The sequence below is a fragment of the Anguilla anguilla genome, chromosome 11 (assembly GCF_013347855.1).
Source record: "Anguilla anguilla isolate fAngAng1 chromosome 11, fAngAng1.pri, whole genome shotgun sequence".
Lineage (NCBI taxonomy): Eukaryota > Metazoa > Chordata > Actinopteri > Anguilliformes > Anguillidae > Anguilla > Anguilla anguilla.
The window spans coordinates 27,982,047-28,053,471 of NC_049211.1; the positions used below are offsets into that span (position 1 = coordinate 27,982,047).

Consider the following 71,425-nt stretch of genomic DNA (forward strand, 5'->3'; position numbering starts at 1 on the left):
CCTTCCAGTGTTCATCTTCTTTCACGACATCCTCTACTCCATTCATCCTTTTACTCCTTATCTTCCAGTGCCCTCCCGCCCTCCACATCAGCTGATCTGATTTGGATAGAAAGAGGGAATGGGGGTGCATCGAAGCAGAAGGGGAGTCACTCCAGTTTTTGCAGGCCTTAAATGTGTGTCTGTGGGAAATGCTAAAGACGCACAGCAATACAAGCCCTCAGAGCTGCCTTTTTTCACATTTGCTAAGAGAGTGCCTATTTGTATGTTATTGCAATCCATCCCCGCCCTCCAAACACACACACACATGCACACACACAGAGCACCCTCCTACTGACAGACATATCATCCCTGTGTGACTGTAGAGGGGATACAGATAGCAGTAGCTGTATCCTCTCTTACCCTCCACCCTTCCTCACAGAGCCCCGGACCGCCTACCAAGGCCGCTGCCTATTCAACACTATGTCGTATGCAATATCTGCGTGTGGCTACTTGACATTTCATGCCATTAACTTGAATAGCAGCTGAGTCAAATTAGCTTTGCAATTACATTTCTAAATGCTCCCTACCAGTTGTTATTTGCACTTACTGTTGTTTCCCAAAATGGCCTTGTAATTTGCTTTTGGCAAAACTATCGAGCAAATGAACTAATGTAAATGTGAACGATATTCCACCCGCAGCATTTTAAATTAGTTTGTTTGTGCTTATGTGAGAGTCGCCACTGTACCTACCGGCATAGCGAGCCTGTGAGAATTTGCACAGTTGGAGCCAGTTTTGCTTACCTGATGCACATATCTTCTCGTTTGCACTGTAAATCGTTCTTTATAAGAGGGGCTGCAAAATAAATGCAATGTTTCCCTTTGCACTCCTGTGGTCAAGCCGCAACCTTTCAATGCAAAGGGCACAAGACCAGATCGACAATACAGCAAACTGGTCAACTTCAAAAGTGACAGCTTTATGTCAAAGCTGACCTTTGCAGCCCAATTTTCCTCAGTGGAGTAGAGGCTGATATTTTTCAAGATGGTCACCCCCATAAAATCTTATAAAAACTTCAGACTGGAGAATGCAACCAGGCCTGAAGTCCTTGGTGTCAGTGGGTTGACAACTCACCATGGTGATGGAAAGGGATGTATGACCAGACCTGGTAGTATGGCAGCAACATATTATGGGCTATTCTTGCATCTGAAGTCTAGTGCCTTTGAGAATGTCTTCACATCGTTCACTGACTTTGTGGCTTTTGCGCTCTGTGCTATGTATACACACAGAAGAACTTGTGAGGACATGCTTCTCCTTAACAGACACACACAGTTGTCCATTTTGATCCTATTACTAAATATGTCCAAATGTCTTATGGTCTCTCTCTCTCTCTCTCTCTCTCTCTGTCTATCTGTCTCTCTGTCTCCTTCTCCTTCTCTCTCTCTCGTTCTCTGTCTGTCTCTCTCACTCTGTGAAGACAAGACATAAAGGCTCAAACATAGCGGCACACAGCCTCAGTCAGGCAAAAGGTGTTGTTGGAAACCTTTACATGATTGCCTCATAGGCATCTCCACAACTCTACAAGTTAATAAGAGAGACACAACCAATCAGTGCCTCCATTTTCAGACAGGCAGTTAATGAGTTCCTAACTCCTGAATTTGTAAAGAATCCCCATTCAAACACTGACACCGGCTGAGTGATTCAAGGTCTGGCGCGCTGACTTCATCAGAGACATGTCGTTTGTCAGCTACGGTGAACATTCACATGCAAGGTGTATAAACAGTGACATATATTGTGAGGTCGGTTTCACCTCATTCCTACAGGCAAACAATATATACCCCAAAACACCTGAACATTATTACTCTCTTTAAATTCCATTAAACTTAGGCCCATTCCTCTATTTACTGCATTCTGTATTTGCTTGGTAGATGGCTTAACAAGCTTAAATTTTGACAATTGAGCAGCTGGATATTTCCTGAAGCGGTAAGTGCCTCGCTCAAAGCTATAACAGTAGTGCTCCCCACTGGGGAATTGAACCCGCAACCTTTACTTTACTAATAAAAAAGGTATGGTTAAGACTCCCATTGGCTCACCTGCGCCCTGGGTTGGCCTGCTCTCATATCTGGGGTTGACTCACATACCGTTAGCCAGTCTGGCACTGAACACTCTCTGGCCCGACAGCTAAGGTGTCGCAGCCTCACCGCGCCTGACTCAGAAACATTCACCGCCTCCACGCAGCTGTGCGGCTCTATGTCGTATGGATGACATTAACCAAGTTCCCCATGTCGCCTTCCCCTGCGCCCCATCCCATCCCTCCTCATCCCTCCCTCCCTCCAGCTTCCCAGGTTTGAGGGAGACAAGCAAAGCACACGGAACTGTATTAGCGAAGTGGCTTCAAACTCGTGTCCTTTCCTCAGGAGGAGGAGTGAAAAGGAGGTGAGGAGTGAAAAGTAATGGGACGCACCCTCAGCCGGATGTGACCCATGTTTTAGGGTTTGAGTGGCTGTCACAGGACACTTGTGTGGCTTCCCTCTGGAAATGAAACAGGTCACCACAGGCAGAAGCATGTCCTTTGTCTTCTCCTGAAGTCATCTCAATCACTAAGTTACCGTCGCTTCTTCTCTCTCTCTCTCTTTCCCTTTCTCTCTCTCACACACACTCTCTCTTTATCACTCTTTTCAGCTCTCTACCTGTAGAATATAAGTGATTCCTATATTGGCTTTTGCAAATAAACAGATTGCGTGAATCACCCCTGGGGCCACAGCTGACAGTGTAGGGGGAGGCGGCTCTTTGATTAAGGGAAAGAACAGTCATAAATGATGCAAAAATGCAATTAATTTCACATCCGCCCCCGGTCCTGTTAGATCTTTCAGTCCCCTGCTCCACCCCGCCCCTCCCCACTTGTCCCTCCGCCACCGAAACCCTACTGGATCCAGGCACTGACAGACGTGGATGCGCTTTCATTATTAAATCATTGAAATGATGATTTGTTAACCTTTTCGTCAAATACGCTCTCCCAAAGTCATCAGAGTGTCCTTTGTTGTTGTTCTACGCAAGCTGTCCTTGGTCACATGACCGTCCCGAGGGAGGAAGCCCGTTTACTTCACCGTTCCCTCAGCGGAGAGAGATCGGTTCAAAGTTAACATCGCTGCCCTTTTGAAAAATTAATGTCATGCGCATCCGTGTACCGCCATGCGTTAATAACCTTTGCTCGGAGTTGTTTACGATTATCGGAACGATGGCATAAATGATTACGGATTTGCATCTCTGATTGGAACGAGCTTTTCAGCGACTCGCGCTCTCATGGAGGCGTTAGCCTGTTCATCCTGCCAGGTGTCTCTGTTTGTGCTGTAAACTTTGTGCTTCATCCATTTTGTTTGCATTCTAAGACCAATTTTTGAATAACTCTTCATGTAGGAATGGCCAGTGACAATGTAATCATGTCTGACTGGGGCAACGCCCTCCATCAGTTTGGATGGTGCAGGCCAGTGGGCGTACCCTATGAAACAGGCAAAGACAATCAATCCTTTATTTTCACAATGCAGCCCACCAGCTGATCAGTTATCAATCAATCAATCAATCAATCAATTTTATTTGTATATAGCACTCCAATGTGTCCCAGGCCACTGAACAGTTAAAACCAAATAGAAAAAAGGAAAGGCTCAATTTAGTCAGTCACAATCAAAGAAAAATAATTTCAGCTGGTTTTTAAAAAAATGACAATTGTTTCAGCACTTCTGATGTTAAGGTGGAACAGAGTTCCACAAACAGCAGAATGTAGCAAGTGAAGGACCTCAGACAACCCATAACCTAGCAGCTGCAATTTGGAATACAGGTACTCAGTTTAAATGAGTGTGCATAAAGAAGGATCCTTACCCAAATTACCCACAGAGACTAAAACTAAATATAAACAGTTTTAGTTCTCAAAGTTCAGAAACGTACAATGTATGACTACATGTCTAGCCTTATAGACTTAGGTGATAGGTTCTCTTCTTGGATAACAGCATTAATTCTATTATTTGCTTCTTTCATTACCTCATTACGAATAAACTATTTTGCTTTGAGGAAATTCTGACAAGGACTGTTTCATATGTTTTATATTTTTGTTATGATTTTCGTCGATGTTCGCTATGACATGCTGCTTTTACGTGGGCCAGTTGGTAAGAGGCTATATAGAAACCTCCTGGTGCAATCCCTGTATTTCAGCTTCTCTGTTGACTCTGAGGAATATGTCCCAGGGCTCTGTTCCACAAAGCAGGATTACTGAGTTAGCTGGATAACTGCGCTGAGTAAAACCCAGAACAGCTCTTTTTACTTCTGTCCATGTTGTAGATTTGTGAGAGTTCCGGGTTTTACTCAGTGCAGTTTTCCCGCTAACTCACTAATCCTGCTTTGTGAAATGGAGGCATAGATGCTGAAGCATCAGTCACTCTGTTTTATTAAAAGTGTTGTATTTCTGAGTTTTGACTACTCAAGCATTCCTTATTTCAGGGACGACCCAGTAAAATAACCCAGTTTGCAAGCTTTCTTATGTTTCTTGGTCTGAGGTGGCTGCGAGCCCCTGTTTCGGCCTCTTATTAGATGGTCTGAAGTGTGTTTGGCCTTATTTCTCGCTATTCATTTTACTGTCTGGTAATCTAGTTAACAAAGAATCACAATACACCAGATGGGCCAAAATATAGGAGTGGAGCAACAGCTCTACGTCTTTGCTTTTTAGACATTGGGTAGGTGTCTTGAACTTTCAAAAATTATTAAGACATTTCTTATAACTGGTTTGAAATGGGAGTTAAGCCAGAGGTCAGTGTGAAAAATAACCCATATATTTTTGACCTGTGAAGAAAATGAGATCAGATTACCACCAAAAGGCCCTTCATTTTAGACCCTTCAGTTTTTGATTATTGTCATTTTTAACCATTAGCCAATAGAACCCTGCACAACAGATATAGCAGGTACAGGCAGGCCCCACACAGGGCTCACGCAGACTGCAGACACAGCGCTAATCACAACAGGACAAGGAGTCGCTATTGCACAACAAAGTGGCGGTAAGGTCACCTCCCATCTGGGTGACTTTACAGCCAATCATATGTTACTCCAGGGGGCTATAGGCTTCTATAAGCACTAAACACATCAGGATTTGTCAGGATCTGATCTGATTGATTGACTCACATATATTTTAACACGAGCATAACAGTTACAGTGTGTACAGTAGGTACATACTGATTATGCAGATTTTCTTTTTCCTGTATAAAACAATGTACAGTTTAGAGTACAGTGTGGTTTTAATAACTCTAAACAGTGTACATTGTATGGTATTGATGGTTTCAATAAGTGTATTCTATCTATTTCTGTAGGCTAGCTATTCTATTTCAGAACAACCACTCCAACACCTAAAGCCTCCAACAGCGTCAAGTCTTGGCAAATAAAGTGGAGGAAATATTTGGCAGGATTTCTGAATTTTTGGGTTTCAATTTTAATTAGAGTTTATTTACATAAATGAAGGAAATAGCAATCAGTCGTCCTGTCCTTAAAGAACCTTCGGGCTATGGGGCAATATAATATGCCCTAAACAGCAGGATTTCCATAGGAGGTGTGCATAGCCAGTCAACAGGCAGTCTCATGACCTAGGACGCCTTTGGCTGTGAGAATTTCAGATAAATTCTCACGTTGTGGTAAATACATGAGTTTCATTTTGTTTATACCTTTTCTATGACAATATTACAATTATCAGGGGCACAAAACAACAATTTTTAATTGGGTGGCATTATCAGCTAGATTAATAATTTAAAAAAAAACAAATAAAAATAAAAAAAACATTGTCCTCACTGGACTGTACTGATTTTCTTTGAACTGACTAATCAAAACCAAGTACATGGATCAAGCAACCATTGTGTTGTTGTAAGAATATATGTGAAAGCTAATTTACCTAATGCAGGACAGGGGAGATTAGCTGCAAAATGCTGCTAAAATATGGTTCATAATTAAACAAACAAATCAATCAAACCTGATTCATTAAAAACAGTATCAAAATACCAGGATAGAAACCAGCTCCCCAGGCCCAAGGCTGAGGAACTGAGACAGGCTCAAGCGTGTATTGCCGTTCTAGACATTCTAGTCAATAAAGCTTATTCAGTCCAATAAATTATGATTATGATTATGATTATGATTATGTCTGCTGAATCAGAATAAACAGTTGTTTTTATTGCTACTTACTCATCTCAGGAGACAGCACAGTCTTTGGTTGGATGTAATTAATACAAAAATTAACTGATAATTGGCAGAAGAAGCAGTATTTTGTTGAAGGGAGGCTGGCCAGAGGTAGTGCATTTACATTTACATTCAGCCTAAAATTCTTAATCACGAATTCTCTTAGCCTCGGTTGAGTTTGAAAACTCTAAAAATCTCTTTAAAATCTGTGATGTCTCTGTTATTGCCCTGCGCCAGACGCGGAAGTTCTGTAGTCCTCCGGCACAGCTCAGCCAGTGAATTGCAGAGCGAAATGGCGCCGCGCCAACTGCACGCGTTACTGTATATAGGCGATTTTGTACTGCCGGTGAATAGCGCGAGCTCGCAGAGGTTGAAGCGATTGCATGTGCTAGCCATTACCAGAGGTGGGTAACCCGGCTTCAAAGAGTAAACCATGTATGGCTGACCATGTATTTGCTCCACCACCATGCACTAAACCAGCTGATTACAATAATTCGTTCTCCTATCATGCTGAAGAGTTATGCTAATTAGAATCAGCTGGTTTAGTGCATGGTGGTGGAGCAAATACATGGTCAGTCTTTTTACTCTTTGAAGCCGGGTTACCCACCTCTGGCAATTACAAATGAGTATTCCAAATGGGAAATATAAGGACAATGGGGCAATATATGTTTTATTTTTTTATGATGGATTCAGTACTTAGGCTGTATGACACCTGATGTTCTAGCAGTCAAGTGCTGGTCAGAAGTGTCTGTACAACCCTCAGCACCGAGGCTCTTCGACAGCACAGAGAGGACACTAACGGTCAGAGTAGTCTGTGACAAGCAGGGATACATTTCTTGACAAAAGTGAAGAAATTAAGAAAAGTTTCTTGATAACCAACAGTTTGCCAAATAGATTCCTTGTATTACTGAAACAGAATATTTTACAGTGTTCCATTCTGCTTCATCTTCTAATATGTTATTGATTTGAGGGCTTCCATTTCTCTTGAGGCAAAAACATCTGCCAAATAAATAGAAACGTCTGGGTTGTGGTTTTAGCACTTGCTCTCTATTCCAAGTGGGTATTTGAATTAAATATTCGCACGTTTCTGTGCATTTGCTATTAAATGTCAGAAAAATATAACTTCAATATATCCACCGTCACTGAAGGGAAAAGGTCAATAATTATTCTATGGGTTCAGTTCGATGGCTGTCAGACCCACTTAAGGTATAAATCTAAGGGCAAGAAAAGCAATTTCACAGGGCAACATTGCAGGAACATGAATCCCTGTCGCGGGGAGAGATGTGCGTAAAGCATAAAAACCAAATCGCTTCCATCGCGCGCTCAGAGCACATTTTCGGCTCCGCCCGGACGAAATAATATCCATCACGTGACACACGGTCGCCTAGAGTAATAGCGTGTCGAAAGTGCATAATCACTTCTCGATTTCTCTCATTAGCGATTATGAAGAGCCAAGTGCGATGATATCCCAGCTAATATAATGAATAACAATTTTATTTCTAAACAAGAAAAATGCAAGTAGGAATTGAGTTTTAGAATGCCGCCATGCATCCGCACATCAAATGTTGGTCTTTGTAATGAACTCCTAAAGAGTCAGAATCAACTCAAATTGCGTCTAGACTACATGTGTGACCATTTTTGTGGGAGTTAAAATATTACTTCCAAACAAAGGAAAATATTACTGAGTAAACCAGCAAAATAACCCTAGCAAACCACTGAGCAATACATGGTTAAATGCTATGCGAGAAATTAGAGACGAGAAAGTTTAAGATAACTGTTTGCTAGCAAACGTTACATTGAACACAAAGTGTAAATTTGGAATTATTATGTGCCCGACGTTACAAAGTAGACAGCTATTTGGTCATAGACAAATTTTCACTTTTGCTTGCCTCACAACACGAAGACCACATGACGTTCACTGGGCGCAGCACAGCATGAGGTGTGTAATCAACACCGGTGTGGAGTTTAATCAGGCTCATAAACGCAAAAAACAGCAAAATAGTACACCGCAAAGGATGAACCCTGGACACAAGCTGGAATACACGTCTGAAATTAAACTCCAGAAACCTACCATTTTTTGTCTAACTCCAGATTTTTTAATCCCAGAAATTTGCTGCGCAAACTGCCAATTAATTACACGTTTGACCACTGTTTCGGCTATTAAAAAGGTGAGCGAAGCCAAATGAAAACGCCGCGCTGCAGAGAAAATACCAGAGATTAGATACCAACTAAATTAGGAAAGCGCTGAGCCTAATCTGCATGGTTCAACATATCAATACATGTTATCAACACATATTAGTTAACTGTTAAGTATTATTATATTCAATTAACTTCAATGTCATTAAAGAAGAAGAGAAAGAAGAACTCTTATTTGAATTACACGAAAAAGGAACACGGTGAATTCCCGACAGATGAATCCAACGTGGAGCGAACAGAATACATACACAGGGCACGATTATAACCGGACAATTGCTCCCTGTGTCTCTCCTTTGTTGGCGCGTAATGATGGACATCCTCGCTAATCAACTCTGCACGAGGCTAGAGGAGATAAATGCCTTCAAGATGTCAATAGCCTGCATGCGTTTATTAAAGCTGCTATCTGTGTAATTGCTTCCTTGGAAGCAATGGTTTCTTCAATAAAAGTTCCAATTAGGCAACAAAGAGGAAGAAAACAAAAAGGAAATGTTTTTCCCTCAGATTTGAGATGTCGATTATCACTATGTATTAGTATAAAATGATATTTCTACTATAACGACTAATGCTACTAACTATAAACAGTAGTCTGATTATGCATTCAGTAATTTAGCAGGCGCACTTATTCCGCAAAGTACACAGCCTGGATAAAGCCATAAAAAGAAATAACATGAAAATGATCTCTGCTATCACTCTCTTAAATCACAACCTGGCAAAGAGCAGCATTATAAAGCCAATAGAGATAAAACAACATGGTTACTTTTTCCAGCAAAATTGTCTCAGGCCTAGCCAACTGTTAACTGTAGTTCATAGAAATATAGAGAAGAAATAGGTAAAACCGCACTGTGATGGTAGGCCTACCCTACTACAAAACAATAAATTGTGACGTCAGAGTATACGTAATACACTATAAGTAAAACGGCATACTGTATATTAGTCATAATATCTGAACAACTAACTCTTTCTTACATGGCAGCAAGTCATTTTTAAACCTTAAATACAAAAGTTAACGTTGTGATGCGCGTACTTGGAAGGCATGCAAAAAAACTTTAATCAGTTGTGTCCGGGGAACCAATGCTCTCTTCATCACGACTCTGGGACACCTCTTGTGATGTCAAATGTAGACTGCTCAGAGGGAAAAGTGGACTCCTCGTCTAAATCTGAGTGCTGTCCGTAAATTAACCCTTCGGACGAGTGTGCCAGTGCACCCATTTTTCTCTAGAATGTACGCAAGTCAGAACGCAACTGATGTCAGATCGACGACGTGCCCATCGGTGACACGTGAGAACCAAAGTGCCCAGAAAGCAGAAACCACACCTACACTGACGCGTTTGATTGGAATTACGCAGACACTCGGCTTTAAAATTCAGCATTCGGATGGCAGTGCAGCTCTCACTGTATACCCGAAGACTGCCGAGTTGAACTCTCCGCTTCCACATCAGAGCGCGCGCATTATCTGCACCAGTGCTGAGTTGTCATTGCCACCAATAAGAGCTACACAATCTACAGGTAACAGTTTTATTATTATTATTATTATTATTATTATTATTATTAATATTATTATTATTATTAGTTAGCAATTGCGCTGTTTGTGGGTGATATTGTTCATATTGTTTCTGTGCTTTACCGTTTTATCACTAATGTACCACATTTTGCCAGTTCTAAAAATATTAACGCATTAAGTCTGTATTGCCACTTCACAGGAATATACACTCTTTAAAAATGGTTATTTGGTTTGTCATCATGGTTGAACCCTTTTTAGGACTATGAAGGACAGTCTTCATATGGTTCTATAAATGACCCTTTTTGGAAAGATCTGAAGGATAGGGTTTCATATAGAAATTTGCAAAAGCATATGTTAAAGGTATAAACACACATGTAAATACTTATCAGAATTAATAATATGTAAACGTGCTAATGTTCTAAACAAGCTGAAATATATAGATTATAAACACCTCAACATGTTTGCATGCTGTACCTTTCAGACAACTGAATCTGGGTGCAAATTTTGATGCGTTTACCTTTTAAACACGTTTTATTCATTAATCCTGGAAGAAGGACAGAATAGATTATTAGATACAGTAATTTTACACTATTTGATTTTCCAGCCATTGACAAGTATTTCTAGCTGTGTAAACCTCAATAGCATGGGTAAGACATCCAGTACTTGTTGATGTACTTACCAATAAAGTGCAAACATTTTATCTTTTTACCTGGAGCACAGTCACTAAAGGATGTTCAGACCCTCTGGGTGTCATCACACTACTCATGTTAGATGGCGACCTCAAGAAAACAATAGGCCCACATTAGCTATTAGCTACGTTACCATGTTCTGGAATAGGCAACGCTACATAGTACATCACATAACGTTGAGGCTAAAATGCAGTAGACTACATGCATAATCATAACAATATTTTCTTTGTTCATTTGTGAAATTAATTAGATAATACATTCACTTGGCGCATTTCTTTCCCATCTCTAAATGTGGTGGCATTACATTCTCTAACGGTTGTCTTTACTAGCACGAGCTGTTTAAATTTTAAATGACAAATAGCTGAGATAAACTCTCAAAAGTGAGCTGGTAATGTGAAGCAAAATTTTGAAATAATCTGTTGCATGTTGAACATTATCTTGTGAATATTGGGGGAAACTAGGCTTACAATAAACTGTCGACAGTAGGCCTAATATAAACCGACTCTAATGACAAAAAGTGCATTTGAAATAAAACCTTCTCTGAACAGATAAAAACCATATTAAGTACAAAAGGGTCCTTGGAGACAAGTGGTTCCATATAGAACCGTTGGTCGCAAAATACCTTTTTCGGAACCCGTTTTTCCACTGGTGAGCCATTTGCCAGTGTACTTGCGTATTGTTAAGCTTTCAGTAACCCGGTAATACATTATGCAAAGTTACAAAGTATGAAAGTGAATCTATTTTCAAATGTTAAAAAACGTGAAATAGTGGAATTATTCTGTGACATTGTAACCTAATGTCTGCTTTGCACATGTTTTTTTTTTTTGGACATTCAGGAAATGGGTCATTTGCCTTGAAGAATAAAAGATATAAATATTTATTTTTCCTGTGACCGTCAAGTTGGCCCCCTCCTCGTCCAATATTTCTAATGTGCAATCTGAGATGAGAATACAACGTCTAAACCGATAAAAACCTGTTCCATTGATCCATTGAGTGCGTAATTTGGAAAGCCTCTTTTACGCACTCTAAACTGTTTAACTGCTACACAGAAACGCGAAGAAAGCGCCATAATAGCTGACAAATAGTAGCTACGGTGCCATATCATTATTCTAATTTTATAGCCCAGTGAATCCTGTTAGTATCCCACTATTAAAATATCATATTGTGCACCATAACTAGACTAAAACGGTGGTATGGGACTCGAATACCGGATGCAAGTTTTTCTGGGGAGATATTGCTTCTGGTTTCTAGTTAATAATTGATGTAGTTTAATGCTACCATTTTTTAACGTCTTAGTTATTTATTCACACAAATTGTATTTCTTCAGCTAGCTGTGTAGCCTAGATGGTCATTATTTGGTTGTGATAGTGGTACTGGGAATTGTAATTGTGGCTTTATGCGCTCAACGAACTCAGGAAAACAAAAGAGACGATGAGAAGTGGCTTGCTGTTGGCGATCCTGTCCCTTATGATGACAATCCGATCATGCCAGTCCAGCTGCGAAGAGCAGGAACCGCACAAGCCGGAGTCGCAGGTGGGCAATAAGCTTCTTCCGCAGCTGTTGTGCCTACTTATATCTGCAACCTGTTCATATCTCGCGCATAAATTCACGAAAGCATTGTGTTTTTGTTAGATATATTATCAAGTAGATGTTACATTTGACAAAACCAAAAAAATGAAATTGATGTTAAAATGTCCAAACAAGGGAGCTAATAATTAAGTGGGAAAGTGGTATCCAAAAAGGCCTATATATTCATATAGGACTAAACAAATGATAGATATTGATGTCGTCGTTCATGAATGAAACCACTCAGTTAAAATCATTAATAGCATTTTATATATTGCTTTCGTTTTCAGAAGAGCCCGGTTTTTTCCAACCTCCCGCGTGGTGTTCTGAAGAGATATAACGGTATAGATTATGACAGCTTCGTGGGCCTTATGGGTAGAAGAAGCACCGGTAAGAACCCGGGGATGTGTCGAAACATTGGTTGGATGGATCCTTTGCATTATCTGGGTGAATGAGCAACATAAAGCATGTTACAGAACCAAGACTACATTACATTCATTCCGATAATTAGGAGGCTATATAAGAGCTGTGGGGCCAATCAGCCAAACTGGGCGATCCATCTAATTTGAAATAATTGCTTACTATGATCTACGTACGATCTTTGATTACAAAACTGGAAAATGAAATAAAATAATTTGCCTTGGCGTTGAACATTACTTGCACATAATTTATTTGTTCATGGATATATTTTAATATACATATATTGTTTAATTGTTACCACTTAAGTACAATAATAATATTTTTATAATATCTTCATATCAACATTGTAGTAGTCATGACTGTCGGCTGATCTTTTTTTCAGGTTCAAATGACTTACCCCCTCCACAGAAAAGTAAGAGGAACTTCTTAACATTTTGCATTTGTCTGCTACCTGTTTATATACAAGTACAGTTGTTTGCAAAAGCTTGTCCACTCCTGGTCAAAGCATGTGCTAAATTTGATTTTTTAAGTTAACAGAAGTTGATCAGACATCTACATCATCCAAAGTTGAATATATTAATGCATGATTACGATTTATTTGTATTTTAGAATCGAAACAATAAAACAAAGTTTGGGAACCCTGTTGGTACTCAGTAAAACCGATTTTGGAAGATCTATAACAACTTCCAAAGATTTCTGTAACAAGATGAGTCTTACTAATCATGGTTTTAGGATTTTTCCCATTCTTTTTTTTCTGCAGAAATCATGAAAATAGCTAGCACTATTTGTAGGTGTCTTTGCATGTATGTTTGAGATCTCTGCATGGATATTCCATAATATAATGCCTGGGGATTATGACAACCTTTCCGACATCTTTCTTTCCTGTAAGAACATCATGGCTGATTTTGAGACATGAGAAGTTTTGGGGGATACCTTCTTTGGGTGCATGTGGGAGGACTTTGACCTGGGGTGTCCAAACTTTTGCATACAACTGTATGTACATGCATGCTGTGTTCAAAAGTGCAACACTGTAAAGAAATTTTCTGAAATTAATAGTTTGTAGAGCATTAATGAATCAGCGTTTGAGTACGAGTATGAGATGCACAGACCTGGCTCTTCTGTTTCTGCAGGAGACATGCATGATTTCTTTGTTGGCCTGATGGGTCGGAGAAGTTCAGAGTCTGGTAAGTGTGCAAGGCAGGTCCACCTATTCCACCCCAAGTCTTTATCTTTGGGAAGCCTGATTAGGGATACTGAGGCTATAGCCGCCATTTGTTACTTTGAACCTCAGCAGCATCCATCCATTAGTAAAACCTCTCCAGTGCTGCCATCATTGGCCTCACTACTGTGTGTATAGCCAGTTCTGTGTCAAATTGGAATCATACAAAACGGTCAATTGCTTTTTCATCAAACTGTGGTAGATTCATCCTTGGGTCCTATACAGTCTTCGGAGATCCTTCCCTCCTACACTGTAGTGCCACACTCCTCTATACTAACCAGATGGTTAGCTCCTGCATTTTCCTTCCTACTCTAGGACAAGACTAGACAACCTTGGACCTGGTCTACCAAAAATGTTTATGGTTCTTGCTTTCTCCAGTCGCCTACTGGATATAACTACAGAACCCATAACTACATAACTAGATTCTTTACTAATGAACACAGAAGACTATAGACTGGAGCTCCAAAATGTTCCACAATTCAGACTCTATTCATGCTCAGACTATTAGGGATCAAATTGTGCAATCAAGCTCAAATACAACAAAGACCAGAGACATTTCTGGCACACTAACCTGCTTCTCAAGGTTCCAGGTGTCAAGTGGAGTTACAGGTGCTACATTGCATTAACGTATGAATATTCAGGAAGGGTTGATGGGCCTGAGTGTGCTTGCATGCAGGGAGTACGAGGCCATGGAGGAGTGAGAGCCCAGCACGGACAGGCGGATTCTTCTTTAACAAGTGCAAACTGAGGTAAGGCTCTGTTATTTCCAGGTGCCTTGGGGGCTCTGAGCTGACTTGGCGGATTTGGGGCTGAACGTTGGTTTCCCGCCGTGCCAGGCAGCAGCATTAACACCAGGGCCAACAAAGGGCCAGGCCTAGTTTGGCCCTAATCCTGTTAAAATACTGTTCCAGAAATGTAATAATCTTGGCTGTTCTGACCAGAACCCCATAGAGTAGTGTGTAGCTGTGTGACATTCTTTTAAGTGGTCATGTTTTATTATTGTTCATAATTAATTCTTTGTCAATTCCGGTCTGTAAATTCTGACCCAAATTCTCGTCGAAGCAGACCAAAAGCATGTCCCACACAAATGCTGCTTTTTGGGCTCCCTATCGCTTCGATGATAGCTCTTGCTTGTGAGTGATACTTACAATGAAGCGTATTTTAAAGCAGAGGGGGTGTTCAGGAGGTGAACTGGGACCGGGGGTTGGAGTCCGTCCTTCCAAAGACAAAGACTGCACAACTTGACTGGTGGACTTTGGAGTGAAAGGAAGCAAAGGCTGCCATTTCTATTCAAGGAGAGGATATGCTTGTCTGAGTCAGACCCACGAATACATTAGTGAATTCCAAACTTGGGAAAAAACAAGCAACAGAACAAAACCCAAAGATAGAGAATAGTAAAACTTTCCTTGAGACACTGCAGGGTAGGAGAACTTGCAGGAGACACACTGCAGACATTTCTACTCACAAGATGCTCGTTGGACTCTGTTACAGCGTGATTTCGGCTTCCTGGTCCTGGGAGACATGCATTTACACAACGCTCATCTTTTTAGCCACTAATAATCGATCAGGATTGATCACGTTTTTTCATCAGACGCTTATCTCACCAGACAGTTACTGGAAGGACAACTCTCTTGAGTAATGTGCTGTCAGGAGGTATTGGTCTAAACAGAGTTTATGGGCTGTTATTCCAGGCTGTTGACAGACAGTTAAGATTAACTACAATATTTATTAAGTTACCAATCGAGCAATTTAAGGAGAAAAATATCTTGAATTGAGGCACTTCTATATTTCACATGAACCACACACAAATTCTTGTCACAAAGGGGCAGACAGCACATGCTTGTCTCATGACACAAAACCAAAAATCATTATTCAATTTAGCAGCTCAAGCAGGTCTAATTAAGAACTGAGCTGGGATGAAAACCAGTAATAATGAGCACACAGCAAGAATGACCTGCAGATCCACCCATTCACACACACCCAAGTCATTCAATGGATTTCACATTTGGAACAATTATTCCCTGTCCCAAATCCCAAGATGCAATCTCATTGCTCCTGTACAAGTCAGGCACAAATCCATAGCTGACCCTTCCTAATTCCAGTTCACGTTTTCTTTTTTTTTATATTGGCACCCAACATGAAAATGTCCAATTCCTACCTTCATTTGGAATGCCACTGCAGGTGCGATCATGCATGATCCCTACTGCCGATATGGGAGAGTGTTGACATCAGCAGTTCTCCGTCAAACAGTGTCGCCAGTCTGTTTCACAACACAGCCCACAGCCAAGCTTGTGTTTGAGTGTTTTGCGATGGATAGCAGTGCTTTGATTGGTTTAATCAAAGTTAGACTGTGGTAGCATCCATTAAAGGATTGAAGCCCTACTACTCTCAGTGGTTTTCGCCATCTTTACAAGCCCAACTGCCAAACCATTGCACCACACTGCCACCCCCCAGCAGTTAGATTCAGCACTGAACATGGAAAGTAGGGAAATATGGGGGGGACTTCTTTTAGTGGAGTATTTAAAGCAGAGATTCCCGGCTAGTGCTGGAGAGCCACAAAGTGTGTTGGATTTTCACCCGGTTTAATTTATACTCAATTTATTGATCAATTAAAGCAGTTGATTATAAAGTTATTCGTCTCACTTGGGTTCTATGGATTGCAGTTTCTTGCACCGTGAACGATTCTAAAAGGCACACAGGGCTTGCGACAGACAAGTAATTTAGCTGATCTAACAAGTCATCATTTCACATTTATGTGCAAATGAATTCCCCTTTTCTGGGGAAAACCCAGTTGGTCTAATTATTTTCAAAATCGTTGTCAATTGAACTCACATTACTGAGCGTCCATGAAGCCAATTGGCCTCAACGGGATGGAAAGAGCTTGGTCCATCCACCCGAATGCCCTCCCTAGATTTTATAAAGTAATGACACCCCTAGGTGCTCTTCATGAGGACACGGTGATGGTAGTATTGTGTCATAGGCGAGTCAGACTGACGCTCCTTTCTTTCTGTGTTTCAGGTTTCAGCGCGGTGTGTAGGCCAGTCCCAGCAGCTCCCAGCGGTTCTCACCAGAAACGTCTTAGCATACTGCCTAGTTTGCTCCTTCTTTTGGTTCCAGATTTCAGATGTCATTATGTGCAGTGAAAAAAGAAGAGCTTCCATTTCTTTTGGGGAGGAAAGAAAGAAATGACTGCGGGACTAAAACTCGATGCGGAATTTGCCAGAAGCCCAGTTACACGACTGCAGCCCGGTAGCAAAGATGTCTGAAATTTGTATATATTTTTGTATGTAACAGATATTTATCTGAAAACACAAAGATAATATCTGCAGTAATATCCATCCAATTACCTTTTTCTTCAAAAATGTTCAATAACAGTACATTTTTTGTAAATAAACAAGCTATTTCATTGATATTTTGACTTATTTACCCTACATGACAAGGGAACTAAATTTAACATGTGCTGACATTTATAAACTGCACTGAATGGAACAGAAGTGTGGTTGGTGACTTTGACTTGAAAATTAATTACAGGACCCATGGAACATGTTTGCGCCATTGTATTAATCGCTGGGTTGACCCTATAGGCTCAGTCAAAATAAAGACCTGTCCAACTTCAACGTTGAGACTTCTAGCTCTCCATAACAAAACACAAAACACCCTAAAGAAAACATGGAGGAGGCACTAACAAGTTTACGTCATAAGGTATGGCTGCCTCAGAACAATATCCAATTTATGGTCTGATTTCCTATATAAATGCCAAAAAAAACATTCAGGTAAGATGCAGTCATTAACCAAAGCAATGATCACAAGGACTCATCCAAATGCAAGCTAGTCAGCAATCTTCCAAGTCAATTTGTTGGTCTCGTAAGAAAACACTTGAATTATTACAAAGGAATTATTCAATCAGTTGGGCCACTAATTTGTCTCCCCTTTCTTTTTCACACTGTACTTCAGTCCTCCGCCAGCTAAAGGTCATGATAGCCTCTTTGACAAGCCACTTTTTAATCAAACGATTATCCCATTTGCACCACCCCAGTAATCAAAGTTGCTAAAGCAATTGCCACCAATTTAGCACAGATGATGATTGCCAGTGAGGTTTCCAAGCGACATGCGTTAAATTATTTTTGATGACTTACTACCATGGACATGCAGCAGTATTTTTAAATGTTGTACATGATACATTTTCTTAGATGCAGTGGGAAATGCCCACATTAAAAATGACAGAATTTAAATAACATTTAACTCACACAAATAAAGTTAAAATTTAAAAAATAATTATTGATCAACAAACGAATCATACCCTTGAATCAAGACTGTAAGCAGGGTCAGGTGTCTTAGTGAGGGCTAAAACCAAGCATGCGGCCACACTAGCTCTTTTCGAATAAGACTGGACACCCCTGCTTTATATGGATGATTTTTTCCTTTTTATTGCAGTGATACTCAATCCTGGTCCTGGAGAGCCACAAAGTCTGTTAGCATTTGTTTTTTCAGTGACAGATTCAGACCCAAGAAACCAGATGACCTGAGTTAACCGTATAATGAACAGATGAATTGCTGTGCAACTCAAGTCCTTAGTAACAGCGAAAGACAGCAGACCCTGCGACTCTCCATGACCAGGAGTGAGGACCACTGGAAGATCATGCTTTTTGTAGCATTTAAACTTCCATCCATGTTCACCTTCTCCCCAAATTGTTTTTATAAAATTCTCAATTATTAGTCACTTGACTGTGCCGTTGGAGTGTCTATGGGGACACTTGGCGGATAACCATTGAAATACAAGTTCATATCCCTGCAGGTCACATGGTGGGGACAAACTCGCAATCAGGCAAGGTAACTTCCTGAACAAAAGCCACACCTGCTTCATAAACTTGCGAGAGGAACAGCTGGGGGGGGGGGGGGGGGTGTCATACAAAATAATTTTTCACAATATTTCATATTTCCATTTTCATCTGAATATTCTAGGCCTACTAGAAAATGCAGGGAATAAAAAAAATGCATTTATTACAGTTTACTCTACTCTCCACTTGAATCTAAGAGAGCACATAAAATCCTTCTACGTTAGAAGACCCTCACAAGTATCCATGCACGTGTCAGACATACAAAATGTCTGGAACGTCATGTCAAGATTGCACAACTGACAATGCCAGAGGGGACAAGTCAAATTCTTTAGATTTTCATTTTTAATAAAGAAAACGAGAAACATACATTTACGCATACACACAAGCATTTAGACACAAGCATTTGAAAGAAATGGCAAAAAAAAAAACACTCATTCAGATTTTCAGTAGGCTAACGATGCCTTTTTTCTGACGGCAATAAGCGAACACTATGGCCCCAGTCACACCTGGCATTAAAATCCGTCCGTGACCGGATCTGTGGCTACGACTGAAGAGATCTTATGTTAAAGGGCAGGTGCAAATGCACAGAAGACACATTTAAATCCAAGCATGATCAGATCAATCTTTCGCCTTGGGTTGTCCTCTGGGGCAATGACGAGATTATGGGACCACCACGCTCACTGGAGAGAACCCCATCTGCACTCAGAACCAGCCAATTTCCCAGAGCCGCTCAACCCGTTAAATATTAACTGCGCTTCAACATGTGATGTACAAATACAGGCTAAACACCGATGCTTCTCAGACACGTTCTGTAGCCAGCTCCAGTGGCTAGCCATCACAAGGCCACGGCCACAGGCTTTTGGACCGGGACGGTGGAGCGAAGATGCCTATCACCTTCATGGAAAATATTCAGGATACGTGTTACGTGCTCCTACCATTCCGGACTCCTCCTTTGTACAGTTGTGCCCCTGAACAGCTGCCACTATAACTCTGTACAATCGGCACCAATCTTCGAAGACGGCCTAGGCTGCATGGAAATTGAGAAGTCGCAAAGAGGAGTGAAACATCTTGTGGGCACGACATCGTTTGAATAAACCCTGCGTGGAAGTCCACATCAACGCACAGCGGGTTAGGTACTACAGCCTACTCTAAGTAAGGCAAGGGAGAGTGGAAATCCAATCCCAATGCGGACACTGGGAACACGTGGGATGCATTTTAACACTTCTGTTTGGTTTGGGTCAAACTGACCCACTTGAAACTTTTAGTAAGAGGACACTTTTGAGAGATGCATTCCATAACCACTGACTAAAACTGTGTGAATTTGGTTCTTGTTTTGTGTTTCTATTTGTTGTTTGTCACCTGCATTTGCTTTACGGCTTTATGTCCATGGTTTCCTTGATTATGAAGATAAAAAATAATGTTGAACATCAGTTTAAACCATATCAGAAGACATTGTTTCATTTCTACTTTTTCAGATAGACACCTGTCATTCCCCCATGCCTTATCGTGGATCCATATTTGTTTTTATCTTTATCACAAGAAATGTCACCTTCATTGCTAATCTAACAAATGGGTAACTGGCAACCATTAACCATATATATTGTTTGCAATGGAAATAAAGGTAATATATATTGAGCATTTTGGATAAATTCTATTTCTGTATTGCTTTAAAATTCCAATAATGTCTTGGGTATACATGTGACCCGGGCTAACAGTTTCACAGGTGCAAATAAGGAAAAGGAACACAAGGGTTAATGCCAGGTGTAGACACACTGCTAACAAACAGATGACAATGCATTCACAGCTGTGTGGATAAGGATGTCTGTTTTTAATGCCAGGTGTAACTGTGCCCAATGACTAGTCCTTTCCTCCACATGGACAGACGGGGAGAATTACTGAATCGCCAGCACCATTTCCTCATTTAACTCTTTTCATTTCCTTCTTGTGAATACTGTGCTCAGACAAAAGCTCACTGTAGTGGCGTTCCACGAGATTGCATTACTTCCATTCCGTTTTTTAGCAATTTCACAAAAAAAAAAAAAAGAATTTTAGGCGCCTAACCAGTGGCAGTTACAGGAAACCTGGTTTTTCTTGTAACTGACTTTTAACGACGACATCTGAAAAAACAAAACACGTCATCTCAAAATTCAGACTGCTTTCCTGTACATCATTGGAGCCGTAAACCTGCATGACTGGTTAAACCAGGGATGTCCAATCTTATCTGAAAAGGGCCGATGTGGGTGCAGGTTTTTGTTCTAACCCAGCACAAAGACGCCTGATTCTACTTATCAAGGTCTTGATTGAAGACCATGATTAGTTAAATAGTTAAATCAGGTGTGTTAGTGCTGGGCTAAAACAAATAACCTGCACCCACACTGGCCCTTTTTGGATAAGATCGGACACTCCGGGGTTAAACAATTCGTTTTCACCTCCAGGTAGCTCTACAGAGAACAGAAATAGCCAGTGAATACTGAATTCATAGACAAAAAAAGCCAAACAACTTCAAAGAATATACTCTTCTGTCAAATGAAAAACCTTTTCATGTCTTCCCAACAATACGCCTTTCAGTTACTTAAACACACACCAAAGAATGTGATCTTGTATTAAAAACTTTATAAAATATTCTGCAAGTAAGAATCAAATCACGGTGTACGAGTGGGCTATTAGTCATATGACTGCATTTAACCAAACGATATGTAATGATACTCAAAACACTGCAGTATTTTTAATACACAGAAATGAGGAATCCAAAAGTAAACCTAGCTTATATGTTTCCCTCAAGTTATTTTCCAAACATGATACTAATATAACTTCGGTGCCCATGCAGACAATTACCTTGACTTTAATGACTTTAATATATGACTATAACTTGGAATAAAGGGCATTAATAACTTTCTTTTTATTTTATTTTTTGGTTGCATCAATTCTCCAGTCATCCCACCTATGCAAACATGGACCTATTGACATAGGGAGGGATTAATATGCACACTTGTACAACCTCTCTCTCTCCATATCTCTCTCGCTGTCCCTCTCACTCTCTCGGACTCACTCACTCTCTCACACACACACACAGACACACACACAAACGCACACGGGCATGAACACATGCACGCGTGCTTTAATAAAGGTTATTGGGGTTTCGCCTGCGAAGCTTCAGTCTGGTTGCGGGCCGAGTCTCTTTCCGAGGTCTGCTTAACCAGGCCTTCCTGCTCCGGCTCCATCTTGGTTTTCTCCTCGCCCTGGCCGGCCACCGCCACCTCCGTGCCCTCCTTCCGGGCCCCCAGCCCGTCCTTCTCCGCGTCGGGCGGCTTGTCCATGCCCTCTGGCAGCGGGGGCGAGTAACGGTAGTGGTAGCCGCGGGCGCGCAGGTGGTAGGTGTAGTACTCCAGTACGTACATGAGCTCCGCATCTACGTAGTGGAAGGAGATGGCCAGATCTGAGCAGCACTGCGGACCCTGTGTGTGTGAGAGAGAGAGAGAGAGAGAGAGAGAGAGGAGGGGAAGAAAAAGAGAACGAGCGAGCAAGAGAGAGAAACGGAAGGGAGGGAGAGGGAGAGATCAAGAGAGGGGGAAGAAAAAATGAGAGAGAAAGAGAGAGAGAAAAGAGGATCAGCACAACAAGGCCCTGGAGATCTGATAAGAAGCTGCTGTGCCATAACAAATGTTTTACTAAGAATGAAAAAGAGATCGATTACAACAGCAGTGACACAGCAGCAAAGCCACCATAACGAGATACAGAGACAGATATGGAGAGGCTTGGAAAATGGCAGGTGCAAGAGGAGGGAAATCCGGTTTGTCAGGGTGAGGAATCTAGAACGACCTTGATTTATGAATAAAGCTGCATTCAGAATAAAGTGGTTCACTAATGAAACTATCATTTGTCAATCAAACCATCTGAGATGACCTGTTGTTGACAGAGCTGACAAATGGCACATGAATAAAGAACAAATCTTACCTGCTGAGAGGCCAAGAGCAACCCTTTCAAACCCATAATGCTTCCTCAAACCTCACTCTGCCCCTGAAACCCCACCGCCAGCCCAACACTCACCTCTACAATGGGGTAGTAGCAGTAGTTCCAGTACCAGAAGCTCTTGGAGAACTTTCCGGTGAGGTGGTGCTCGGGGACGAAGGGGTGGAAGGTCTCGCGGTGGAGCGTGTCCCGCGAGTCGCCCGCCAGGACGCCCATCTTCTCCAGGCACTGGCCGAGCGCCAGGTCCTCCACGGGCGTGGTGTGGGTGCACACCTTGGTGCGGAAGCCCTCCACGAACCTCCGGAGGGCCTCCTTGCTCAGCACGTAGCCCGCGCCGCCGCTCATGTAGCCCTGCTTGGCGTAGGGCTTGAAGCGCTTGCCGAAGTACACGGGCTCCTCGGGCGTGTGGTTGGCCAGCACCCAGCGCAGGTTGTCCACCACCACGAAGGTGTCGTCGTCGGCCTTGAGGAACCAGTCGGCCTCGTCGCCGTGGTTCTTCAGCACGTAGTGGAAGGCGTGGATGGTCTTCCAGTAGAGCTGGTCGCGGCCCTCGCCTGTGCCCAGGCCCACGGTGGGGAAGTCGGGGTCCTCCACCGAGCTCATGAACACCACCAGGTTGCAGTGGCGGCTCCAGGTGGCCTTTACGTGCCGCGCCTTCTTCTGAAGGTTCCCAGGGCCCGTCATCACCCAGCACAGGATGCGAACCTTGCGGTACAGCTCGTCCGCCAACCGGCTGTCCTCACCTGGGGTGCAGATCCTCGTAGTTAGAAAACCACCCCCAAATTCATCGAGAAAAGCCCTTAAAAAGGGCTGTCCTCTCTCAGAAAACCTACTGACCTTCACCACTAAATATAATATCAAATCTAACTTATCACTATTTGTCCACTTTTTTGTTTCTTTTGTTCTTCTTCTGTGCACCACACTACCATTTTAAGTCTTCTATCCTTGCAGTCAACAAACAACAAGCTGTGTCCTCCCAACAAAAGTTTTGTTGGAACCTTTTGCCTACAAAAGTGACTTCAACACTCAAATAACTATCCAAACACACCTTAGCAGGCTTGCAGATTTTTTTGTCATGTGCATCTAAAATGGCCAAAGGAGATATATCTGATGAGATGAGATATAATTCAACTGCATAAGGAAGGTGAAAGTCCAAAAAACATAAGTGGAAAAACAGGAGTGGAGTTCAAAATATTGCAAGATAAACAATAAACGTGCTAACAAACTGGTAAACCACCAAAACTAAGGCTGGAAACATAGCCTATGGAAGTATACGAATGCAAATGACAACACCAGGCCAACGCGCTGCAAACACGCGTCCTGGTTGTACATACTCAACATGCATTGTTGTGTCCCTGTAGAGCTAACCAGACACCTCAAAGACACAATCCAGGACAGCTGTGAAAGACTGAGCGGAAGAAAGCACAAATGGAAGACGACGGCTTCATCCTGCTGTTGCCTGCTATAGTGGCCCTTACTATGGCTCTTGACACTGCAGTTGCGTAAAGAATTTCATAAAGTGGTATGATTTGTATTATATGTGTAACGTAGCTCAATGATAAAGAAAACAAATACAAAATTTAAAAAACATGGTTCATCAACAACCATGCAAATACTGAACAAAGTCAGTGTTGTGACTTCAGGAAACGGTCGGCTATCCAGTTTCATCGACAGTCCACATGCCTCCCTCCAGTAGCCTAGGCTAGCCGAGCGGCTCACCTGTCTGGTGCGGGTGGTTCAGGTTGATGAGGGCCGATCGCTCCACCTTCCAGTTCTGGCCACTGGCGACTTCTTCCGGCGTGCCGCCGACGTCGAGCGGTGGGGCGAAGCTCTTCTCGAACCACGCCTGCCGCAGGAAGAAGTAGAGCGAGCAGGTGCCCACCAGGAAGCCCAAGTAAAAGGCGCACCTGGAGCTCAGGGACTTCATCTCCAGCCCCTCCCGTTCCGCGCCCTCACAGCATGACTGCAAGAGAAAGGTCGCCCAGTCACCGACTCGTCACCGCACACATCGAAATAACATAACCGTGCCTCTTACAGTGCCTAGGGTGGCAGTGCAGTATAATGGGTTAGGTGTTGGTCGTGTAACCTAAAGGCCACAGGTTCGATTCCCGGGTAGGACACTGCCATTGAACAAGGTACTTAACCTGCATTGTTTCAGTATATATCCAGCTGTATAAATATGATATACAATTTTATTAGATTTTTTTTACATAAGTCGCTCTGGATAAGAGTGCCTGTTAAATTCCTGTAATGTCTAACCGTTCTGCACCCGATCCTGTGCTCACATAATCAGTCACTTGTGCATGGTAGAGGCTACTCCTGTTTACAGTACTATCCATGAATTTCATAAAAGTGGCCCCAAACCATGGAATGGGAGGTTAACAACACTACAGTTCAAAAGGCAATAATCATGGATTAATTGTCTTCGAGATAAAGAAGCAAACATAGCCACGCTCGCAGACAGTAAAGACGGATGAATAACACTGAATAACACGGATACTGGTGTGTAATCTGGTGAGTCAGACAGGGATGTCCTGTTCTGGGTGCTGTTGTGTATGATAAAAGCCGGTTTGCGCAAAAACCATAGTGGTCTCAGGGACTGTCACAAATCTAAATATCAAAACCAGAACTGGAATGGGCATAATTTGCTATTCGGCTCTCGAGGAACATGTTATTATGGTTTTTAAGAGGAAACCCGGCATTACGCCGCTCGCCGGCTCGCGCCCCCGCGCTGTCCGTGGCGTCGAGCATCCAGCTGCCATGCCAAGCAACAGCTGCCGCGATGCGGCCTTTGAACGCACAGGCTTGATTACACAGCGCTAAAAAAACACACAACCGCCAAAACTGGAACAACTGGAGAGTGCGCTGGAACTTTGCCAGTTCTGAAACGGATAAAGTCTTTGTTTTAATTTATCTAAGTTTTTCTAGTGGCATGGTCAATATTGTAAACGTTTCTGACACGTAAGCTAGTTAGGGGTTTGGTAACACCCTGAGCAGCCTTGGCTGTACTTCGTAAAATACACAAAAGAATAAAAAAGACAAACATTGGAAACAAAGGGATATGCCTATGCTCAACCGTTCTCTTCTCAGCTATGCCTATTACACGTCGAACAGTCACAGAACGAAAGCAAACAAATGCAGAGCATCGCCTCTTCTTGTTTCACATGCAGTAGATTCAATCTCGAAAATGGTGAAATCAACATGAATATTCTCCTTCTTTAAAATGACTACTAACATATAGGCCCATTGAAGAAAAATTGCAGCCTACTTAAAATATGAAAATGAACAAAACATCTCTTTCATCTTCTCTTCTCTAGCTAGCTAATGCATTTAAGTTGCTTCATGCAGGATTCCTTTGTATACCCTCAAAATTCTACCTAGCGGTTACTGTAACATCTTAGTAGGCTACGTGTATCTCAAGGGCAGGCTTGCAGCCAAGCTAGCCACAGCAACAGGTTAGCAGAGATGTTCCTCATTTTAAATTGCTCTCTGTACCAGCTAATATTTAGCTAGCATCGGCTGCAGCATACAACTGTGCTTACAACTTCAATATCACACAAGGTAACATCCAGTGTACACATGTCAAAATCAAGGCCCACGGGCCACACATGACCCCCTACAAACTTTGAACCAGCATATCAATCCAGATAATAATTTAAATCTGGAAGATAATTGCCGGCAATCAATTTAATTTATTTGCACTCATTCAGTATTTTTCCTGGATGTATTATTAGACCTATTTACAGCCTACGTTGGGAATGGATGCGCGTGCAACAACTAGTAGCCTAATAGCTATAGCCCTTGGGCTTACCATACTAGCTATAATTTTAACATGTAGATGAATATTTGCGGTGCTGCTGCTTTTGCCTGAATGTGTGAGAAACCAATGACTGTGAGTGATCCCGCCCCGCTCGTGTTGATTGACAGGATGTCTTACCATCTTGAAAAGTCACATTATGAAATGAAAAAGGTTCAGAAATAGAAACGCCATTCGAAAATAAGTCATTTGGAAAAGTGTAATTATGAAATGAAAAAGCAATTCGGAAATACATGTTATGAAATAAAATATAATCATGTTATTGTGAAAAGGAAAATCAGGTGGCAGTTGTTTAATTATTTTGTAATAAAATGAAGTATTTAATTATTTACCCATTTATTTATATAATTCCATATTTATTTATTTATTTATTTCATTTTGGAACATTTTGTCATCCATAGTACTATACAGTTATGCTTAACTAGCAAATTAAAACAGCCGTATTTGAGCTTTTTAAACACGCTTCTGTTAAATGTGACTTTAATAAGTTTGTCCTCATACCTCTGCATTTGCACATATATGTTTGTAAAACAGGGAAATAATTTATATTCTACTGTTCTAAATTATCGGAACAGGCTAGCCAGCCAGCTTGTTCCCTTTTTCCTCCAGTCAAATGTGTCATTAAAAGGCTTGTGGCTCCTGTGCCATCAAATATGACTGTTTTAATTTTCTAATTAAGTGTAAGGATACACTACAAAAACTGGAAGGAACTTGTGTTGGTACGCTTCTATTTGCAAACCTCTGGATTGGCAGTGCTTACATGAGAAAGGTCTGTTGATGCATACATGACATGGAACACCATTGCAACGGAAGCCATAATCACAATCCCCCCTACGGTCCACAATTACATTATACCATAACAGTACGTGTCTGGCTCTTGATTTGATTGACAATTCTCTACTTGGCCCTCAGTATGGCTGAGTTTGACATCCCTGATCTAGAGAGGTGATTAGCAAGTCTTTGAGTGGACAGTGAAAACCTTTTGGCTCATTTGCAATGCAAAAGACCTATTTGGTGTAACGCTTATGCAAACAACACGACAAACACTAACTGCACAGCCAAACACTTTTAGAGCCCCAAGCTGTGTGTGAGATGACTTTTCAGTTTGAATAGAAGTATGTTAAATCAACACCTCCCCTAAATCAAGCTGTGACATTGCTTCTTTTAAAAACAAATCTCTATACAAACTTTATTTGTGAAATATATAGGCTAATAATATATATATAATAATTTCTGATTGCTTCCTTTCCAGAAGAAAAGAAAAATCAAACACATTTTTGTTACAGTTGTAAAAAATTACAAAGGATAACATAATAATTGTGCTTACCACGCAGGAGTGCAATGTAGAGAGAGGTCTGCTAGCAGTCTGTGAGCATTTGACCAAACATTAACTTTGATAAAGAAAGACTCCACCTTACTGGCAGAATGAGCAACCAAACGGTCTCAGGTTTCAGTCTCCCATAGAAAAAAAAACTGTGCAGGAGAGAGGATAGCAGGGAATCTATAATGGAGACCCAACAGCGCTGCCCGTCTTACAACAGTACCTCACCAATACACCCGTTTAATAGCTGTAAACTCATTCCACACCTGTAAACTCATTCCACTGCGAGATCTGTCCAAAGGCACTAGTACAGCTGCGAATACCACATTTGTATTTTTTTTTAACAGCAGAAAGCTTGGCACACAGAAATAACAAAAGGGCATGCTAAAACAGTCTGGAAATTAAAACACTTTTACGTGTGTTTCTGGTTATTTTGGAAGTGGGGGGCTGTAATCAGTTTTTTTTTTTTTTAAACACCGGCTTTGCTTGGTTTAAACTAGTTTACCCTAGTTTACCGAAAGGCATGCGTGTCAGGTTGGGTATACTGCAGCCATTGCCCTTGACCAAGGCTGGAAGATCTGGAGTTGGTCCATGGGCACTTCACTGTAGCTGCCCACTCTTTCTACGTAACTAGGATGGGTCAAATGCAGAGGACAAGTCAATAAAGTGTATCTTATGTCAAGAACTTTATCATATCAACCACTCCACCAGGACAACAGCTACCTTAGATAAATATTAATCTTATCCGTTTCAAAATTGTATGTACTGCTAGCATATGCTCCAGTTATTCCACTTTTGGAGGTTTGAAACTTGCCTCGAATAAGTCAGGATTATATCATCTTTTTAAAATTTCAAACAATGTCTTTCCTTACAATACATCAGAAAATGACCATTTACTGGCTGATTGCCACACAGACAGTTCAAACCAACCACCCCCTCCAGCAAGAGATCATTCACAAAACAAATTTTGACATGCGCTCATTACAGACGTTGCCGTCATAAAAACCAAGCAAGTGCGGACATGTCTTTAACAAGGTGATTTAGCATACACTTTCATTTACAGTACCTGTAGACTGTTGTACCTCAGTCAGTGAAGACTGCCTGAAGTGAAAACATACAGCTAGCTAAAATGTCTACGTGCTTACTCACACACGCATCCATTTCTAAGAACTAACCTGGGCAGTTTGTTCAGAATTCCTAGGTTATCGAGGTTACAATTTCAAGGTCATCACTCGAATATAAATCAGGGTTATTTGATGCACGTATAACAGTTGAATTTGAGCCGTTTTAATCAAACGGATAATGAAGTGACGACGTTAAAATACAGCTACATGCTGAAATGGTCAGTGTCGTTTTCGTCGTTATCGAACTTCAATTGTACTAGCAAGAAACAGCGACAATAGCGAAACAAATTAGTCAATAAAATAGGAATTCATGTGGTTTCTTTGTAATCGTGATCACAGCCACCGCTGTCTTCTAGCTAACGTTATTGAAAGTCCAAACTCATATGATAATATTATGATGGCTAGTTAACGGTAGCAAGGCGGCGTTGTAAAATAGTGTAGATATCACGTGAATCACTCAGGCCTAAATCAAAAGGTATACATATGCCATAAGCTAGATACCTGCAAGTGCAATATGGTTATATAAACTCAAACAAAGATTTGTAATTCAATAGCAAACTTTACGTACCTCTACAAATACAGCTTGACCTCACTAGCTAGACTAGCGTCGGTTCCTTATAAGAATTATGCTTAGTCTACTTCCGTTCACTGATGTACGATCACCTAGATAAAGATAAACGCGTTATTTCGGTTGACCGAGCAACTGAGTGTAACAGCAGTTCAAAGTCCGAACCACAGACTCTGTAATAATACTCTATAAAAACACCGAACGTACCTTATGAGGTTTTATACAATGTGAAAACGCGCTACAAAAATTTCGGTCGTAGGTTTGCTGGTCGGCTAGCATTTATTTTGAGGGGTGCAGCTTTGCCAGCAAAACACAACGTTGTCTGACATCCATCCGTCAGATCAATACAACTCTAACTAGCTAAACATGGATGCGTTAAAGAGCTTAACCAACGTTATCTTACAAATGTATTGGACACGAGCTAGCTAGCTAGCTAGCTAGCTAAACACCGTCCACTTCCTTGCTATTAAACGTGGTCACATGCATCCATAACACATGTTAACATCAACCTCTAACCTTCTTCGCAGATGGATTTGATTGGATGGTGTTTTACACTCTGTTCTTAAATCCCATATATAGACTAGATTAATATTATATGCTATGAAGTACCGGTTGGTTCTTAGCGGTAGGTGGGCGAGTGGTTTTCTTTGATCAGCTGTGCGCAGGGTGAGAATAATGTTGAGAAAAGATGGGGTCCTTAAAGTGATAGTTCACTTTTTTTGGGGTTTTTGATAATACTTCAGTGATGAATTTTATTGTATGTTGTCGATAGGCAACAGTTTTTAGTTTCTGACTACCTGTCGGTTTTTACAATGGCCAGTATAGGGGCAATTGGGGGTTCGTGGTCTAGTAAAGCAAAATAAATACACTCAAAGCAGCGTATACAGTGACATTGTGTTTCCAGAGGCTATACATACTAACAGATTAATTTAATAGTATTTATTCACAATTGTAAACATAAATACGTTTGTAAGTAGACTACCATTTAAGGTGGTCATGAGAGGGAACATCTTCCCTCCCCAAGACTTTAAAGTTGAGTGACTCGCAATGTGTACTGCATACACTAAGCGTATATAAGTACCAGTGAAGATTCAGAAACAAGCACAAATAAAAACAAAGCACCACTGTGAAAAATAATACAAATATTTGGATTTTCTAGTGGATAAAGCCACAAAGACAGATATTTAGTTAGTTATATAATTGTACGTATATAATTTGTACGTCGCTTTGGATAAAAGCGTCTGCCAAATAAATGTAATATATTTTACAGTTAATTGTATCGTATGTTGTTCATTGTGATGTCACTAACTAGTTCAAACTAGCGTAGATTAGTAGCATTACCCAGCTATTATGTTGTTTTAGCTAGACATCTTAAGGGAAAAAATATAAATATTAAAGGGTGAGCCAAAGGCTATACTATTTCTATTTCTTTTAATTCCTAGATTTATGATAACTAGCTCTGCATTAGCGACTGTTTAGGTTCAGGCTATGGTTTAGGGCCATGGGGTTTTATGGTTAGGGTTTGCGGCTATGATCAGTGTTTAGGTTTAGAATTATGGTTGTGGTTTCAGGTTACATTTGGGAGGTTGGGGATAGGATTCTGGGATTAGTGTAAACTTGTTTGTCTTTCTGTGCATCCTAATTTGCACCCTCATGTGGCATAAATAATTTGCACATTTGAATCAGTTGTAAACTGTAGCAAATTGTATTTATATTGAATGTCTTTGTGATGCATGGATGAGCCTCAAGGCCTTGGATTGAATCCAGGCCATGCCTGTGGCAAGTAGCTCCATAGGGTGATATCAGAGACTGTAAGGGTGATATATGCAATTGAGGGTGTATTTTCAGATTTATTCTTGCTCAGATCGGTCAGCAGAGGGCGCTCGCTGCATTATCCACTGTGCGGGAATGTAACATGAAATAAGCCAGAAAGAAATGCGAGTAGCGATTGTGAGTAAATAATTGTGAAGAAGCAACAATGTGCTCCTGACATAAACCTGTATATTTTATATTTCATCAGAATTTCCCTTACATTAAATGTGTTGCACCAGACTGGACTGTGCGTTTCACTCTGCAAATACTCTATGCAAATATTAAACTGATATTCATATATGTTCTAATTTAACCGTAAATCAACAATGTTCTGAAGGAGGGCATTGTCTTACTCTACATCTGTCAATGTGTCAAGTAATGCATTGAAATGGAATGGGTGCTTTATTGTACCATTGTTCCATGGTACAATAAAGTATTGTACCATTGTTTCATTTTCCTTGTGATGCTCTCCTCTTTCATTGATGCCACGTCCTGAATGTCTTTGCGATATTAGTCAGTTTAGGGAAGCAAAAAAACAGCATTGCAGATTCACGAACACACTCCTACAAGGTCTTCCAGCTTCAAGGGTAAGCTTTCCATCAGTCCCACACTGTTATTTTCTTTATGGTCTCTTAGAATGAGTGTCACAATCAGTGAATGCATGGAACACAGACATCGCACTCTTGAGTTTCCCGTGGCAATCCAAAGCTCAGGGAAACTGGTGACAGACAGATGCAATAGCCTCTACAGCATCTGTGCTCATGCACAAACACACACATATACAGACACACACACACACCACCACCAGATGTAAATTATTATAAATCATCATCTATATATTATTGTAAAATATCACTCATCTATTGGACTCATGTATACTTTCATGTTTTGTAAATGATAATTGCAACAGATTTTTTTTAAATGTTCAAAAGTCTAACCAGGGCTAGGGGTTGCAAATTAGCTCTGACTAGAAACTCTATGTTGTTAATTAACTGTATTGTCCCTGACAAATAAACAAATTAATTGGATACGTCCAATTAGACTACAGTGTACCAAGCCAAGAAAAGGCAAGTGTTCCACAGTCATTGAGTAGGAGAGAGTAAGTCTGTAACAGAGACTTGTGTTCATGACAACAGGCCTCATTTAGAGTCTGATTCAGGTCATTTATTGTAATCATTTATTTATCTGAGTACTTTACAATAGCCAAGGAATTTGTCTGTCTGCCTCACAAGCAATAATTTTATGTTTGGATCTTTAGTGCCTCTAGTGGCCAAACAAATATTATTATTTTTTACTTCCGGAATGCCATGTCTAGCAAACTGTTGCTTACATATTTGTATTATGGTCTGGCACTTTATGTTATTTACTTTGTTTACTTCAATGAAACCTGAGTAGTTGTCAAAAAGGATGAGTTAGTGCTCTGAATTGAAACACATATACCACATACCGTTTTATAAAATGTTAAGCATTCGTGCTGGGGCAGCATATTACGTACCAAAACATTCAAACGGTTTAATTCGGTTGCTGCATATTTTCTTCCGGATTTTCTTTGTTAGTCCGTTATAATTGACTCAAAACGTTTGACATTATGTGAGGTATGCGGTAGTGCTGCGTAATTTACATTGGGGATACAGTAAAAGCAAACTAGAAATCACCTTCCGCACTTTTTGTCAGGGTAAAATAACAGGTTAATTCTAGTAATCGTCCATTTTGGTATTTCAGACTGCCATAATTTCACTCTGCGATTCTTCAATTCCACAAGACCAGGAAGACTAGACATATTTATGGTGCATAGTTCGCATCTAGAGGGCACACTCCGCTGCTCCGCTAGCAGTAACTTTCAAGTAAAGAAAACGGTGGCTGTACCACTGCAATATTAATTTACATTTTCACGCAAGTCCGAGTTTTCATTCTACTTATTCTTGTCATTTTGCGATTAGCCTATATTGGAAATGACGGTAAGAGTCGAATTAATCAATTCAACAGCAAATTGTTCACGACGTGTGAATGTTTTCTGCTGTTGTTACCAGCTAGGCTATTTGTAGAATGTGAATGCATTCTGTCGCCTCGGATGTCAAGACAGGAAAGTGAATGTTCGCATAAAAACATAATGAATGTGTTTGAGAGGATATATACAACAGTTACAATCTGTATATTGGCCTGTTATATCCTGTTTGTTGCATAACAACGGTCCAAGTCGAGCTACCAACGAGAGTTTTGCTTGACAACGGTAAAATATGCCAAAACGGCCACGGAAGAATATTTCAATTTCAGGTGATTAAGTCGATAAAAATCCATAAATACTAAAGTAACCATATATAGTCATTGTTGGTAACCCGTTGTGTAAGTGGAATAAACCCCTCCGGGCTGTTCCGGTTATTAGAAAATAATGTAGGCTACACTACGGTGGTAGTATGGGGTTACAGAAGAAATCATACGACAGATAGACCGACGACGACGTCGCTTTTTCATACGTCAGTGGGCTAATTTTCCTAATCTTCGCGGGTCTTTAGAAACGCGGCTTATGGCGCAATTGCATTGATGATCAGTGTTGCCAGATTGGGAATACTCTGGATTCCCTGCATGTCATTGCCCATTGGATTTGTTCTAACTGAGAGCAGCTTGCCTCTGCAACTTGGGGATAAGTCCAAATGTGTCTGTCCTAGTAGTCTGGATCTAACTTGATCGTCACAGATCCCCACCTCTGTCATTTATTAGGCTGTCACACAATTGCCCAAATTCACATGACTTGGCTTTAGCTTTTGAATCAGAGATGGAGTGTTCAATGTTTTATCCTGGGGTTTGCACTATTGAGTTGAAAACGTCTTTCAAGCGTAACATTTTATTATGTTTTGAAATGCTCATCAAATTTCTTAAGTACCTCCGCATGGGGGTTTTCCTCTTCTTCTTGGAAGGTGAATGTGTTGTATACTTCGAGTGCATCACTCCCGATCCCATGTAAAAGAGGATAGCTCTGTGTTCTTTTTGGTTTTGTCTTTGTGTCAGAGGCAGTCATGTTGTAGTCAGTTGTTTGCTGCATTTCCTTCCATCAGCAAGGGTATCTTTAGACCCTCTCCATGGTAGGCTCGAATTCAAAGTACAAATGAATATACTACATCTGCCTCTGAGGAACTGAACTTAATTATAGTTGACCTGTATGTTCATTCCAATTGAACAGTATATCTAATGCCACGTGGTGTCATTATATTATCATTACACATCCAATGAACTCCATAACATTTAGGACAACAATTTTTTTTTCTTGATTTGGTTTTGTACGCCACTATTTTACATATTCAATCAATTATTATATGGCAAAAGTGCAGTCTCAACTTTTATTAATGGGTATTTTAATATATTTTGGTTTCACCATCTAGAAACAACGGCAGTTTTTATACATTCCCCCCACCCAATTTCAGGGCATCAGAAGGTTTGGGACAAAATGGCTTCACAGGTGTTTCTGATTACTCAGGTGTGTTCAGTTGATTCTTTAGTACAAGTATAAGAGAGCTTTCAGTATCTATTCTTGATTCTTGGCTTTTGATAGCTTTTGGAGTCTGTTATTTTTCAGCATAAGGACCAGAGTTTTGCCAATGACAGTCGGAAGCGATTATGAGGCTGAGAGATATGAGGAAAAAAACTGTGACTTAGACTTAGGCCAAACATTAGGCTTACCAAAATCAACTGTTTGGAACATCATTAAGAAAAAATATGGCACTGGTGAGCTCAGTAATGGAAAAGGGCCTACAGCCAAATAAAGAAAAAATATGGCTTTGTTCCAAACATGACGGAACTCACTGTATGCGTGTGTATGTGTGTGTGTGTTACCAAAACTTATCTCAACTCCCTTTATGCAATGAAAATATATAGTCATAAAAAACTTTCATACAAACACTCCAAATATATTTTTTAAAATAGGCCAGTATATTGTTATTTTTGCTCAATAACACGTTCTTCCAATAATAGTTTAGTAGTTTAAAATACAAGCTGGTAGAGTAGAGTAGTACTAATAATGTTATAGAACAAAATTTAAAAAGTGTATCGACAAATGGAATAGAACTCACATGCTATTTAACTCAAAGGGGGCGCATTTTCAGAAAGAGAAAAAATAAAGCCAAGATGCTGAGAAAAATGGAAACAGACACATTACTAGAGTGTGCTTAAGCCAAGTGCTGGAAAAAAGCAAGAGGACATTTCCATCAGCTCTTTGGTGCTTCACTGACTCAGGACGATTGGCATCAGGCAAGACAAAAACAAAATGTAACTGTCAAATGTAGCCTTCGAGTCAGCCACTGACATGAACACTCTTTGCAGTCATTGAAGGGCACAACCAACCCTGTGCCACACAATTCAGTTTTTAAAGTGCTGAGCGCAATTTAGTTTGGAGCACTTTGTGGCCACAACAACATTCTTGTTCAGGGCCACCAAAACCATTGGGCCGACTCTGTGTAGCCTCGGGAAATGTACAGGAGAAGAGTGCAGGAACACAAAACAAACAGAACTGGTGTAAACACAGATGTTTCTATGTGTGATGAGTGGATTAAGACACACAATACCAAAGGCTTAGAGACCTCTAGTGGTAATACTGTAACAGTAAGCGTTACTCTTCATTTTGTCACCTCTTAAACACAGCCAGATACATTGTAATTAATTCCAGCAGTTTGAAAGACATGTAGTTTCTGTTGAATCAAAGGCAACAAGATCCAGTCACTGAAAATTCAGGGTTTTGGTAACCAGTCCAGCTGGTATAGGAAGAGACGGGTGGATAGACAGATTCTGCGCAGTAATTAGATGGGCAGCATTCTTTCCTTCATCAGCATTTCCTTATAGGTTCTGGTTGGTATTGGTAGCTTTTGATGCCATAAAACAGTTTATGATTATTCATAAGGAGGCATGGCCAAGGACAGACCATCAGTACTGTCTTGGTTCTGTTGTAAAATCATGAAAAGGAAAAACATTAGTCCTTACTAGTTTACCTCAGGGGAATTTCTAGGATTTTTTTAAGGGTAAAGCCACACATCCTCTGCCAAGAAGTGACTTTGTAATGGCCTCCATTCATTTCAACGGGAGCTGATTTTTCGCATCCGCAAGGCTGGGATAGCTGGGGATGTGAGGCAAACCGGCGGAGTGACCGGAAAGACGGGGGACATGATGCGATAACCAATCAGACTAAACATCCGCTGTGTAAACTGTCTCCGCAAATTTTACTTCCCCGTTCCACATAGTTCTGTTAAGGAAGACTCGTTATTTATTGTTTTTTGCTTGGATTTCTACAATATACGATCAATATACATTTAATGAACACTTTTTAAAAATAGAAAACAAAATTGTGGGAGGGGAGAGCGATGCCAGGCTATCTCGTCAGAGAATGTGTGGCTTTACCATAACTGTGATGGCACTGATGGCACATTGTGTAACAACCGTGTGTTATGATCAAACACAAAAACGAGGAAAATCCATCAGATAAATATATATGTAAAATATATCAGGTTAAAAAAAACAGCTAAAGTATGTTTATTGATTAATAAATAACACACATTTTACTCTATAGCTGTTGTACACTTGCAGAGTAATATCTGAGTCATTAAATTAGGTCATAAAATATATAAAGTGAACAGCTTACATCTTATTTCCTTCCAGCCAGTTTCCAGTCACATATTTCTCCTTCCAACCACAATTCTGTTCATAGAAGGAAAATCAGACTTGCATAAAAAACCAAATGATTCTGCAGCATTTGGTTTCAGCATATTGGCAGTTACTAATATCCCTGCAATGTAAGGTCTTCCAGAAAGCAAACTTACAAAGATTGCCTTGCAGTTCACAGTTTTGAGACAGAGACAGTGGGTTTTAGATGTATAAAAAAGGTACCTTACCCACTTCACTTACTGATCTGAAATAGGGAGGGCTGGAGCTCTCAAAGCTCTGAAACACAACAACTTTAATAAACAAGGGCGACCAATATTTTTTGCCAACTCCAGCCAGTTTTATTGGCTCTCTTTAAAAAGATGAACCTTCTAGAGCCAAGGACAAGTGGCAGGAGTGGTTCCTTTAAAATGCTCTTCAGCTGAAGCTGTCGAGCATCTGGCTGGGCTGTGTTTCACCTGAATCACTTTTCATAGATGAGAAATTCTCAATGGCTACTCTACCTTCTTCCTGGTGTCTGAGTAAAGTAGTTCACGTTGGTCTCCAGCTAGCTTGACACTCCTAAGTTCAAATATGTCTTTTCTGGCTGGCTGCGAGAAGGGAGGAATCTGTCTCAACACGCACCACTCCTTTGACTCCAAGAACTATTTCACAGGCATGTTCCACAGGTGAGTCAAACTCTCCCATTTTTCCAAAACTTTAACTTGCGTAATAATGTTGCAAAACTGAAATTTTTTCTAAGGAAGATGCCAAAGTGTTGGTTCATGCCTAAGCTTGATAATTGCAATGCTAGGTTTACCCTAACAGACTCTGTGACGGGGCTTCAGATAGTACAGGTTTGGCTATATTGGCAGGGTGGCTCTTTCCCAGCAGCCCCAGGCCCCGGGCCCAAACAGAGAGGACCACGCCCATGCATTGGAGGAGGAGAGCACACTGACCCTTCCCCCTCTCACCTGATCCTGAAACTATTTAGATACTGTCATTGTTCTGGGTGTCTTCATCGAACACATTCAAAGCAGTGTTTGTTCAGATGGACTCATTTACCAATTTAACGATCTCATCCTGTTTATACATTTCAATACTGCTTATCTCATTTACTTCAACATATACTGTAGCCTATACAATAAGACACCTTGAGTTGAATCGAATCCATCACAAGGTGTATATTTCTCCTCTGTTCCTACTTGATGCCGTACAGTGGCTGTTATGGCCAGTCTACCTGACATGTCACATACCTGCTCAGTAAACGAATATACTGGAGTAATACAGGTTAAGTGCCTTGCTAAAGGGTACAACGGCAGTGACCTTTAGGTTACAAGACCAGTTCCATGATACTACATTGTCAGCCCCCAGAACATCACCACTGTTTGTTACCTAAACCTATATGTATGCTGTATTTCAAGTCACTCTGGATAACTGATCATTGTAAATGTTAATAACACTTTCTTCTATTTTGTAGTTACATTGTTTGCTGTTGATTTTTTTTTTTTTTTTTTTTTTGCGTTGACATCTTATTATGTGCTATTTTTCACATTTGCACATAAGTTCTATATCTTGTTTTGTATTGTTACATTACATTACAGGCACCAGTATTTTCCCTAACAGGTTTAACTAGTAGTTGATCCAATGTTTTCACATCTGCAATCCCACCTATGGGGTTACTGTTGCTCCTAACACTGAGTTATGCACTTGTTTTCATACTGTAAGTTGCTCTGGAAAAGAAAGTTTGCTAAATGCCATTAATCCAGTGCAGTTTATCTCAAGCTCACTCATGGGGATGCCTGTGTATCTTGCTTCTTGTTCCAACCCATTTCTTGCTCAATTAAGGTTGCTGAACATTTTTTCTTTCATAATACTTGTTTCATAATTCTTTCCTTCTTGTTAAACAATGCAGGTTTGTCCTGTTTTGTCCTGTTATTTTCATGGTCGTTGAATTCTTCATTATCCACCAAATGGTTAGTTTTATTTGCCTTTATGTCCACACTTTGACAAATTAGGAGCCTGTTAATTCACCTCTGTCCTTAATTTGATTAGTTAAAAAACTGACCCGGTTATGTAATTGTTTGCTATACAGCACAGTGTGAACATGTGACTTTTATTCTTCATGGCATACACAGCTATTTCTGACAAGTGGCTTAAGTGGGTACATTATCCCTCAAAACACACAAAACATTAAATCTCTGAGAAAAAAGAGGGGTTCTCTTTGCCTGATCCGTAACTGTTAAATTGAGATTACCCCATCGCCAGCCTTATATAAATGGCTGGATACCACCCCCCCCCCCCAGTTTGGCAAACTGCTTGTGTTGGTCCGCAAGAATGCAACAGTCATTCTTCCTTTTCTGCCACTGCCAACCCTAGCCCTCAACCCACCACTTCCCCCAGAATGCACCTCCCGTTTCCCATCTGAATGCATCACAAAACCTTGTTTGCTTGGTTCACAGAAAAAAATTTGTGCTTCCCTCTGAACTACTGCAGACAAAATGTCTGAATATTTCTATTTAATAAGAATAAGGATACTATAGAAAATAAACAATATATGCCATGAGCTATATTGCATTCTCAAAAATTGTGAAATTATATATTCTTAAATTAATACAGTTGCACAGAGTAAAGAGATTTTGTTCAATAAGCACTATGTATGTCTCCATATATGTATGCATTACAATTATGTACACCTGTAATACTTATTTTAATAAAATCCAGCAAAAAATAAATATGCAGTGAGATTGTGATTTTTTAAGTTCAGAAACTGAGGGGAACTGTTTTGTGGCCTCCAATGGCTTCCTCTTTCAATAAGTGTGGTAATACATGTAAAATGTAAAACAAATACAAGTAAAATCCATGTAATCCATAAATAAACAAGATCTCCTTCACAAGTCGGGAGATTATTACTAACAAATACGAAACCAAATATATTACTTTCCACTATTCGGTCAACAATTAAGTAAATTAAAAGCACCAGAACAGTGGCTCTTAATTGATTGAATCCTTCGTCTCTAGACAGACTTTTATGGTTTCCTGGGATGGGGGGTTTGTCTCAGTGCGAGAACCTTCCTTCAGGTGTAGGAAGGTTCCGTACTTATACCCCTCCTCACAGTACATTCCCTCCAAGTTTTCACCGCTGTTCGACATCTCCTTTAAGCTTTATGCTACACAACAACTCATTTAGAGCTCTTCTATTTCAAGAAGCCTCACATAGTTATCCCTACATAACCAGAGATGACTAACTCGCCTTCATCTTCCATGTAGCGACAGTGAGTCAGGCATATGGATTCTTACAACGCAACTTCCAAATAATCCACTGCTTTCTCATTGCCAGAGTGCTCTTAGTACAGGCCCTGGTTAATGGTTAATGGTGGGGTTCATATCCCTTGAAGTTTGAACTGTAACGCTATCTTTTTGATGAGCTGATTTTACTAAATCTGATCATATAAATGTTTTGACGTGAATAACAAAACGACCCGGGAATTCCCAATGGCTGATTACGGATTATTTATTATTATTATGATCATTACATATTCTTCATAAAGTTGGCACGCTTGTTAACCAAGCAAATAAATTAATACAGTTTGAGATTGATTATTATATAGGCTACGTTGCGATTTAAGCTTATGGTAATTCTTTAAAGAGTTTGCTTTCTCACGTATTTACATGAGTTAACAAAATATTACCAAATTAACCAACTGAAAAAGGTCTCTCACCAAGTATTCACTTAACCCATAATCAACAGTCGTGAACAAATGTGAAATACACGATGTAATCCCACTGCAGACTGCGAGAGCTACTAGGAATATAGAGTTTTAAGCAAGCCTTTGCGCGACACAAACGGAACCAGTGTAGACACGCTACGCGCCGCACCGTGCTGCTTCGCCGTGCTGCTTACGCGCCGCTTACGCTACGCGTGCGGTGGGTGCCCGCCGTTACGGATGCCATGCTTAAGTTACATTACATCACATTACATTACATTAGAGGCATTTAGCAGACGCTCTTATCCAGAGCGACTTACACAACTTTTTACATAGCATTTTACATTGTATCCATTTATACAGCTGGATATATACTGAAGCAATGCAGGTTAAGTACCTTGCTCAAGGGTACAACGGCAGTGTGCTTACCCGGGAATCGAACCTGCGGCCTTTCGGTTACAAGCCCAGTTCCTTACCCACTGTGCTACACCCCGTCCTGTCCCGCCCTTATCTCTTACCAGCAGGGCATTAAAAAAAAACGCTGGGGAGCAACAGCTCAAATGCACTTTACAATTGTATACAATAGCACGTTGACCACTATGATCAGTTAAAGGAAAGACTAGTTTAAACTGAATGCCAAAGAGCCCTTAGCCCCTAGGCTAAAAAAGTTTTCGTTCCAGGACCCAGAAGTTGCAAATAGAAGTTGACTTTCTGAATTGTTTCACCGTCGCCTTCGAATAAATGAGCGCTGCTGGGAAGGTAAGACTTTTTCATTATTTTTAGTGGGAACCGAAATTCAACTACAGCGTGAAAGATTAAAAAATGTATTGTCATTCACGCCCAGGCCAATTACACGATCACGAATCTCTCTGTGCGTAATGTAAACTAAGGTAGGCTACTGTAACTAAATGGCCACCGCATCATAGCCTACAATCGTGTCTGTGAACACCGCCCAATTTCCAAGTTACAAAAAGCAAGGAACGATTTATATATGTCACCTAAAAGTTACCGCATGGGCCTTCGGGCTCACTGTAATTTTTAAGCCCATATTTGTTGATCATGTTGACGCATTCAATGCATATTTCTAGGGGTCCGACAGTAGCATTTCCGACAGAAAAGAAATCGGACGAGTTGAATCTAGACAGCAGGACTGAAGTAGGCTATGTTTTAAAACCCGAGATCGCATTGGAAATTTACGTTAAAACTGTGTATATGTTGAAGTTTAATTGAGATTGGATCCTTACATAGATTCGTGTAACATACCGATTAGTTACTGTGCTGCGATGTGAAAATGTATTCACATTGATTGTTTGTGCTTTATGCGACATCAATGGACTTTCAATCTATTCCATGGTGAAATTGAAAAATGCTACACAGTCGACACCATCATCCTTTCACCATGCCATCAAGACCCTTTCGAAATGTAAGCCTATGTGCTCTCTGACGGACACGAGAGTTTTTATGTTTTTCAAAAGGTGTGTTTATAGCCTAATTAGCACGGCCATCAAAAAATGTATTACTGACACTGGTGTCAGTGTACGTTGCCGAATCCGGATTTATCTACACGGAGGGGAACATTTCATTTTAGGTCGCCTGATTAGTACGCTATAGGCTATCACGAGAACTAGCCTACTGCCTACAGGCTGGACTACAATTTTGACTTGTCTAATTGGAATAGCATGGTTAGTTAGCAATCTTTACAATGGTGTAATTATTTACGAACACTGTGTATGTCTTTATAAAAAAATATGGTGAAGAGTCTCAGTATTTAGGCTATATTACCAAGGTTTTCTTCGCTTCAATTTTGTGTTGCTCTCAGCTGCGTTTTCTTCCCAAATGGCTCTGGACTTTCTATGTTTTTGTCTGTTTGTGATTTTCTCTTGTGGACAATTCTCAGTGCTGCGCTCTGTAAAATATTCCCTGTGAAAACAGTTTTGATTAATTTGTAAAAAAAATATTGTTGCGCCGGAGAGTTCTGGGTCGGCTAATTATTAACAAAAACATTAATAACGTGTGATTTATTGTAGGCCTAATATCAACCACTTGTATGACATCGATTTCAGCCCCGCGTTATCGTTACCAATGTAGGCCTACTGTCGACACCACTCTTTAGTTCTAGACGTGTCTTTGCCTTTTTCCAAAATATCAGCGAATCTGAAGGATGTTCTATGACGCGAGATTACGGGCTAATTTAAGATTTTAAAACCTGGGTGTTTCATATCACGAAGATGATTCACGTTAAAGAGTATAGTATAGTATAGTATCGGAGTATATAGCCGTGGTAATTTACGATGCAAGGCTAACCTGGTCCGGAGCCGATATATGTTCAGGGCAGGCTATCAGATTGAAACTTAAAAGCACCGCTCTTCTACTAAACTATTCCTTGGAAAATGACCTGTCCTTTCCTGCAGGATCCTGTAGAGCTAGACAGTGTTCTCGCGGGTCGGACATTATTTAGAGACCGATTTCATCTGCTGTCTTTCTCCGTGGATACACTATACGAAAGATATATATTCTCAACGGAGGGAGCACAGAATAACAGTAGCTACATATGCAAGCTTCCTGAACCCTACGCGTCCACATGTCCTTCCCTTAATTTTGGGACAATGGCTTAAATCCTATAATTGTCTTCTCGAGTTTATGGATAAACTTTGCTGTGATTGCTTCGGGCAACATTTTGAATATCATGCATCAGTGTAAGGTTTAGGAGCTCTAGAATGAGCAGCTGCCACAGTAGAAATAAACAGTAGGACAATTAGTGAGAGTGTACCACTGTACCAACATCACCGTATAAAGTTTGCATAATGCTGATCCAGTAGGATGTTTAGCAACTGCCATCGCCAACTGCCGTCTGTTTTATCAAACCCTGCTGACTTGCTGGCTGCACAGTACCCTACAGCCACCCTACAGTATTAACATCTATACAGCATTAAATATTAAATAAGCATGGGAATAATATTACTCCCAGGGATTTTGAATTTATTTGATGTTTATTAAATGTTACACTCCCCCATTGGAATAACATTATATCAATATTCCCCCAGTGAACTAATGCATCAGTTTACACACATCGTCTTGAAATGGTTCAACAATTTTTGGAAAAATGTAGACAACTGCAGTGTGAAAAAAAGGTTTTATTTTTCAACATACAGAATATAGTTGTTATAGTACTTATCACACAGATATTTACAAAATAAAAATTCAGTAGACAAAATTATTGCAGGAGTACAGATAGCTAGCTTCCATGACCAGTGCCTCCCTCCCTGTCTGGGGCATTGCACAGCCAGTTTTTCACAACCTCTTCATAGTCTGTTTGCGTGGCCTCTCTTGAACCATTTCTCAAACCGTCGAAAATACGCAGTGCAAAACGTGTAACCCCACAGCTTATTCAAAGTGCCAGTACTACCATTAGAAACCAAAGTGGTTGTCTGAATTCTAAGGGGAATTCATTTGAAATTAGATTACTGATCAGTAAGGCTGGGGGGTCTGTCATGAAAAATATTGGCTACAGTCGCAGTGCGGTCGCAAGTTGTGCGGTCGCAAGTTGTTGAAAAAACATCGATCTATTTATAGATAGATCTCATGTGCAGCTGTGGAAAATATTTGAAATAGCGTGCGATTATAACAAGTTCTTGAAGTTTCATTAACATTAATAGGAAGTTACCTGGCTACTAGGAATAGCTTACGAGTGAAATACATTCATATAGGCTTTTACTTGCTTAATTTGGTCCATCACAGAAAGAAAGAGCATTCTTTTTTGCCTTTGATTTTAACAGAGTATTGTTGGAAATGGAGCATGCTGCAATTGCATTACAAAAAAAAAAAAAAAACGTGACCACGTGTCCATTTTTATTTCTTTAAAGTTTGTTTTGGTATAATATGTTGTACATTGTGAAGTTTGATGAGCACCTGATGTCACTGATGTTACTGACAAAGGAGCGCTGGCATCAACACTGTTGATAGGGGCCGTCAAACATCTGATTACAACTGACATGGATGAGAATCTTGATCCCAGCACATTCCAGAATCTGTATACATTGTCACACTTTGTTTCTCAGAGCATTTGGCAGTAGGCTACTCTTAAAATGCATAGGCCTATACAATAACACCATGGGCTACTTTAAGGTTGACAGAAAAATCACGGAAAGCACGAAAAATGGAGGAAAACGCGGAAATGGCATAAAATGGGGAAACTCACCAAATTTGTGGCACCTGCGACTTCTGTGACAAACACTCAGTATATTCCAATCACATTATGATAACCCCGTCTTTATTATATGAAACAGTTTTTCTCATCATCATGCTATATTATTGGGGGGGGGGGGGGTTTGGCCTGTAACATTGGGGGATTGTAACTCCCTATTCGCCTGTAAATTATGCCCTGGTAGCAACCGCTATCAGTGTGATTTTTAACAGAATTCACCTACCTTTGTAGATTTCAGCTTTTTTGTGTCTTCATAGGGCAATTTGTCGGTTTATTTATGCTTCATCTCCTGATGTTTTATGTATATTTGTACATTACACAAAACAGTTCAGGTATAATTCCATGAAAATGTCTGAAATATGAAACAAATGCAAATATGCAATCTCTTTACCATGGAATGAATGGGAAATGGTTCTGGATTTGGCAATTCCATGCCAATACCCAAATTATGCAATAACCCATTTAAGTGGATTGTACTGTGTTATCATTAACCTTTACATTACATCACTGTACATTTTGTTTGGCAGATGCATTCATCCAAACTGATGTATAATAAGTGCATAACTAAGGTCATTGGAACAACTACAGAACAACATTATTTGAAATTGTGGCCTTTATTGAAGGTAGTACTGAAAGCAAAAGTAGTGAACAGAGTGGTTAACAGAGTGGGCATCTTTTCTCGTTACGTGTACTCAGTGATTAAAACTGATTTTCCTAGGTTGAATTTATCATTTAATCATCCTAACTTGATGTGATGAAAGAAGCTGTGTTTTTACCTGCCAATGTATTATTTAGGTCGTTGCCACACGTTGGCACACATGGTTTCACCCTGTCTAATTTTCAGCTCAGCACCCACCACAGCCAGGAAGTAAGCTCATTAGTGAGATCAGGTGGTGCAGTGCATGGTTGAAGCAAATATCACAAACACTGCGGCCCACAGGACCTGGAGTTGAGTAGCGCTGCACCATAGTGTTGTCCGGGGTGATGGAGAGGTCCTGGAGGAGAGGCTATCTTGCCTCACCGAAATTACATAAGATGTATTCCAATGCTACCCAATATTTCCTCAATTCTTTCAAGTCACTTGGACCTGTGTTTTGTACTCTTACCATTTTACAATGTCGTGCAAACTTTGTGTCAGATCAAAGTGTCAAATATTTCGAATTGCCTCATGGAACAAATTCATGTAGAAAACTGCTGGTGAGTAACTACAGGAAGCATATTTCTCCAGAAAACATATGTTTATACTTGCATCTGAACTGAATTTCAGTAAATGTACAAGTTATTGTATATTTGCTACGTACAAGAAGTACTGCATGTAAAATACATATTGTACATACATACATAGAGAACCTCTTTATCCCCATGGGGACATTTTCCTGGCAGCATGTTACATTCACATTTACGAACACACACTTATACCAAGAAACATATTATCATTCACACAACAGAAAGCCTGGGCAGCGAAATACATACATACCAATACAAATTGGACATATACACGCCTATTCAATCAATCGTGACTGTGAGAAAGCCATCCACACATATGTTTGGCCTGCCCATGTACTGCATGCTTATACACACAGGGCCAAGTGACTTGAAAGAATTGAGGAAATATTGCGTAGCATTGCTTAGGAATACATCTTATGTAATTTCGGTGAGGCAAGATAGCCTATATTGTTTGTAGTACCGTAACTTGGCGTCATTTTGATAGCAATACTTTTAATCGCAGGCCTGGATTTTGGCAGTCTGAATGAATGAGTTATAGACGGGGTATGTCTTGTATGTGTGAGTAACTTGACCCACTCAACATCCTCTGATACGCAGCGGTACTTTATTATCCACCGAGGCGTAACGCTGCATTGCTGAGGTAAAATGGGAAGCGGGGAGTAATAATCAAGAACAAAAATGTGGCCGTAATGTTAACATATAAAACCCTAACATGTTCGGTAACTTCACAAGATTATGCATTTCAAAGGGTGTATCCTAATGAAATAAATTTGTGTATATAGCTCACATACGATTTAGCCTCGTTAGGAGACGTGCGCATAACTGATGGAGTAATTTAGCTGCAGTAACTCAAACGCTACGGAGACTCCGTGTTCAAACTTTGAATCGCGCACACTCTGTTGGAGTAGAGTGAACATTGCAAAGGTGTTTGACTATAGACTGCTAACGTAGCAAATAATTCCCATTATTGCAGCCAGTCACATTACATTACAACATAAGTTTCTGTAAATACTTGAAAATGAAAACATGTTACAATATACAAAATAAATTATTTCCATTTTTATTAAATAATTGAATGCAATTCACTTAACTGATGATTATCAGTTTGTATAAGCACACATATCATATAATGAAATATTAATCATGAAAAAATTGTTTTAAGTAGGCGTACTCAAACTTTTGACTTGCAAGTGTATCATAATATAGCCCAGTGCAGTGCAAGTGATATTTTAGAATCAGGTCAGATTATACAATTTGCATAATTGCAAGTATAATTAACCTGAAGAATACCTGACATACTGTACACCTTAAAGGAGCAGTTCACATTCTGGGGGTTTTTGACATTATTGCAGTTTCCATGTGCATGTTTTTGATTTGCCCAATTTTTGAGGATATTTCTGATATTTTGTAGAGGTTTCTGACAGCTTTACATTAGAGCATAAGGGTTTGTGATCTAAAGCTGGGAAATTCACTCAGTGTAAGTCCAAAGCAGTGTGTACAGTGATGTTATGCCTCCAGAGTTTTTGCATGTGTATATTACCTGATTATTCTTTTAGAAAACAAATACATTATTTTCCTTTGGAATTATTACCAGCCTCTGTAAACATAATACTGCTGTACAAGCTGCTTACCTGTTACCTGATGGAGTTACCTGTTGTGTATTTTCCTGTTTTAGACTACAATTCCCAAGATGCCTTAAGTCTGCAACTGTGAAGCCCTGGCAGGCCTTCAGAAACTTCTTCAAATATCTAAAATGTTTTTTTTTATCCCATACAAAAACTGTGTGGGCTAATCTAAAACTTAAACAATATTAAAAAACACCCAGAAAGTGAACTATCCCTGTAAACACACCTACAAAGTGCTATCTCTCTAAGAGGAGATGCACACCCCAGCCAACAATACTACTGTTGTTGTCGTCAAACAGGTTATTGAATCAATTAATAAGTATATACTATCAACAACAACATATATTGGCAGCTCGTTTTTAGTTGAATATTTCGCCTTGAGCTTAGGGTAATATCATGATACAATCATCGACTTTTATAGGATAATATCCCTGCTGTTTCCTGTGCAACAGTGTGCCAACGCCATCGTGATGCGCTACCTGCGGAAGAAAGTGGTCCTGGTGGCCATGGCGGCCTCTGTGATTTCGGTATTCTTCCTCTACATCACGCTGATTCCCGGGGGCCGCACCACCGTGGACGTTAGGCCGAGTTCGAGGAGTGCGATGGAAGGCCTGCTGGACAAGAGGCTCCGAGACTGGGCACTCAAATATGACAGCATCCCCTTCCAGCTGAAGGAGAGTGTGGCCAGGTAGGCCCCACATCGTCCAATCAAGAGACATGACATTAGCTCCTCCTCAAATTCTGATCCTATTAAAACGTATGTGATTGACCAGGCTCATGCAACTTATGACATGCACCTGAAGCTTCAAATGCCTTGCCGATCGAAAGCATGGGAACCCAAAATTTTTCTCATAAAAGCACCTTTGCTCCTGAGAACCCCAAGCTCAATTCCATTCATAATATAACATTCTGTCAGGACCACTGTCATCAAAGTAAGATCTTTATTTACAATAGGTTATGTTTGGCGGTATGGCTCTGTTCTCTAATCTCTCCCGCCAACCATGCAGCCTGCGTGGATAAGGCCAGGAAGCCAGCAGCCAAACCCCCCTAGAGGGGTACCCACAGAACAGATCCAGCAGCAAGCAAATTCTTAACACATAGGGATGGAGCTGGGCTGGTGGAGGGTATTTGCAGCGCAGTGTGCAGAGCTGCATGCAGGAAGAGCAGCCGAATGAGTAGAGGGGGGCTGTTTAATTAGACCGCCCTGTTATGTGAATGTACTGTGATAGCTGAACATCACTCAGCTGAGCATCAGCTGATTTGGCCGGGCGGCTTGACTCTTGTGGTCTGCCAGAACTAACGCGATGCTCCATTAATTCATATGAAATATTTTTTAAAGGGAAAATGTATTTTTACATTGTTCCAAGGACTCACATGGACCTGTGTCTAATAGGTCAGTTCTGTGTAATTGTGTGTTGTCTGTGTCAGTCCTGTGTATCTGGCTGTTCTCTATGTCAGTTTTGTGTATTTGGCTGTTGTCTGTGTCAGTTCTGTGTATTTGGCTGTTGTCTGTGTCAGTTCTGTGCGATTGGCTGTTCTTTGTGTCAGTTCTGTGCAATTGGTTGTTCTCTGTGTCAGTTCTGTGTATTTGGCTGTTGTCTGTGTCAGTTCTGTGCGATTGGCTGTTCTTTGTGTCAGTTCTGTGCAATTGGCTGTTGTCTGTGTCAGTTCTGTGCGATTGGCTGTTCTTTGTGTCATTTCTGCGTGATGTGCTGGAAAGCAGATTTACCCCCGGGGCAATAAAGCATTTTTCAGTTTGGCTCTGCCCATTCCAGCCGCGTCGCCCGCAACAGCTGCGTCTGCCGGGCCGAGCCGAACCGGGTCAAACTGCCGTTCATCCACCTGCTCTTCCCCAGCGTTTGGGCCAAGTACATCAGCTCCACCTTCTCTGCTTCTGAACAGGCCACCATGAAGGACAGCAGGGCCCAGGAGTACCAGCGTTTCCAGAAGAGGTGAGCTCTCCTGTCTTACACAGCTCTGCCATGCTAAAATCACCGCACACAGCGCGCTAAGAATGTCACGATACTGCATTTGACCTGTCAATACTTTCTGTTGTTAGAGGAAGACTATTTTATTTTATCTTTAAATCAGCTTTCAGGCAGATCACAAAAATTCTCACAATCAACTTGCAGACTACATACGTAAATTTGATTTTTTTTAACACGAAGTAATAATATAGTGAAATGTTCTGTGAACTTAAAGCAGTGCTTCAGAATGTATTTGTTTTGCTCTGAATAAATGGTTGTACAGGGCAGCTATAAACATCCTGTCCATGCCCCCCCCCCCCACCCCAAATGCCTCAGGTCCCAGAATGCAGCCGACCTCCTCATTGTTGCTGAAGCCAACAGCCCCCTGCAGTTTCCTACCCAGGGAGTGGAGGTGAATCCCCTTGGCACTATTCTGATCCCAGGTCAGTTCCTGCGCAGATCAACTGTGTGGCTGCCTTTCTGCATGTGCCTGTGCCTTTGTCTGTGTGTGTGTGTGTGTGTGTGTGTGTGTGCGCGACTGTGCGTGTGTGTGCTTGCCTGCATTTGTGTGTCCGTGTGCATGAGTGTACCTCTGAAGGTGTGCTGGTGTGTGTACTGTAAGTCAGCAAGTGTAGGTGCATTAAAGTATATGATTGTGTGCATGTGTGTGGTTTTTTAATTACAAATGGTAAACCTAGCGCAATAACATTCAAATCAATAATGAAATGACTGTTTGAGGAGCAAATATAGGACAAATAAGTTGAGTAACCTGTGGTTTTAAGAAAATATTATGCCAACTCTGCAATGCAAACCATGCGTTTTCATATGGCAGTATCTCGTTTGGACCTGAAACATCTATTGTTCATTCGATATCTCGGGAACACCTTGAGGGAATTTCTTCAAATTTGGCACAAACGTCCACTTGGACTCAAGGATGAACTGATTAGATTTTGGTGGTCAAAGGTCAAAGGTCAAGGAGGCGGTATTTCTAATTTTGGTGGAAGATAAAGATATGTTACAAGGACAATAGGCTTCCAGAGTCCCAGCATACTTCTGTGGATATCTTCAAGATCCAAATATCTGATAATTATGAACCCAGAAAATGTCTATTAAATGTCTATTAAAATACCAACTCAATTGTCTGGGAAGAATAAGAAGAAGCAAGTATTTCAGGATTATGCTTGTTTTTGTTTTTTTGTGGATTTTTGTATTTTTGGAGGGGGATATAATAAAGCTAACAGTCCATTAACCTGCGTTAAGATCAATACCTTGGCGCACTGTTACTCGAAACTTCCTTGATTGCCTGATCAAATGCTACATGATAAAAATGCATCCCACCAGCTGATGTGCCAAAAGGATATCCCTAAGTAAACGCATGTGTGTGACTGTTTGAGTGTGTGTGTGTGTGTGTGTGTGTGCACGCATGTGTGTGTGCGTGTGTGATTTTTGACCTGAGAAACGTGGACTCCTCTGATGTTTGTATTTTTTGTTTAGGACTAGGGATACGGGAGGCACCAAGAGATGTTCACTTGGTAAGTCAGCCATTTTTCAAACTCATCATGCTTGTCTCAGTCGTCATTTTACAGATTTTGTTTTTCCTTTAACAAAATACCTTATATTTAAAAAATATAGTTTTTTTAATTTTCAAATGACCGTTGCAGAGCACTGCATGGAGCATCTCATAAATAATGTATCCCAAGCAAAACAAATTAGATTTTTAATATACTTAAGCCTACAATTAAGTGTACCAAAATGTTTCAAGTGTACTTATAGTTTTTATACTTCATTTAAAGTATGCTTAAAATTTTGTTTTTAAAGCATACTTCCATATTTATGTCATTAAGTTGTACTTCAATGTACTTAAATTAAGTATACCGAATCACATATGCTTATAGTGGTATTTTGGTATGCTTACAAGAAGTATACTTTGGATTATGTTGTACTCTAATGTACTTCAAATAAGTATGCTAAATTGCATGTACTTATAATGGTATTTTAGTGTACTTATAAAAAGTATATTTTATTTTTCTTGCATCGCTTGCTCTTAGTGTACTTTTATTCTTCGCCACATGCTCTTAGTATACTTTCTGAAAATCTACTTTAGCTTCACTTACCTAAAAGTGTACTGTAAAGTGCACTTTATCTTAATCCTGGTAAATTTTACTAATAATATACTGATTGAAAGTTTACTTTTTTACTATTTACTATTACTATTTTATTAATTGTACAATTTTATTTCTCCCACTCCCCTGCCCACAAGCCTGACAAGGAATAGGAGTATTAAATAATGGATGGATGATTTCTGTTAAGCTTAATATAGTATTTGTGCTACAATAGAATTTGACTTCAAGTGTGCTTTTAACCCTTAGAGACATAGGGTGATTTTATGAATTTTTCACTATCCCCAGTTTTTTAATAAATAAAAAAATTAATTTCACCAATTTTAATGAAAAGGTACAGTAAAAAGATGTTTTTTGCTGCTTCTAAGTTCTTCAGAAGATCCGCTGCGGTTGTTGGGAGTGAGTTTCTAACCCTGTGCCTGCCTCAGGTGAACTTGACTGCCACAAGGGGAACATTTGACGTGGCGGCTAAAGTGGAGGGGGCCAGGGTCGAAGGTGAAGGGGGCTCAAACCTGACCCTGTCTAGCGGGCTCCTGGCCAACCTGAACCGACAGCTGCAGTTTGTCACCTACACCAACACCCTGTTCCACCCCGACACGGCCGACGCAGGTGAGACCGAGCGACGCCGGCACCCCCTTCCCCCCAAAACAGTCGGCGCGGGCGGGCCTGTGCATGGCCCGACACCCTGTTCTGCCTCCGCATTGCTGACTCAGGTCAAATCAAATCAAATCGTTTTGATTTGTCATAGCGCTTTTTACAGCGGACAATCAGAGTGACAGGAGGAAAACTGGGCAAATCAGACCTGAATAAAGCAGGTGAGCTTCGGCAGGAGGGCATGAGGGTTCCTGAGGCCGCATCAACAAGAAGAGTCTGCGAGTTATGCAGGGAGAGCGGCAGGTTTAACTGGACATTCTATGTTAGCTCTGCCCTTACGGGTTCTGATGCCAGTTCGGCTGAAGTTATTTTGTCTGTCAGCCTTACTCAGATGTATGCTGTAATCGCATTGTGATGTAGAGTGTGGATGGCAGTTGGCCTGCATATTTCTGTCAGAATGTAGGGGGAAGTTAAAGGGACAGGTTATGCATCACATTTAGATGCAGGCACCAGATTGGTTGGTTAGCGCATGTAAGGCCGCAAACCCGCTCCCCCCCCCCACCCCCCGTTCTGAGTAAAACCATTTTTTGGAGGAACTGGATTTTCGATCTAGTGTTTCTTTTCCGAAAGGGCTGCTAGTTCAGTTCTTTTTCATTTGTTTTTGATGTCTTTTGCCTGTGGTCCAATGTGGTTCAAGGTATCCCAGGTTTTGGAGTTGTCGAAAACAAAAAAGTTTCCCAGCTTTATTGAATTTAAGCGTATCTTGCTTTAAAATGGCTGCAGCAGCAGTTTATGAGGGGCATTGTCCTAAGAAGTGTCACTGTTGCCTGCATTCCAGTGCAGTTTAGCACAGACGGGCATCAGTCCATCTTCATCATCAGGATTCGACACAGGGTCTCCCCAAGACTGTACAACCCAGGCCCCAAGGGAGGTATGTGCATGCAGCAGCCTTATATTCCCACAGCCTTACACCATGAAGTATCTACATAACATTCACAGCATTTAACAGACACTTTTATCCAGAGTGACTTACACAACCTTTTGCATTTTTACATAGCATCCATTTATACAGCTGGATATACACTAAATGGCCAAAAGTATGTGGACTCCTGACATCCAACATCTCATCCAAAATTATGGGCATTGATATGGAGTTGGTCCACCCTTTGTGGCTGTAACAGCCTCCACTCTTCTGGAAAGGCTTTATGCTAGATGTTGGAACATTGCTGCTGGGATTTTCTTTCATTCAGCCAGAAAAGCATTAGTGAGGCCGCGCACTGATTGGGCAATTAGGCCTGGCTCACAGTTGGCATTCCAATTGATCCCAAAGGTATTGGATGGGGTTGAGGTCAGTTCTCTGTGCATGCCGGTCAATTTCTTCCTCACTGTTTTTGACAAAACCATTTCTATATGGACCTTGCTGTTTGCCCAGGGGCATTGTCATGTTGAAGCAGGCAAGAGCCTTCCAAAAAAAACTGTTGGAGATGCAAAGAATAATCTAGAAAATGATTGTATGGTTGAGCATTAAGATTTGCCTTAACTGGAACTGAGGGGCATTGTTCAAACTATGAAAAACAGGCACAGACCAAGGGGTTTCCAGATACTTTTGGTCATATAGTGAAAACTGAAGCAATTGGGTAAAAGGTCCAGGAAACTGTAATCTGATGTGTTCTTTTAATACTTTTTTGCATTCACACACGGCCAAGAAATATTTTTTAATGATTCTTGTGGAAAAAAAAACGTATAAAAGCCTGTGCCGAAATTAGCTTGCGTTCATTATTCAGGTATAATGTCTGGAGTTTTAGACTGCTATAGAATCTAATGTTGGAGTACAGTTTTACAACATTATTATGCATTGAATTATCTTCAGGTTTAACATTACTATGGTAAAGCCTAATTTATGTTGCTTTTCTTGTTTTGTCTGGTGGTGTAAAGTTACTGCCCTAACCGGTTGTAACTTAGCTAGCGACAAGGAATGGTTTACATTTGACGTGTCTTAATGATATGAATGTTAATGTGTGCAGGACACACGCCCACCATGTCCTTGTCCTCTAAACAGGTCACAATAATCTAATAGTATTTATTACAATTTAATGGCTATAATTAAAAACTTGAAAGAAATATTAAGAGGACAATCAGTTGTCACTTCTGGGGAGTACAATCGCAATTTGATTTCACGTTTTCTGGACCTTTAAGTGTGGAATAGATCCTTTTGGTTACAAGCACACTTCCTTACCCATTATACTACACTGCTACCATACGATATCTACAATACAAACATCAATATCAAAATGACTGTGTCTACTTACTTCTAGACTACAACATCAGTGCCCTGGTCACTATTGCAACCAAGACATTCCTGCGCTATGACAAGCTACAGGACTTGATTGACAGCATACGTCTCTACTACCCGACCGTCACCATAGTGATCGCAGATGACAACGAGAACCCCGAGCGTGTGACTGGCCCCTACATTGAGCATTACATCATGCCCTTTGGGAAGGTGAGAGAGCTGGTGAAGGCGAGCTCCACTCTGGGGGTCCCTGGCCGTGAACTCCGACGAGGGGAGGAACACACGTTTTCCCATTGCATTCGCTTGTGGCTACGAGGGAAAATGGCAGTTGATTTACAACACACTACACAACATTACTGACACTCTTACCCAGAGCGATGAACTACAGTGGAAAACATCAGTTTCACTCTCAGAAATACAAAAACACAGTCTCACCTAGAAGGTATAGAGGTCCATTTATAGTCAATAAGTAATACTAACGTAGCAAACAACAAGTTGTATTGTAACAAGGAGGTGCGATGGGACAGGTGACCTATTTTACAAAGCTATACTAATAACATCCAAAAGGAAATCCAAGGAAAGAAAGAAAAAAGGGGATCAGGGTAGTACAATCTGAAGAGGTGAGTCAGTCTACATTCGATGGCAAGCTTTCTGCTTTGTTTGAGCAGTCCTTCGCTCCAGGATGAGAGTGAAGAACCTCGGCATATCGCCGGAGGCTCAACCCCCCCCCCCCTTCCAACTGAGCTCACGGGGGCTGTTTGTTTGAATCTCTGAAGCTTTGGAACCCAGGAGCTGTGCGCCTTTCTGCCTCCAGGGATGGTTCGCGGGTCGGAACCTGGCCGTCTCCCAGGTGACCACGAAGTACGTGCTGTGGGTGGACGATGACTTCATCTTCACGGCCAACACCAAGGTGGAGAAGATGGTGGACATTCTAGAGAGGACCACGCTGGACCTGGTAAGCCTGGACCCGGAGCGTTCTGAAGCCGTAGGGTGGCATCCGAAGGCTCATAACAGAGCGGATTGCTCTGTCAGACCTAATCGTGAACCAACGTTAACGCCAAGGTGTGTGTGCTAAGGGCAGACATTCCAGGGGTTATAGAGTAAAAGTCCTGCCATGTATTTCATCCACCCCTGAACTCAGCCAGCTGATTTAGCTCTACCTCCTGGCTGAAGAATGGTGCTCATTAGAAAATCCAGGTGACTGGAACAAAATCCTGGGATGAACTTTTATTTTCTGAACCCGGATTGATTGTCCACCTCTGGCTAAGGGGCTACCTTGTGAACAGCTTGGTTTGACCATGTTCTCATCAGGAGCAAATGGTTTGCAGACTCATACTTTACAAAAAATGATGTTGAATCAATGTAAAGCATTTGATTAGAGGTGTTTTTTAGTGTATTGCATTTTTTCTAGTTATCTAGTCAGGTTACGTCACTGGTAAACCAATGTGTTGTATGTGTATAAGGCACAAAAACTAGCTCATAATGCTGTGCCTAAATGTGAAACCACTACAAGATGAGAGCTGCCTCCACAGTGGGCAGGAAGTCTAAAAAAACTCTAGCATGTGAAACCACTATAAGATGACAGCCGCCTCCACAGTAGACAGGAAGTCTAAAATAACTCTAACATCAAGCTTTCTCTACAGTTTTCTACACATTGGTTTTGTAAATGTATTATTTTTGCCTGCAGCAAGCTTGGCAGTAAAACTGCATTGTTAGCTCACGACCGTCACCTTTTGTGTCAACAGCAAAGTCATGCAGAAAAACCAGACTTACTGCCATGAGTGTAATTAAATTAAATTAAATTAATTTGCTCCTTTGTCGCCTCCTTATGGGATAAAACACTCGACAGCACCAGGTGGTGTGTGAATTTCAGAGGCCGCAAGTGCTGCTTTGGGTAGAGGCTTTTGGCTTTGTGTCATCTGTTATCTTGTGAGGGGCCAACACTGACATGAGGCTAGTTAAGCACTGGCCTTGGAAGAGGAAAACTCATATATTACAAATGCTGTGACTGCTCTGTGGGGTACAGATATCTATCAGCTAAGCACATAAGTGCCAGTCTATGAAAATAAATGTCTGACATCCAAACATTAACTATTTAAATATTACTTAAGTGAACTGCTAAATGGTGTGAAATTTAAATTCCTATTCAAACATGTACATATCCAAACATGTACAAATAAATGTATGTGGTGTGTGCGTGTGTGGGTGTGCATGCGTGTGTGTGAATGTGTATGCATGCATGTATGTTCCTTGTGTTTGTGTGTGTGTGTGCATGCATGTTTATGTTTTTGTATGTTGTGTGTGTGTGCGTGTGCGTGTGCGAGAGCACAGGTGGGCGGGGCTGTGCGGGAGGTGACAGGCTACACTGCCACCTTTCGGCAGACGATTGTGAGGGAGCAGGGGGGCACGGAGGGGGACTGCCTCCACATTCGAAGGGGTTACCACCACGTCATCCAGGGCTTCCCAAACTGCGTGGTCTGTGATGGAGTCATCAACTTCTTCCTGGCCCGAACCGAAAAGGTTCGGCAGGTTGGCTTCGATCCCCGGCTGGCTCGAGTGGCTCACCTGGGTAAGCATACACCTCCATCGCACTCTCAAACACGCACGCACATACGCACACACACACACGTGCACACATGCACACACACACACACACACACACACGGAAACACGCACAAACACATGCATACACACGCAAACACACACACATACAAACACACGCACACATGCACACACACGCACACACATGTGCACACGCACATGCACACACACACACACACACACAAACAAACACAAACACACACTAACACAAACATTTAACAGAACATTTTCGTCCTACTAAAAAAAGAATTTGCATGTACAGTGTATCAATTCTAAATACTCTTTAAGACCCTGAAGAAAAGATCTGGCAATATTAATTATTATTTTAATTTTAAATCCCCACCCCCCACCCCACAGAGTTTTTTATTGATGGGCTTGGCTCCCTTCACGTTGGCTCCTGTGATGATGTCATCGTCAGCCATGCCTCCAAGATCAAGCTCCCCTGGGGCCAATCAGAAAGCAGCAAGGCTTACGCCAAGTTCCGCTATCCACCCATGTCCTATGACATTGTTCGCATGAAGGAGGGTCTCTTATACTTTAAAAATGGCATCCAGTGCATGAGTTCCAATGCATGAGTCCCCACTGCCCCCCACCCTGCCCCCCAACTGTCGGAATTGCCAAGGAAACACTCAGAGATTAAAACCCAGTGGCTGAAATCCTTCTGTTTGTGGGAATAACATCCAGTTTTGCTGCACCGAAAAGGCCTTACAAATCCTATGGCAAAAAGTGAAACCCCCAAACAGTTCCCCCCAAAATCACCAGCTCGCTATGGGGTTCCAGATGTACTGTAACACGTTTGTACAAGGATCATTTTGCTATGATAGCAGCTAGTGAAATTTTTAAAAAAATACTGGAGAAAAAGGGAAAATTGTTGAGGCTATACATTTTATGGAATTAGCAGGGATTTTTATTCTTCAGGCCCTTTTGTTTTACTGTATTCATTTCTTTACTGGGCTCTCTCTCAGGAAGGAAAATAGCCATCTGTTTGAAAGATGTTTTACAGGATATGTTTTGAATGCTGAGATGTATGTTTCATGTATGTTTCTTTTTTGTTTTTTTGATGTGGAGAAAGTTCATCATGTGACCCGGAGTGCACATAAATGATACGTACAGCAATAGCACACTTTATGGAAACACTGTGCTTAACAGAGTTTAGTACTCTTAGAACTTTTATCTGTGGCCTTTCTTCTGTTGTTGTCTGTCAGAGCCATTTTCATCTGTAAAATGTGTTGTTATCTTTTTGACGAAGAGTGGTAATGACATTTTGTGACCATCAGTAATTTGAAATTAAGTGTACAAGCCAAAGAAGATTGCACAAAGATTATCATTGTATGTAGAAAAGTACTGGACAAAGAAATACGTTTAAGCTGATGCTGTTATGCTATTTATTTCTTCATTTTTGTTTTGTGTCGATATTACATTAATTACATATTGCATGTATTATGCCAAAAAGAATGCCAGAAGTTGTTGGAAAATATTGCATTAATCATCAAACTCTGTTTATAACTACAGTGTTTCCATAATTTGTGCCAGTACTGTCTGCATCACATATATTTATGTGAGAACAACATTGGAATGTTCTGGAATGTTACCCTCTTTGTTGTTTTCTCAGAAGATGAGTGTACCAGTGGAGTTAGGTTGACAAAAGCCAATGTACAGCTAACTCATGGAAGGATTCATTGTTACACAATAAAATATCCAGTGTTGATTCAACTCTAACAGAGTTCATATGAGTCCTGAAGGGCTAGAGTTGATTTAACACTGAACATTTCACTGTGGGTTATTTAGCATTTTGGCCGCTAGATGGCAGCCATAGAATATGCAATGATCAGAATTTTCTACATATTGCTGGAAAATGTTCTTCTTGTCTGTACATGAACGTTTTACAACTTGAATATGATTTTTATGTTTAATTCATTGAAAAAGCGTTGTATATATGTATTATATTTGTTTTCACCTTTTTTCTCATTATGAGAAAAGAGGTTTGCTGCACATCGTTGCTAAGTCCATGCGGTGCACTCTCAGTCATGTTAAAAACGTAAATCTTTGTGTGACAGACACTTGTGTCGGATTTGGAGTCTATGAATATGTATTCTATGGTTTATTAATGTAGGATTGTGATGTGGTCCAAGAATATAAGGATGAGAACAGGCCATTCAGCCCATCCTTACTTACCATTTATCCACAATCTACAGGAGGGGTGCACAACAAGGGCCGATCTGCTTCAGGACTTTGTGACAGCTTCTGCTCTTTATTATTTAATTAGCTCAATCATATCTTGATCTGACATTTGTATAAGCGCGTAGTGTGCAAGTGCATCTTAAAGATTTGACTGTGCTGATATACAGGAGTGAACCACTGTACTTTATAGAGTTGTCAGAAAACTAAATCTAAGGTGATTGGTTGGAATAAATGCCAATGCGCGGACTAGCCCTGCAGTTGTGTACCCTCCGCTCTAGATACTCAAATCTGGCCATTGAGGCCAATACTACTACCCTGCACCTTACTGTACTGCTTTTGTAAAGTTTTTTTTTGCTTCATGGTTGCTTTGCCAATATGCAGATCTTTGTATGTACCTGATAGCAGGAGGTTTGACTTGCACATGCGTATGCCGTAATTACTGAATGTTGAAAGGTGAGGTGTCATGAAATAGTCTAGACGTGTTCTAGAAAGCCATATATCTACAGGGGAAAAAATATGTGATGCACTTTCTACCGTACTGGAAAAGGGTTCAGAGCTTGTCACACGTTTTATTTATTTTTGATATCGGTGTGTCAAAGTATGTGCTGTGTGATGTGTGTTTCTCACGCAATGTATTCCACCACCGGATGACCTGGTCCATCTACAGTAGGCCAGTGTCTTTGGCTTCTTTAAATTTCCAGCAGGGAAGTTGAGTCATATAGTTTGCAGCGAGACCTGCAGCAGTCCAGACATTGCCCCTACTCTAATTTGCATATGCGCATCTGGGAATTCAGTATTTGATGTGATTGTGTATTTTTCTGTTGAGCACATTTGTGTCTACAGTGTGACCCTGCTGGATATCGAAGACTGGGAACGGCTAATGAAGTCATTACTGTTTTCTGCATGAGAGCGCTCTCATATTTTTCTCACATACCGTAAATATATTTATGCATATATGTATATAAAATATAATTCTACACAACAGAGCTGGGGAAATTAACTTGTAAATACTTGAATTACCTTTGAATGGTATAATAATGCTGTTGTATATGCCAGTTATATTAAATATGACATTTTTGATATACTGTAGGTACAAAAATACATTGAGTTTATTTTGCAGTGCCTGTTTGCCTAGTGCCTTTGTTCAGAAATGGTGAATGGAGAAATTAAAATGTTTTGCAGATTGCCCTTATGACCCTTAGATTCGTAGCATTACACAAGGGTTTCCTTGGGGGGGTGGGGGTGCTTTTTGTACATGATTGTGTGTGTGTGTGTGGAAGGATGGGTTGGATGTCTGATAAAATTTATGTGTGTGTGTGTGGGAGCATACATTATGTCTGTTGATAGGAGGGATGGATGGGATGTGTTTGGGTAAGATAAGGCATGTGGGAGTCGTGTGTGTGTTTGGGGGGGTTGTGTGTACAGTCAGTCTTATGTTCTTATGTTTTGATACAGATAACTGGCCTACATGCTGGGAAAAACTCTGCTAGATTAAAAGGAAAGGCCCAGAGGCCATTTTGTCAAGAGACTTCTGTGAAATATGAAATACACGCTAACGTAAATATGTAAAAACAACATAAAGAGGGCAAATACTTAATTTCTGGTGATTTAATATTTTTCTTTGCCTTGTTTTTAACAGCAGCAGGAAAGCAGGAAAAGCTGTCATGTGTTGAATTCATCTGAAGATGATGAAAATAAATACCCACAATCAACAGCAGAGGACAGTGTGTCTGCATATCAGATGCACACAGCATTGCAAACGGATGACAGCTTGTTCAGCCTACCTGTGCAGATTTTTTAAATATATAATATATATTGCCCTCAAATTGGACCATTCATATCAGCATCTCAAAGCTGTTCAATGAAGGAGGAAAACTCACCTCAACCTCCAGCAATGTGTACCACCCATCTGGGTGATGCACGGCAGCCATTTTGAACCACAACACTCACTACACATCGGCTGATTTTAAGCCGGCGGTGGATGATTGGGTGATTTGATTGAGAGAGCCAATGGCTGTTTGGCCAGGGCACTGGGGAATCCCCTACACCTTGCTATAGATGTCACATTATCTTCAGTGATCTTTAATGAAACATTGAGTTTTTTGCAAAGTTTGTCATGATAAATGGGAAACAGCTGATTATGTAATGGTTAAAGTAGACTACTTTACATTTAATTAAATCATTTTATGTATTATTTTTTTTTTTAAACAGTAATTAGATGAACATACAAGGTGACAACAGTCAATATAAATTGTCCCCATCTTAAAAGGGGTATCAACCACTGGGGTATTGAAAAGGTACGTTTATTTCAAAATTATTATAAAAATATTCCGACACAACCTATAGTACAAGTCAAAAGTCTGGACATACAGTAGCCTTATTGCTAATGTTCAGTGCAATTTAAACAAGTCATCTTTGTTCATACTTTCCCATCAAGATTAAAGTCAATCAAAACAACAGAATATACACAGCATGTGTTGGAGTGCTAGTCTTCAAGCCACATAAAAAAACACATAAAAATGAAAAAAAAACATATACATCAAATAATTTAAAACCACTAAGCTAACAGGCTCTACACACACCATGTTGCTGCACTGTAACAGGGAAGTGCTCACTCTGGGGACCAGTATGCAGAATGTGTCTCAAGGTAGGAGCACTGATCTAGGATCAGATCGCCGTGAGCTGCAGGTTTGGTCTTTCAGCTCACGGTGGATAAGGCTAGGCCACAGAAACCTGGTCCTGTGTGAACACCTGTGTTCTGAGACACTTTGTAAGTGTGGGGCCTGGTGCCAGGATCAAATGCGCTAAGTGGGCATGGGAGAGGCCTTATCAGTTCATTTTGTGCGTCCTCATTTGTGCTCTCCCCCCCCAAGTGGATTGCCTGTGGTTCGATGTGAGGTGTGTGTGTGTGTGTGTGTGTGTGAGAGAGAGATAGAGAGCGAGAGACTTGTGTCTCCACTGCCTGTGCCATCGTACATGCAGTAATTAGAACAGCAGAGGAATGCATATTTGAAATGGATTTCAGCATGAGAAATATAGCATAGAAATGCACAGAATATTAAAATGTATGTATGGCAGAAAACAAAGAATGTACGCAATATGAAAGTTTCTTTGGGATATGCATTGTGACAACACATTGTAAAATTGCACTTTTTTTTTTTTTTTTTTTACAAATAACCAGTACATATATTTCTACAAATGTATGTTGAATTAAATAAATGTAACCAATATACAACCCGTCCCATATGTACAGTCCCCTCTAAAATTATGGGAACGATAGAGTGAAATTTATTGTTGCTATACTGAAGGTATTTCTTCTATTTCTGTAAAATGGTAAAACACATACGCATGTAAATACCGTGGAAAGAAATCAGATTTTCTGTACTTTAATCTCATATTCATCTTTTGATTTCAAACCCAAATGCAAAGATAACAAATTCCACTCTAATGTTCCTATACCTTTGGAGAGCAATGTATTTCACACACAATATTTGACTGTGTATTATTTTTAATAAAGGTGAAGTGGGGGAAGCCTGGTCCGTGTACAACAGGTTAAAGTTCTAAATGAGCGGTAGGAGAATGCCAGTGACTCACTGATTTGAAACAACTGCCGTGCTTTGCTGTGGAGGATGAAATACTTTTGAACAAGTCAATTAATTGGAGCGGATTTCAGCTCCGCCCATTGCTGAATCGATTGAACATCACCCACGTGAAAAAATATTATGCTGAAAAACAATATACTTCAGAACACTTTAGGTATAACTGCAAAAAGATGACATATATAAAGTATGCTAAAGCTACAATTTTCTTCTCAATTGCTTTGACATCAGTTTTCTTGTTCATTTAACTGGGATTATATATGCAGGTGAATGGTGTACATTGTGTGTGCTCCTGAATAGGTTAATGAATAACACAAAGAATACATTTCTTGAGGCAGGTTGCAGAGATTTGGCTTTCACGGGCATGCAGTGGCGATTCTGGTTTTTCACCAGTCAGGTGGAGGGGAACCCTTCAGAAACGTTCCCGGTCAGTAAATGTTTGACTGGGGTGGCAAGGATCACATGAACAGAGCACGCTCCCACACACGCAGGCACACACACACACGCGCACACACATGCACACACACACACACAATCACACACACGCACACACGTGCATACACACAAAGGTGTTTGTGAGGCAGAGCTCACTGTCACTGATAGGCCGCCTCCTCTCTCCTCCCTCCTCCTCCTGCTGGCTGCGCCTCCCACCCCCCACCCCCCCCGTGCAGGGGGGGAACCATCCACACCTCACACCCACACTGTGCTCGTGTTCTCCGTGGGCTTCTCCTGAACAGAACAGAAACAGAACCCGTGACCACACAGAGCCTTCCACGCACGGTCCTTTTCTAAGGGTTTTGCTGCATGAGCATGCGTACAGCATCCCAGTCATGGTCATTTTCCTTTTAAAGGAGCGTTTCCTTCAGACTGAACATGGGCGGGCGCTGAAAGGCCTGGTACCTTCTGCTGCTGGATGTGGACCACGGCGTCGTGGACCGTGACGAAGATGTGCTGCGCGCTCATGTGATTCATCAGACCGCTGGAGGTCAGGATCTTCAGCACGCTTTCTGGAGAGGACATAAAATCAGTCACAGACGTCTATTCTGCCACCTACCATTAAATCTACTGACCGCATCCTTCTCTCTGAGCAGTGCGCAGACGCACACTTTATAACAAAATACATACATTGCATAAGCAACATGGATTTTTGTTTTATTTTGTTTTAATCACCTGGACTTGCTAATTAGCACAATTCTTCAGCTGGGAGGTTGAACCAATTAAATAAATCAGCTAGTTGAGTTCATGGGTGGAAGAAAAACACGACAGGACTTTTACTTTCCGACCCCTGGACTTTCCACCTCGAGCATTTGCATCATATTTCAAAATAACAGCCTACCATTGCTTCGTGTTACTTACTACAGCTTACAATGATTTTGAGGAGGAGTAATGTACTTTTGAGTAATATATGGTTTTGGCTGTCATCGTAAGAAAGTAAGTAAACCAGTAATTTACTGGTTATAATGTGTTCACCCCATTCCCGGACATGGTATGTGTGCAAACTTACCATTGCAGTTTGACAGGTATATTTGCACTCCTACTTTTTGGCATTCTGTACACACCTGAAAGGCGAAAATAAGATAATCATAAGCTGGTAAGAGAGCTTACTTCTAAGGACATAATATGGGGTCAAAAAAGCTGTTCAGAACTTGCATGTGTCTGTGTGTGCATGCGTGCGTGTGTGTGTGTGTGTGTGTGTGCGTGCACACAATTGCATGTTCACCTGAATAAATAACCTGGCTCCAGCCACATCCACAAAACTCACGCTGCTGCAATCGATTAACACTGCCTGGATTTCACTGCTGCTGGTTTCTGCACAGAAGAGAGAAAGGTAACAATGATTGAAAATAGGGTACAGAAAGGTCAAAGGGTACATTTTCGCAAACATTATTTGGTGAATAGACATTTCATTCGTTCATGTTTCTAAGGGGAGCAGATGGTCCTCTCAACTCATAGATTTTCCCACTTTATTCAGATAGGGTAAAAGCAGAGAGGGTTAGAAATAGAGATGGGATAGCACCATGGCAGGGGATCAAACTCCGGCTGCCCAGGGGGACATGCACACAGGCTGCCCAGGGGGACATGCACACAGGCTGCCCAGGGGGACATGCACACAGGCTGAAAGTCAGTCGCCCCATGGACTACACCACACGGTTCGTGTGCCATTTGATTTTTTCCATATCAATAACACAACATACAGTCAGGTCCAGAATTATTGGCACCCTTGATAAAGGTGACCAAAAAATGGGTGTATAAAACATGTAATGAGCTGTACTGTATGCTGAAAAAATAGGGAAATTATTCTAATATGTAATTACTTTGTACTAATATAATTGCTCAGAGAAAAGGTTTTCTTTTTAGGATGTACTCATTTTGTTTTCTCAAAAAGATAGGTGCTGAAAAGATTGGTATTCCTGTTTTCAATACAGTACCGTGCACCATCCCTTTCCAAGGATAACACTACTGAGTGGTCTTCAATAGATCTAATAATCTGTATAGAGGAATTGTCCAAGATCCTCACCTGCCCTCACCCATTCCTTTCAAAGCAAACACTTAGAGCTCACCTGATTTAATAAATTCATTTTCTGATGAAAATGATGTGTTGGCCACTCCTGCTTCCTATATAGAAAAAAAACATTGTTTTTAATATCTTGTGTACGTATTTGGGCATGTATGCATTTTTACACGCATACCTGTGTGTATGTATGCAGCGTGTATGTTTGTGTGTGAGCGTGTATGTGTATACAGTATGTGTGTGAGTGTGTGTATACAATATGTGTGTGAGTGTGTGTATACAGTATGTGTGTGAGTGTGTGTATGTATACTCTATGTGTGTGAATGTGTGTATGCAGTATGTGTGTGAGTGTGTGTGTACAGTATGTGTGTGAGTGTGTGTATACAGTATGTGTGTGTGTGTGTATGTATACTCTATGTGTGTGAGTGTGTGTATACAGTATGTGTGTGTGTGTGATCTCACCACAGTAGCGACGGCCTCTCTGTCTCTCCTCTCCTGTATTTTCTCTGACCTGCGGATCCTCTCAGGAGTGAGGTCCAGCAGCCGGGTCACTGCCTCTCTGAAGAAACTGCGGTTTCCGTAGTAAATGGGCCCATTGTAGGTCAGGATCTTCACCCCTGGGATCTCGCAACACTGCGGGATGGAGACAGCAGCAAGATATTACCGTGTATGAGTGTGTGTGTGTGCGTCTGTGTGCGTCTGTGTGCGTGTGTGTGCGCGTGTGTGTGTGTGTCTGTGTGTGAGTAACAGTCCTCTCACCTTGCTGTGCTGCTCAATAGGTCTGTAGATCTCCGTATTGGATGCCCTTCCCAGCACTGAGCAGTCTGCCCTGCGGGACGGACATTAACAGCCATGAGGGTCAGAGGTCAACAGAAGAGGGAGGGGGAGAAGTAGGAGAGAGAAGGTAGAGGTGAGGTGATGTGAGGACACACCTCTGTGTGCGGCAGATGACTGTCATCATGGAGAAGACCACACCGATAGCCAGACCCAGGTCAACATTCAGGACAACCACAGACAGCCAGGTGACCAGCCACACCACCTGCATACAGGTACACACACACACACACACAGACACACACACAAACAAAAGCACACACATGCATAAAAAAGTTTAAAATGCACACAGAAGCACACACAAGTTAAAGGAATGGAGATGCATTATTACAACTTCAAAAACTCCCTAATGTTTCAAACAAAAAAGTACACTACAGGATGTAAACCACACACATCTGATATCGACTGTGTTCTCCATGGCGAGTTACCTTCGGTCACTCAGAGGTACAAAGGGCTAGCATGCGCATGTGTAAGAAAGAGAAACACTAACAAAGTCCATCTTGCTGATCCTCCACAGGTCTGGCAGGTCCTGGAACTGCAGGAACATCTGCCTCAGGCTGGTGACATTTATACAGGCCAGAACTGCCTATTGAGAGACAGGGAGGACACAGTAAGAGTCCAACACATCCACATATGCACACACACACACGCACACACACACACACAAGCATGTAAACATGTTATGCACACATGCACATGCCTACACACGCACACAAACACAGACACACACACATGCACACACACACACATACACACTCTATCTCACCTTGGGAAGGAAGTAGAAAAGAGGTCCGATCAGCAGGAGCACAATCAGAACTACCAGACTGGTGAAGAAGCCTGACAGCTGGAGCCCAAACAGAGAGGAGTATCAACAGTCTGCTCCCTGCTGCCATAGCAACAACACCAAACAACACTACAACGTTACAACTTCTCCCATTAAAACACATCCACCACCAATCAAGCTTTGTCCAGTCAGATGTTTTAAAGGAACCCAGGTGAAAAAGGAAAAGCCACAAAATAAAAGACTCATCCAAAATGGAGAAAGGAGCAGTTTAGAGCAAGAGTTCCCAAACCTGAAGAACCCTTAAAGTGACCAGCCAGGGGCTGAGGACAGCAGAGACCTACCTCAGATACAAAGGCTTATATCATCTCAAAGTTTAAGATATGAAACACATGAAATATTGAAATATATAACTAAATATTCTTCAAAGGGGTTCATTTTTTAATTTTACTGAGGAACCCCTAGGGTTCTCCACAGGTCACAAGTTTGGGAACCCCTGGCTTAGACCAATGAATTACCAAATCACACTTATGTGCAGATTATTCTGTCATCTGACCAGCAGGGTGTACAGTACAGGTAGGGTTTAAGAACATAAGAACATCTGAACAGGTCATTCCACCCATCTCGGCTCATCCCTTTTCCTACTTTCTAGTGTACATCCACCACTGCAACAAGCCTGATACTGGGTCTCTGCTACTACTACAGCACATGGCAAGCTGTTCCAAACTTGGGAAGGGGGTGTTGGCATTGATACCCAACATGGAGAGAGGTGAGTACCTGAGTGAACCCCCCTGCACTCTCCAGGATGTTGGTAGTGGCCAGGGTGGCTGAGCTGGGGAAACAGGTGAACAGGGATGACACGGTGTTGGAAATCCCATGGGCCAGCAGCTCCTGCAGAGGAACACACAACACACATTGGCAACTATCAACCATCGGCAATCAACCATCATCTGTCAACCAATCAGCAATCAACTATCATCCATTAACCATCATTTATCAACCAATCAACAATCAACTACCATCCATCAACCATCATCTATCAACTATGAACCATCAATATCAACCAATCAACCATCAACTATCAACTAATCAACCATCAACTATCAACCAATCAAACATCAACTATCAAGCATCACATCAGCCTACTGTTGCTTTTATTAGCTTAAGATTTTTTATGATCTTAAGATTATCAAGAATTAATTGCATTGCTGAATTACTCTAAAAGAAGCAACAAAAAAACAAAATAAAACACTACTTTTGCATCCCCATGACCAATTTTTATTTGCACACCTGCAGCCCTTTTATAGATCAGGTGTAGTCATACCTGGTTGGGGTGTATGGAGTAGCCGTGCTTGTCGGCGTAGATCATGGCCAGAGAGACGGACACGGCGTAGCCCACGAAGGTGATGGCCACCGTGTCCCCGGCCACCGCAGGCAGAGTCTGCAGGGCTGGTAGCCTGGGCTGAGGGAAGCTTGGGACGCAACAACAACAAACGCCGCAGTCAGGAAACAATGCTCATGCTAAGAGGCCTTCCCTCAGGTTTGTCTTGGTTGTTTCAGCCACCGGAACAGGATGGTAATATTGCAAAATTAATTTTCTGTTTGTAGGAAATGTATTTTATATATTGTGCACTGCAATGCATTTGTGTTCATGTTCACGCTTTCCACATTCGTCTCTAGAGATTCATTTTAAATAAAAGAAAGACAAAAATCAAGCACAATGCCAAAGATGAATTAACACCTAGTTAATTTTCCATATTAAAATTTACGTACGAGCACATGTAAAAAATCACAGGTGATTGCAAATCAGCTGTCAGCTCGAGAAAAACCTACAAAAGATCGATTTGTAAACCTCAAATTGTGCATTAGCAATTTTATCAATATAAGATCATTTTTGGAGAAATCCTCTGGTTGTTCCGGTGGTCTCGCAGCAGTGACTGAAGAGCGGGAAGCTTACCCGGCGGGAATGTGCCCCACGATCTGAACGTCGTATCTGGAGTCCAGGGATGAGCCGTAGGCCACGCCCGTGGCGATGATGACCTACGGGCGGGAGGAAAGGAAAACGCAGCGGGGTTACTGCCGGCAGGCTGTGTCATCACAAAACACACTGCTGGCACGCCTGACAGGAAAACACATCTGACAGGAGACCCACTTCTGGGGACTGCACACAGGTTCCCACAAGCCCAACACTGTTTTACAGTACTTTTCAATCTCAACACATCATTTACCAGAAGACGTTTTGTCAGGTTAGTTGAACGTGTGTGTTAGGATAGCTACCAATGGTACACTGCTAAGTGTAAGTGTTATTTACCCTTTCCCGCAGTAACTTCTCTTTTTATTTACATATTTGAATGTGCTTATGAACTCTGCAAATCATAAAATGTGGTGTTGACGTAGGTGTTTCTGTCCTCAGTGTTTCACATTCTATGATGTCATCACCTTCCAGGTGCATGTGGTGATCTTGCATTCCTAGTGCAGGTGTACTGTATCACAAACTGCTGTATTGCACCTTAGGAAAGTATCTGGCCGATTACATTTGTTTTTATGCTTATTATCTTGTAATTAGTTGGTAATTAATGTAATTAATTAGTTACTCATTGTTATTCTACTTTCTGTTTTGTTCTACTTATTTGTATTCTTGTCTTATTATCATTTCTAAATGTATTTTTTATTGGTAAGAGACTCACAGTGAGTATTTCCACGGGAATGGGTGTACGCAGGCGTTGGCGAAAGCGTGAGTTGACCTCTTTGACTGACACCAGGACGGACAGACAGACCAGCGAGATGAAGAATTCAGCCAGGTTTGTGTGGGGCAGATTCTCCAGAACTGAGGCCAGGGTCTGCTTACACAAAAGATACACATACACACATTGAGATTTGTGGGTAATGTGACCCCCAAACCACTCCCCACTAACTGCCCTTTCCAGAAATGGAATATACAGCATATAAATGTTAAAATTAAATACAATATCAAGATGTTGTAACACTTCACAATATGTGGGCGAATATCCAAAGGATCACTTTCAGATACTACAAGATATTTTTCAAAACACATTACTGTGAAATGCATTTATTACAAAATGAGTCAAATCTATTTAACAAAAGTACATATATCTGTAAAGCACTGCAGCATGGTTTTCTTAATGACATCATCATGCGCTAACCTTGAAGAGGGAGAATGGGCCCGTGTAGCGGGGCAGCCGCAGTCCCAGCATGCTTTGCAGCTGTGACACTGTCACGTGGAAGGCGGCGGCGCTGGTGAAAGCTTTGACGATGGGCTCGGACAGGTAAGTGGACAGGAACCCCAGCTGCAGCCCAAACATACCGATCTGGGGAAGAGGGGCAGCGAGGGGCAGAGAGGGGTAGAGAGGGGCAGAGAAGGACAGAAAACACACTGTGAGTCTTACTTTCAATCAGCAATCAGTGACAGGTCAGCACGACTGAACTAACACTGTCCCTGGAGATCTGTATCAGTGCTACAACCAGGGATTCTGCCCAATTGGATTAATTTTAATAAGATTATTATAACAACAGTAATAATAATTATAAGAATAATCATCACAGTCACCATCATCATCACCATCATTACCATAGTTATCATCATCACCAATAAGAACATCATCAGCATAATCATCAATATGAATAATCCTCATCATCATGATCTATTTTTTTTCTTTGCCAGAAGCCCTTAATGTGGATGATCTGTACAGTAGATGATCTTTACAGTAGATTATCTGTACAGTAGATGTGTTTTTACAGTAGATGATCTGTAGATGTGTTTGAGTGTGAGGATGTCTATGTAAAGGGCGGTTCCCAGCGCTGCTGTACCATCATGATCCCTGAGAGGAAGGCCACCGCCGACGCCACGCCAATCCTCTGAGCCTCTGCTTCTGCAGCCTCAGCGCTGCTGGAGTTCAGGCCCACTGGAACCAGCTGCTCCACCACCGAGCCCGTCATCAGACTCACCACGGCAAAGGTACCTGAGACACACACACACTCATACATAAGGGCACATACATACACATATAAGCACACACACCCACACCCACACCCACACACACACGTACATAAGGGCACATACATACACACACACATACACATAAGCCTACGTACACACACAGGCAAGCAAACGTACACGCAAACACATAAACACACAAACACACATGCATGCTTCCATGCAGAATGTTGCAGGTATATGACCACAGCTTTCACATATAGACAAAGTTACTCTTAACTTTAGAACTGTAGTTAAACTTGACAAAAACACATGTTCGATGATGCCTGTGTCGTGTAGTCCAGTAAGCACTTGTCTTTGTTCTAGCTGAAAGCGCAGAACTGCGA

General features: G+C 41.1%; 4 protein-coding genes and 1 long non-coding RNA gene across 12 annotated transcripts in view; 3 read left to right on the top strand and 2 right to left on the bottom strand.

Annotated features, from left to right (window-relative positions):
• Positions 1-2,598: 2,598 nt before the first annotated feature.
• Positions 2,599-30,079, bottom strand: c1galt1a (core 1 synthase, glycoprotein-N-acetylgalactosamine 3-beta-galactosyltransferase, 1a). Of its 6 annotated transcripts, XR_004761475.1 has the most exons (6): positions 29,613-29,898; positions 24,295-24,538; positions 22,654-23,318; positions 21,656-22,061; positions 9,683-9,687; positions 2,599-2,631 (listed from the first exon to the last, which is right to left on the bottom strand). XR_004761475.1 is itself a non-coding variant. In XM_035382036.1 (5 exons), exons 3-5 carry the CDS (start codon positions 24,500-24,502, stop codon positions 21,735-21,737), a joined length of 1,200 nt encoding a protein of 399 aa, XP_035237927.1. In that variant the 5' UTR covers positions 24,503-24,538; positions 29,406-29,500; positions 29,613-29,898; the 3' UTR covers positions 20,038-21,734. The 6 variants fall into 6 exon arrangements, 5 of the variants coding, with proteins under 5 accessions (XP_035237927.1, XP_035237930.1, XP_035237929.1 ...); XM_035382036.1 differs by lacking the exons at positions 2,599-2,631; positions 9,683-9,687 and adding an exon at positions 29,406-29,500 and having other exon boundaries at positions 20,038-22,061; XM_035382039.1 differs by lacking the exons at positions 2,599-2,631; positions 9,683-9,687; positions 29,613-29,898 and adding an exon at positions 30,015-30,079 and having other exon boundaries at positions 20,038-22,061.
• Positions 9,724-17,178, top strand: tac3a (tachykinin precursor 3a). The gene is made up of 7 exons (XM_035382040.1): positions 9,724-9,879; positions 11,979-12,096; positions 12,420-12,519; positions 12,932-12,961; positions 13,680-13,733; positions 14,445-14,517; positions 16,787-17,178. The coding sequence occupies exons 2-7, from the start codon at positions 11,995-11,997 to the stop codon at positions 16,803-16,805; spliced, it is 378 nt and encodes a 125-aa protein (XP_035237931.1). The 5' UTR covers positions 9,724-9,879; positions 11,979-11,994; the 3' UTR covers positions 16,806-17,178.
• A 6,008-nt stretch (positions 30,080-36,087) lies between the features above and the next one.
• LOC118207881 lies at positions 36,088-39,574 on the top strand. Its single transcript, XR_004761476.1, has 2 exons — positions 36,088-37,528; positions 37,715-39,574. It is a non-coding gene; the product is annotated as an uncharacterized LOC118207881 (long non-coding RNA).
• A 1,400-nt stretch (positions 39,575-40,974) lies between these two features.
• LOC118207800 (beta-1,4 N-acetylgalactosaminyltransferase 1-like) lies at positions 40,975-60,553 on the top strand. Of its 2 annotated transcripts, XM_035381848.1 has the most exons (12): positions 40,975-41,305; positions 41,924-41,969; positions 48,055-48,290; positions 49,378-49,554; positions 49,906-50,012; positions 51,064-51,101; positions 52,118-52,298; positions 53,122-53,214; positions 54,599-54,786; positions 55,391-55,531; positions 56,908-57,145; positions 57,535-60,553. In XM_035381848.1, the coding sequence occupies exons 2-12, from the start codon at positions 41,946-41,948 to the stop codon at positions 57,750-57,752; spliced, it is 1,641 nt and encodes a 546-aa protein (XP_035237739.1). In that variant the 5' UTR covers positions 40,975-41,305; positions 41,924-41,945; the 3' UTR covers positions 57,753-60,553. The 2 variants fall into 2 exon arrangements, with proteins under 2 accessions (XP_035237739.1, XP_035237740.1); XM_035381849.1 differs by lacking the exon at positions 41,924-41,969 and having other exon boundaries at positions 40,976-41,305.
• A 1,092-nt stretch (positions 60,554-61,645) lies between these two features.
• Positions 61,646-71,425, bottom strand: part of slc26a10 (solute carrier family 26 member 10) — an 11,520-nt gene continuing 1,740 nt past the window's right edge. Inside the window, exons 3-18 of one of the 2 annotated variants that reach the window (XM_035381847.1) lie at positions 70,913-71,064; positions 70,249-70,413; positions 69,772-69,924; positions 69,042-69,124; positions 68,409-68,556; positions 67,862-67,975; positions 67,070-67,147; positions 66,794-66,889; positions 66,402-66,508; positions 66,229-66,298; positions 65,932-66,102; positions 65,519-65,573; positions 64,678-64,766; positions 64,462-64,516; positions 63,858-63,964; positions 61,646-63,686 (exon numbers count right to left, since the gene is read on the bottom strand). In XM_035381847.1, the coding sequence (XP_035237738.1) occupies positions 63,648-63,686; positions 63,858-63,964; positions 64,462-64,516; positions 64,678-64,766; positions 65,519-65,573; positions 65,932-66,102; positions 66,229-66,298; positions 66,402-66,508; positions 66,794-66,889; positions 67,070-67,147; positions 67,862-67,975; positions 68,409-68,556; positions 69,042-69,124; positions 69,772-69,924; positions 70,249-70,413; positions 70,913-71,064 (1,682 nt within the window). In that variant the 3' untranslated portion in view covers positions 61,646-63,647. Of the gene's footprint in view, positions 63,965-64,461; positions 64,517-64,677; positions 64,767-65,518; positions 65,574-65,931; positions 66,103-66,228; positions 66,299-66,401; positions 66,509-66,793; positions 66,890-67,069; positions 67,148-67,861; positions 67,976-68,408; positions 68,557-69,041; positions 69,125-69,771; positions 69,925-70,248; positions 70,414-70,912; positions 71,065-71,425 lie in introns of both variants that reach the window. The other variant, XM_035381846.1, reaches the window with a different exon arrangement.

Bases quoted from the DNA above. Each gene is read 5' to 3' on its own strand.
- tac3a (XM_035382040.1), top strand. From the start codon at position 11,995: ATGAGAAGTGGCTTGCTGTTGGCGATCCTGTCCCTTATGATGACAATC. The intron at 12,097-12,419 runs GTGGGCAATAAG...TTTCGTTTTCAG, and splicing joins CGCACAAGCCGGAGTCGCAG to AAGAGCCCGGTTTTTTCCAA. The intron at 12,962-13,679 runs GTAAGAGGAACT...CTGTTTCTGCAG, and splicing joins CTTACCCCCTCCACAGAAAA to GAGACATGCATGATTTCTTT.
- c1galt1a (XM_035382034.1), bottom strand. From the start codon at position 29,684: ATGCTAGCCGACCAGCAAACCTACGACCGAAATTTTTGTAGCGCGTTT. The intron at 24,539-29,612 runs GTACGTTCGGTG...TTTCTCTTGCAG, and splicing joins ATTGTATAAAACCTCATAAG to TCATGCTGTGAGGGCGCGGA. The intron at 22,062-22,653 runs GTGAGTGTTGGG...TCACACACACAG, and splicing joins GCTACTACCCCATTGTAGAG to GGTCCGCAGTGCTGCTCAGA.
- LOC118207800 (XM_035381848.1), top strand. From the start codon at position 41,946: ATGCCATCAAGACCCTTTCGAAAT. The intron at 50,013-51,063 runs GTCAGTTCCTGC...TTTTTTGTTTAG, and splicing joins TGGCACTATTCTGATCCCAG to GACTAGGGATACGGGAGGCA. The intron at 54,787-55,390 runs GTGAGAGAGCTG...TTCTGCCTCCAG, and splicing joins ACATCATGCCCTTTGGGAAG to GGATGGTTCGCGGGTCGGAA.